Source organism: Chiloscyllium punctatum, chromosome 25 (genome assembly GCF_047496795.1).
Source record: "Chiloscyllium punctatum isolate Juve2018m chromosome 25, sChiPun1.3, whole genome shotgun sequence".
Classification (NCBI taxonomy): domain Eukaryota; kingdom Metazoa; phylum Chordata; class Chondrichthyes; order Orectolobiformes; family Hemiscylliidae; genus Chiloscyllium; species Chiloscyllium punctatum.
In genome coordinates this window covers 9,057,386-9,129,474 of record NC_092763.1, presented here as the reverse complement: position 1 = coordinate 9,129,474, position 72,089 = coordinate 9,057,386, and the positions used below count along the sequence as shown (strand labels likewise).

The 72,089-nt window shown below is 40.2% G+C and overlaps 1 protein-coding gene across 1 annotated transcript; it reads right to left on the bottom strand.

The window, feature by feature from the left end:
- Positions 1–24,928: 24,928 nt before the first annotated feature.
- Positions 24,929–65,203, bottom strand: LOC140495690 (protocadherin-20-like). Its single transcript, XM_072594674.1, has 2 exons — positions 65,092–65,203; positions 24,929–27,667 (listed from the first exon to the last, which is right to left on the bottom strand). The coding sequence occupies exons 1-2, from the start codon at positions 65,140–65,142 to the stop codon at positions 25,085–25,087; spliced, it is 2,634 nt and encodes an 877-aa protein (XP_072450775.1). The 5' UTR covers positions 65,143–65,203; the 3' UTR covers positions 24,929–25,084.
- Between the last annotated feature and the right edge of the window lie 6,886 nt (positions 65,204–72,089).

The window sequence follows — 72,089 nt, the reverse complement described above, 5'->3', positions numbered from 1 at the left end:
GTAGATAGGATAGTGAATAAAGCATTTGGTATGCTTGCCTCTATTGGTTAGTAAAATAAATAGAGGAGTTGGGAGATCATGTTGCAGTTGTACATGACATTGGTTAACCCAGTACTGAAATACTGCATGTTATTCTGGTCTCTCTACGAAAGGAAGGATGTTGTGAAACTTGAACAGGTTCGGAAAAAACTATACTAGGATGTTGCTAGGGTTGGAGGGTTTCAGCTATAGGGAGAGGTTGAATAGATTAGTGTTATTTTCCCTGGAACGTCAAAGGCTGAGGGATGACCTTACAGCACATTATAAAATCATGAGGGGCATGGTTAGGATGAATAGACTTTTCCCTTAGATAGGGGAGTCCAAAACTAGAGGGCGTAGGTTTAGGGTGAGAAGGGAAAAATTTAAAAGGGATGTAAAGGGCAACCTTTTCATGCAGAGGGTGGTGTATGATTGGAATGAGCTACCAGAGGAATTAGTGGAACCTGGTACAATTATAATATTTAAAAGGCATCTGGATGGGTATATGAATAGGAAGGATTTAGTGCAATATTGGCCAAATGCTGCCATTTGGGACTAGATTGGGTTAGGATATCTGGTCAGCATTGACAAGTTGGGCCTAAGGGTCTGCTTCTGTGCTGTATATCTCTATGACTGCCTGACTCCATAACTAGTTTAGGTTCATTAATATAAAAGAAATGAATAACTATTCCATGATTCAGGTTCAATACAAGAGTAAATGATGCATTGAACTGCAATAGTTCATTTGTATCTTTTAATTGCATAGCTTTCAAGAGTGAAATAAGCAACATTGGTCCCAAGCTGCCTTTATTCTTTCTATAATAACAGTGAATACCCTGTGGGATGACCTTTGCAGATAATTTCCCTGCCGGATTTCATTGTGAAAGGTTATGATGGTGGGAGGTAGGCTTGGGTAGAGAGTGGGTGGGTATGCAGGTTTCAAATGTAATGACTTCAAACTGAAGATTTCAGTAAGGAAAACAAGTTCTGAAATTAAATTCCAAGCTACTGAAATGAAGCCGCAAAGCTTTCATCGCTCTTGTACTGAGGATCAGTGTGGGTACCATAAATTATGTTGCTAGCAGCTGAATGTGAGTTCACTTATCTAGATTCTCAGTAATACTATGCACCACAGTTATAGCAAATCAGGGAATTCACACTGTCAATATTTTGAACAGGTATGGAGCTACATTAATGAGCTTGTTGGATTTCAGCAGTTCCTTGCGAAAAACATCAACGTCGCTGGACATTATACAATACTGTGAAAACTGGTCATATTCACACCATTTCTCTTTTCCTTTGAGGTACAACTTTGCAAATCATATGTGTAGATTTTCTGGATGGATGTCCTTGCTCCACCAGTCTCTCTTCATTGCTGTCTAGCATGGCAACCATTACATTGTCCACATGGATGTTCCTAAGTTTTCTTTTCATGAAGTGGGGAGTATTGACCAGGCCTGTGACTCTTGTCCTCTATGTAATTCGAATGTGGATGGAAAATCAGAGTTACTATGGAAATGGTGAAACAATCTGAATAGTTGGATTCTTCCGACTGGCTTTATGGTTTTGTCAGAACATCTAATTTGGATGAAAAAGTTTGCTTGTTAAACTGGTTGTGTTATTCAGTAAATGTGAAGAGTGCAGGGCAAAGATATGCTCATCAGTGTGGACATTCCATACTATTGACAATGAATACATCTGTCAACGAATTACATGTCTGACAAGCTGAATGTTTTCAAGTGAGAAATAGCCATTTCCTTCAATTATTAAGGCAAGCAGCATTCAGTATAAATAGGTGGTTACGCAGAAAGTTCCCATGTGGTGTCTGTTGTGGTGAGCAGCTGATAGTGACAAAAAAGAACCAATATTGAAGTGGCATATTTTCATGGAGCCTTGAGGAATACATCTGTTCCTCCATAAAAGTCTGTAAAATATTGTTATTATTTTTGGGTGGTGACCTCAAACTCCTTTTATGGTCTTCTTAATTCTTGTAGCAAACGGAATGGGAATGAAAAAGAATTCTATTTCCTTTTAAAAGTGGATAACAAATCTAGATACTTAACTTGAATCTTTAAAAGTATTTTCGCCTATTTTGAAAAGCCTGTCTAAAAGTGTATTGAGGTGAAAGACTGTGTACATACAATATCGATCTGAATTCCAACATTTGGTTCTTCTTTGTTGACGATAAAGCTGGGGATGGGTGAGGGGAGGGCATGGATCGATGGTAGGGCAAGCAGTTGCAAGTTGCCTCGTGTAATTCATCACATTGCACGTAAAAAACATTTGTGAATATAAAACAGACCTGAACTTAATGTGGTTTCTCCAAAAATTATGTTATATTTTTTCCTCTTCAGCAACTTTCTATATGCCTGGAGACAAGGGCCATGCCCTCATGAAAGTGGAGATGTGTGAGACACAGCAGACAATGAACAATCCTGCCTTGTTCCCTGGAGATTACAGTGGGCTCATCCATAGCAGTGGAATTGTCGCTTAAGTAATTCCGGTGGTCTGATGAAAATACTTTGTTTGCCAGCATGGCTTTTGTAACATGCATGCTGTCCATATGTACAAGGTTAAAACACGAGATCATGAGACAAGAGAAAAAATTAGGCCTTATTAGGGAGTCAACCTCGGGATTTTAGTAAAACAAAGAGCTACAGATGCTGAAGATGTGAAACAAAATCAGAAATTGCAAGAGAAACTTAACAGGTCTGGCAGCATTTGTGGAGAGAAAGTAGAGTTAATGTTTACTTCTTCAGTTTTGAAACATTAACTCTGCTTTCTCCACAACATGCTTGTATACCGATATGTTTCTCCAACCATTTCTGCTTTTGTTTCAGGCTTTAACTAAAGTGGTTGAAATATTGGTGATATAATGGAAATGTAAACTAAAGGCACCATAAGTGCTGTCAGATATTGGCATTGACTCCATAAGGCTTTGGATTCGGTTGAAAACAGCTGTATATTGTGATTGTAATATATCTTTGAACTTAGATGTAACAGCCACAAAACAATCTACAGCCCTTTATCCAGTGAACCTATGTGTTCTCATGTTTCCTTTGGAAATAGGGGAGACAATGTTTTCTCCTGTTTTATGCACAAGTAGATGGTGAACTATGAGAAGTTATGGATGTCCCAAAGACATTTGTGGCCATAATCAACTTCACAGCAAGTGGCAATCTGGTTATACTCTATAGGTCTTCTTGCAAGACTGGTAGATTTTTAAAAACTTCTGTATTGAATTGTGGATGTCACATACACTGTTTTTGGCTGATGCTGAGACAAGATAATTGAAAACTCTGCATAGATTTTGAGCAACTTGATCTCTTCTGTATTCTCTTAATCCATTTTTACTGCCATGTCCAAGGAGAAGGTAGATGGAAACCATAGCATCCATATCTGGAAGCAAGTAATCAGAGCGAAAACTTTTAAGTGAGATCCAAGGCTTTCACCATGCACAATACACAGCTCCCTTCATTCTTTACCAGCTTAAAGTAGTGGAACAAACATACAAACAATCTCACCAATTCAAGACAAATTGCAACTCACCAGCAACTTACCTGATATTAAGTTGGTGATCTCTTTAAATGATAGTGTTGTGGGCATCTTTAATGTGCAAGGTGAAGAATTTCTTCAGCCAGAAGATAGTTAATCCGTGGAACTTATTGTCACACAGGGCTGTGGAGGCTAAGTCAAAGACAATCTCACCATAGTGCATGACTACCTGCATGACCCACTTCAGTAATGGGCTGTATGTAGCATGGTAATCACCTCAGACCTGAAATGGCAATGAAACACTGGAAGTATAAGCCCTAAGCCCTCCAGTTTATCTCTTCATGTTAACAATGTTTACTATACTCCTTCAATCCAAACATTTTCAAGATAATGAATGTGAATGAGAAAAATGATTCATTGTCGACAAAGATTTATTATTGTCGAGCTCTAATCAAAAGGTGGCAATGTGATTGTCTCTGTGTATAGTGTGCAAAATTGTGTTACAAATCTTGTTATGCACAGTTAAGTTTGCATATTAATAGAATTTTTTACTCTTACATTACAATTGTCCTGGGGATGAGTTTAGCTCAGTTGGCTAGATCGTTGGCTTGCAGAGCAGTATGATGCCAATAGCATGGGTTCAATTTCCATCACCTGTTTGAGGTTACCATGAAAGACTTTCTTTCTCAACCTCTTCCCTTGCCAGACGTCTGGTGGCCCTCAGATTAAATCTCCATCAGTTGCTTTTCTCCAATAAGAGAGCAGCCCTTATGGTCTAGTAAGACTATTGCAAAATGAACACTTGCCCTGAATTTGCATTTGTGAAGTTGAGTAAGTTATGTAGTACAGTGAATCTAAATTTTTGAAAGTAAAAAGGTCCATAACAAAGGGGAATGCTTATTGTATTTTGGGTAAATGCCATGCTTCATTATGAATTAGAAGCCAAAACACTCAATTAACTCAATTGCTCTTTATTCAATAGGATTGTGATTACTCCACATTCCTAGCTACCCCTGATCTTTCATCCCTTCTATCTATTTATCTAGATATCTATGTATCTCTCTCTCTTTCTTTCTCTCTCTCTCTCTTTCTCTCTCTCCATAAGATGCAAAGGCGGCATATATTATCATTTGAGTTACTGAGCTCCAAAGCCTCGAGAACCTCTGTGAGAAAAAATGTTCTCCTCAGCTTTCTTAAATAGATGACTCCTTATTTTTAAATAGTCCTTTAGGTTGAGCAACAAAAACAGAAATTGCTGGAAAACCTCAGCAGGTCTGGCAGCATCTGTGGAGAGAAATCAGAGTTAACATTTCGGGTCAAGTGATCTTCCTCAAAACCAGATATCTTGATGGATGAAAGCAAAATAAAAAAGATTGAGGAGGTTTGAAAACATTCTGGTTGATTTGACTTGTGTCAGACAAAAACAACTTGTGTCAGTCTAATATCCAGACTGACACTGGTGGTCTCCTCCAATAATTAATGCTATTTCAAGCCAAAAAGATGTTTTGCCTACCACACAAATGAGTAATGTGATATATGAATTGCAGTGCCAGTGTGTTGCCACTATGTTGGTGATGGATCATGTCAAACAGCATGTTCCATTGACCATACAAAGTGGGCAGTATGCTGCTTGTAATCAGTTTGTGCTTGCAAGACTCAGAAAAGTATATCCACCATTAAATATAATGCTGCTATTGAAAATTGGTTTTTAAATAATCTGGACTGAACTAAGACTTACACTGGAAATCAGGTAAAGGTCATCAGCCGTGGTAAGCTTGCACATTCTAGAAGCTTCTATGTACATAAATATTCAGGACCCTGATTTACATTTCGCCTTTGCACATGCAATACAGCTTTTCAAAAAAAAGGAACCATGTAACTAGCCAAACACTTCTGCTTCCAGGGGATTCTCCCTGGCACATACATAGTTAGTAATGTTCCCTTGCACCAGGAGCACATGCCACAAGTCACAAGAAACAGGGTCAATTAAAACTGCTTAGATAGAAGTTGTTTTCTGAAGTGACAAGAATGTTTGAGAGAAATGCTCAGATTAAAGTAGATGGGCTCAGGTTTATTCCATTAGAATCTCTTTGACAGATTTCAAATTGCTTGTCTAATTTGCATAAGAACAGATTCTAATTTTGATCACAAAGTTTAATTAATTTGTGTCCTCAATTTAATCAACATTATTGTTCCTATGATTAAAGGGAATTAGTTAGGCTCTCAAAGATTTATAAGTATAAGGCAGATTTGAAAAGTTGGATGATATCTATTTTTCTGTTGTCAGATGCTATATATGTACCACATATATATGAGCTGTTGTTGATTAAAATCTCCCCCAGGCATCATGCTGATGAGGTCACAATGGTTTGATAAGTTCCCATAAGTTGATAAGGCCATAAAAAAAACTAATTGAATTCCATGTTTTATTACAAGTGGTATAAAATATAAAATCGAAGAGGTAATGATGAGGCTATATAAAATTTTAATAAGAACTTAGAATATTGCGTGCTATATTAGGTTCCACACTATGGGAATAATATTGACATTTTGAAAGAGTACAAGCAAATTCATGAGAGTAATACGTGATATGGACAAATACAAATACAGAGTAAAACATGTTTCATCGATTCAATGTGATATGAGGAAATACGATAGGATGACTTCCCAATTGTGTACAAGTAGGACAGTTGAACAGTCAAAAAGAATGACCATTGGTAAAAGATTAATTGCAAGACATTTAGAATGGAATCAAAAGAAATCTCTTTTTGCAGATTGCTGTGTGGATAGGATTGTTAATGAGGCTGTTAATGTAAAAGCATTAAGTAATTAATCTTTCATCAGAGTGCCAGACTCTAGTTTCTCCGCATGTTAAATAGACTTTTGTTATTAAATGCATTGCAGTTCCAATGAGCCTATAGAAATTCAGAACATAATGACACAGAAAATGGTAAATTGTGGTCAAATGAATTTAAAAACATTGTTTGGAGTATCATTTATTAGCTTTTTTTTAAGCTTGAATGAAATATTCTACCTGTCAAAGGAGGACATAGTTTCTGAGTTCAGGAAATGCAAGGCTCAGCTTTAATTCTGTACACCCAGTTCAGGCTGAGATCGAGCCTCTGACATTATCCTGATATTCTTCTTTCTAATTTGCTTCACATCAGATGTGGGATGATCACCTGCTCAAGACAGATTGGGACATACTTTACGTGCAAACCAATGTCAAGGATGCCGTGACACTATTTCAAGTAAAGATTTTGGTAAGCTCACATCATGCTAAAGCTGATGATGAAAAGCAAAATGGTCAAGGTAAGTATGAAAATGCTACTTTTCTGACGATTCCTTGAGTCCATTTCCCAAAGTCCTGGCCCTCACCAGCGCTACCTTTGTTCTCTCTTCCAGCACTAGCAGTTCCCTAATGCAACATTTCCTTCAGTCCCCAGCCTCACTGGGATTCTGATCCAGTTTCTATCCAGCTCTGTAGTCACTCTCACCTGCTTTGGGAAGGACAATGATGCGGATTTTACCATAAGCCCCCAATGTTAAGACGACTGCATTCTTAGTTCAATACTGGAGTTCTCCTTCTGTCACCAAATCTAACCTTTCCAAAACAGATTTGAATTTAGTATGGAATTGTAAGCTACTAAGCTCCTGCAAGTAACAACGAGTAATTTGTATTTTGTATGTCAACCTTATTATGTGTTAGAAAGTTGACTGTGTTTAATGCATGAAGAAGGGATTATATTTTCTCTAATAATAGTTAATTTTCCAATGGCTAGTAAATAATTTGGGAGTTTAGTTATAGGTTTTGGAAGTATTTGAATGGGAGGATTTGAAAGACCAAAAATCTGTAACTTGGAACTACATAGTGCTTGACCTTGGGCTTGATCAGCACTTCTGAGAATTAATGCTGCAAGCACTGTTATACTGAAAGATTGAGGGCATGAATGTCTGCCATTGACAGTACTTGGAAGAAGGGTCTGACCCATGGAATGCCGGCTGGCAGTGTGGCACAGGGAGTAACAATGATTTCAAAATGCAGTGCAGAAAAAGATCAGAGTTTGTGCTGAATCATGTTTATGTCATGTGTCACACTTACATGGAAGCATGTGACTGTGCAAAAACTGAATAAGACATTGAAACTGAAGTACCAAAACTATGGGACTCAATACATAGGTATGCTAATAGATAACCAGAATGGAGACCAGGTGACAGAAAAATGTCAGAATTATTGGCAAGTGGGAAGGAAAACATTCTGGAAGTTTCTAACACAGTAAATGTAATTTTCTCAGGGATATGGCTCCTTACTTCATTATTTCTCAGACATATTGAAATTAATCTTAATTGATTGCTTTTTAATGACGCTAAGAGTTGACTATTAGTATATCAGTCATGCTTACACCCTATTATGATTTTCAATTAAATACATCTTTTTAGTTGTTGTACATATGGGATTTTGGCCACTATTGCTAATCATCTTAATTTATAGGGTTCAGAGGTCCAGTTGCACAACGTTGATACTTCATTGGTAAATATAGAATTTAGCTTCTGCTTTATTTCATACTGATGTATCAATCATAAGCTATGGTTATAAGCGGTATCACTGCTTGGTGGAGAAATGAACTTGTTTATAGAAACATAATGTCTCAATGTGGGACATTTCTGAAAAGGTCAAAAGGATCTGAAATGATGCGATCTAAGCCATCTTTGAAACAAAAAGGAAGCAGTTTGCAATTTCACTGATAACTGTGAGTTCACTTGGGCAGCCAAAAGAAACTGGCTGATTTAAGTGATGAAAAAAAGAATGGAGAAGGAAAAAATGGAGATACATTTGTACAAACACTTCAGGCTGTCAGATCTTCTTGCATCTCTATGTTTTCAGAAGTGAAATATTCAAGTCTTTGAAGGTCGGTGCAGATGCCTACATAACAATAATTGCATTGCTAATGCACCTGCACATGCACCACTGAATCACAGCAGCCATCTTTAATAGTGACACCCTATCACTTGCAATGGGAAAGAACAACTCTCCTATCACATTCATGTCTCTACCTTCAGGTTATTTCAAATAGATCAATATGTCAGGTGGCAGCTCAGTTGCCCTGAGGATGGAAAGTAGCACCTTAAATCCAGGATACACCATGATATCACAGAATTGCAATTTTCATGTTGTGCAGTGATTCTTTTTATCAGACTTTACATCTCTTGCTTCTGACTTTAGCAAAATGCTAGCAAAAGCAGCTGGAACTCTCTAATGTGTAATTTGCAACACCTTGTACCCAGAAGCATTTAAACAATTTTATTCACTCACTCCCAACAGACCCGCTGGGCTCCAAATGTTCACCACATCAATCTATGCACCCCTTGTACATTTTATTTCATCTATCCCTAGAACACTTTAAACACCATATGCCAACTCACTGCCAAATCTCCATCCACTGATGTTTTCCCTTAAGCCCTCAATGTAGGAGTAGATGTTCTACTTATCATTAAATTACGATGGGGTATTTTTACAGTTACCCTGCCATGGTACTATCAGGTATTGGGGGTGGGGGTGCACATGTCAAAGATTGCTGGATAGCCCACTGTCTTCATTCCCACTCCAAAGTTGTTTTCATAATTTGTGAGTGAGTAGGCTAGCCATAACACTCAAGATTAGAGTGGTGCTGAAAAAGTACAGCAGGCCAGGCATCATCTGAGGAGCAGGCAAATCAACATTTTGGGCATTAGCCCTTCATCAGGAATCATTCCTGATGAAGGGCTCCTGCCTGAAGCATCAATTTTCCTGCTCCTGGGATGATGCCTGACCTGTTGTGCTTTTCCAGCACCACTCTAATCTTGAGTGTTGTGGCTAGCCTACTCACTCACCATATTATGAAAACAACTTTGGAGTGGGAATGAAGACAGTGGGCTATCCAGCAATCTTTGACATGTGCACCCCCACCCTCATCACCTGATAGTACCATGGCAGGGTAACTGTAAAAATACCCCATCATAATTTAATGATAAGTAGAACATCTACTCCTACATTGAGGGCTTAAGGGAAAACATCAGTGGATGGAGATTTGGCAGTGAGTTGGCATATGGGGTTTAAAGTGTTCTAGGGATAGATGAAATAAAATGTACAAGGGGTGCATAGATTGATGTGGTGAACATTTGGAGCCCAGCGGGTCTGTTGGGAGTGAGTGAATAAAATTGTTTAAATGCTTCTGGGTACAAGGTGTTGCAAATTACACATTAGAGAGTTCCAGCTGCTATTGCTAGCATTTTGCTAAAGTCAGAAGCAAGAGATGTAAAGTCTGATAAAAAGAATCACTGCACAACATGAAAATTGCGATTCTGTGATATCATGGTGTATCCTGGATTTAAGGTGCTACTTTCCATCCTCAGGGCAACTGAGCTGCCACCTGACATATTGATCTATTTGAAATAACCTGAAGGTAGAGACATGAATGTGATAGGAGAGTTGTTCTTTCCCATTGCAAGTGATAGGGTGTCACTATTAAAGATGGCTGCTGTGATTCATGTGCAGGTGCATTAGCAATGCAATTATTGTTATGTAGGCATCTGCACCGACCTTCAAAGATTTGAATATTTCACTTCTGAAAACATAGAGATGCAAGAAGATCTGACAGCCTGAAGTGTTTGTACAAATGTATCTCCATTTTTTCCTTCTCCATTCTTTTCCAGCACCACTCTAATCTTGACTCTGATCTCCAGCATCTGCAGTCCTCACTTTTGCCTAGCCATAACACTCAGCCTTGAGCCAAATGATGTTCCTAACTGACCAAATACTAGCTGCCTATGGGTATATTCCGACCCCACAATAATTTGTGCTGTTGGGGAAAGTGGAATGAAAAGGTAGTGCTGCATTTAGACCCCATCACTTGAAAGGTGAAATGAAAGAGTGTTGATTTCTTTGTTTCCAATGGACAACCCCTATCCCAAGCTGTTCTCTGACCTTCACAATCTGTGCCAACCCCCCACATACCTCTTCCCCAAACACCAACATCAGTCCGACTTGGGATTCTAATCCTTCTCTAACCAATACCCCTAAGCTCACCTTTCTGTGCAGCATTCATGTTCCACTCAGATTGGCCAATGCAGGACTATTTTCGAGACCTTGAGACATACAAGTTGTAGACACAAGGCTAGAGCAAACATTTATTGCCAATAAACTCTGCACATAAGAATGGTAGAACAGGGTTTAACTGGTGCTTCCTTCTAGTAGGTCTCAGTCATACGTGTTATTATACCATTTTGATCTAGCTCCTTACGCACATGCACAGTCACTGCCATTTGAGTATTGGTATAATTCACCCTTTACTCCACAACCGGTGGCTCCTGAGGGTGGGGCTCTTTTTCCCTCCTCAGAATTATCTCTGTGGAGCTGATTTCTTTTAAAATCAGTCAGGATGTGGCTGACTTTTCTATTAATGGGTGGATCAGCGATATGTGACCTCGGCCACGCTAATATTGAAACAACCAATGTGAGTTTTGAATACAGTATGATTTACACTTGCACAGTGTTCAAGGAAAGCCATAGACTCGAAGGTGACAGAATAGAGTCATTGGTAGGGCCTGAACACAAAACATTTATTCTTCCCAGTGTTTAAATAATTTAAATAGATCCTTATTTTGTGATTGAAAGTTACAACAAGCCAGGTCGACAGAATGTTTTTTCACTGTTGCCTTGGTGATCTCTCTGCAGTGAAGTGTTGTATGAGTTTCTAACTTGCACTAAATCTCCTTATCTCCAATGCATATTACATTGGGCAGCATATGCAATGTAAATTAACCATTTTCTGTTATTATCTTTACAGCTTGAAGTACGGATGTCTCATTAAATCTCGTTGATGTCAAATGTAAATGAAAAATAAATTACAAAAAATGCTCTTTGTTGTTCTGCAGAAACTTTCAACAGACTTTGACAATATCAGTTACAAAGCTAAATCCTGAGCTTGGGGGAAATGAAGATAATTTTTCAGTTTTTCTTAAATGTTCCTTCTGATACAGAATTGAGAATACAGAACTCTGTGGGCAATAATTTCTTGGACCTAAAAATATTGTTGAAAACTAAATTGTTATAGCTTCAAAGCAATGATGATAACATTATCCAACAGATAGAGTGTCACATGAAATGTGTCTGAAACTGAATTTTCCGAAAATCTGATTATGTGTTTGTTTCAGAGCTTCATGTTGGATTTCTCTCTGTTGGCTCTAGTGAGTTCTTGACTACAACTTTCTGGTGTTCACTGCATTAAGGATGTCCTGTGCCTCATGGTGCAGTTTTTATATTGTCTTTCACTCCTCGGTGGTGCAAATCTTCTCTGCTGCCAGGAAATTAGGGGTTTCCCATTGCCATATCTAAAGCCTCAGCTGTGCACCATGTTAAGTGCTGACAACCAGAAACAGATGTTCCCAATTATGATGAGCAAAGAATTTCTTAAGAGATGGCCAAGAGAGGCAATTCCATTTTCCTGCGGGTACCTGGAGGCCCTGATGGATGGGGTGATAGACAGGAGGGTTATCCTCTTGGCTCAGAACCACAAGAGAAGACCATGGCCCTAGGATCTGTTAGCCTGGTCTAACATTGCAAACAAATTCAGTATCGGATTCGTATCCAGAAGGACACCCAGCAATGTGGGAAGAAGGTTAATGACTTTCTGAGCTCCACAAGGGTAAATGATGGAATTTTTTCCCTGCTACCTCACACTCACATTGACCAGGAACTCACCTGGACTCACTATAATAATTCAGTGGCTACAAAAGCAGGTCAGAGGCTAGAAATACTGTGGCAAATAACCCACCTTGTGATTCCCTCAAGCCCATCCACCATCCACAATGTACAGGTCAGGACTGTGATGGAATATTCCCACTTGCCTTGCTGGGCACAGCTTCAACAAAATTGAAGAAGCTTGACACCATCCAGGACAAAGCAGCTTGCTTAATAGGCACCACATGCACAAACAGCCACTCCCCCTGTAACTGACACTCCGTAGCAGAGTTGTGTATTATCTAAATGATGCAATGCTGGAATTCACCAAATATTCTTTGATTGTATCTTCCAAACCTTAAACCACTTCCATTTAGAAGGATAAGGGCAACAGATACATGGGAACACCACAACCTGCAAGTTCTCCTCCAAGCCACTCCCCATCCTGACTTGGAAATATTTTGCTGTTCCTTCAATGTTGTTGGGTCAAAATCTTGAATTCCCCTCCCTAACTGTATTTTGTTTATCTGCAGCAGATGGACTGCAGCAATTCAAGAAGACAGCTCACCACCGCCATCTCAAGAGCAACTAGGGACACCGCATAAATACCGGCTAGCCAGCAATATCCAGATTCCATGAAAGAATTTTACTAAAAATCTCACTCAGCCACTGTAGGCGCCAAGCTTAATAGTCTATCACTCTCTCAATGCCTCTCACCCACACTCAATTCCCTCAGGCTATGAACTCTTCCTACACTTTGCATTTCCTACTCACCACGTTTCTTCCATCTGCACCAACACTAGAAGCTGTGCCGGCTGCTTTCATCTCAATTAACCCGTCCCTTTTTTTCCTGCTATGTGACGATGGCCCACAATAGAACAGAGAACACCAAGACTAGTGATAATCAATGTTTTCCTGGAGCTGTGTGTTAGCATGTGTGCCGCAGCCAGTCTGATGTTCCGCCCACAGTGTATGATGCCGGTTTGCTGATTGTGTAAGTCGCTGCTGTGTAAGAACAATGTTGAGGGAATGTTGGTGGTGGTGGGGTGCATGGTGACACTTTGCATCTTGCACATGAGAAAAATACATATCTCACAGTTTTGTTTAGATACATGACAATAAATCTAAATCTAAAATCTAAATCTCTGAGGTGAGAATCCTTTCTAAGCAGGACAGGATCAACATCACTCATACAATGATGCTTTGATGCCCATGTCCTGGCAAACAAGTCAGATTCAATGTGATATGCTATGCTGCTGTCCCTTTACAAACACTGTGAATTATTCTTAACATGTTGAAGCCTTCTACCTCTACTTCACTGCTCATTCTTTTTCTTGTCTCCAGCATTCAGCAGGAAAGCGTGTGAGATACCTGCACTACATCACCTCCTCTACCATCTCTGGGGAAGAAGCCAGAGATCATGGAGAACCAATTCCAGCAGAATGCTCAATGGCAGCCAGAGATGTATGCAGACTTGCACTCCATCACTCCATCACTTTAGCCATTGCTGGTGAACGTCAAGAGAAAGGTGGCAGAGGGCAAGGGAGCTTGACTTACCCCAGGTGCTCCTTCCTCACTAGATACAGGCCACCCCTAGAAATTTCCTCACAGGAAACTCCAGTGGTGCCTGCCCTCTTTATCTGCATCCTGCCTCTGACCCTCCACCTCTGGAAGTCCCTAAATAATGAGGGAGAGCCTCCCTGAGCCATTGTCAGGGCCTTGTCACCACAAATGCACCTCGGATCATCTGGCCAGAACTCTAAGACCAGTGAGTTCTACCATAGGTTAGCCCCCTCCACATGAAGCCTGCTGCCAAGGCCACAGCACTGACCTGGTTACAGGGAAATGAGATCAAACAGTTTGATCTAGATCAAACTGCACCAGCAACAGCTTTGATACTTATATTCATTGAAGATTGGGAAATTGTACACAGGTTCCCAGTGGATCCTTGGATACAGTTAGTTGCATAATAATTATGCACAACCGACCCCAGGATGGCCTCTGGAATAGGATGCATACCCATACCTTCAGGTCACGAGTCTTCCTCCAGCAGTTGGCACAGTGCTGTGACAGTGTCCCAGGACATATGGCTTCCATATTACTAGCTCATCTGGAGAAAATGGCATTGAGTGTAATAGGCTGTCTACCTCCTGTGCCCCCTCTACATCTTAGGCAGACCTTCTTCTGTGGAGGTGTGGAGGCTGTTTGGCAGCTGCTGGAGATTGCTGCTGGACCAGTGCTTGCTGAATTCTTTGTTTCTTGACGTAACACCTTTCGCCTCTGGATCCATTGGCCACTGTTCCAATGAAGCTGTTCGTGGAATATCAGAAACAAAGCAAGCCATTTGTAATATGAGCAGTCAACATTTGCACTGCACACAAATTAACATGGTTCCCCATAAATTTCTGATTAACGTGAATACTGTCTGTAGAAAAAGACATGGGATTATTGGCATAATATGGAAAACTGTTGGCAAGTGCTTACAAATTAAACGCTATGTTGGAGCAACATTTATTTGTGTATTCCTGATAAAGTGACTTAAATCACATCAGATGTCTCTGTGTTTTTCATTTGGTGACATTTCTGATTGTTAAAATGGCATGAAACTCCTGTGGCTCTTCTCCCTGCTCAGAAACAAAAGGTTTGCAGGTGAAATGCTGTCAAGCACCTCTTACTCAGCTATAAGCTGCTCACTGATGCTCAGTTTGGTTTTCACCAGGCCCACTGAGCTCCTAATCTCCCTTCAGCCTTGATTTAAACAAAAGAGCTGAACTATAAAGGTCAAGTGACAGTGACTACCTTCGACATCAAGGCAGCATTTGACTTACCTACGATACTGTGGAGCTTGAGAGATACTGGGTTCAATTTAAGTTTGGGACAAACTCTTCACTGGCAATATACCCAGCACAAAGGAAGATTATTGTTGTTGTGGAGCCATATCATCTCAGTTCCAGGGCATCACTGCATTTAACTAATGTTCAACAGCATTGTTATCACCAAAATTGTGACTGTCAACATCCTGGGGGTTACCAGTGACCAGAAACCGAATTAAACTGAAAATACTGTCGACCCAGGATTAGGCCAAAGGCTAAGAATTCTGTGGTAAATATTTCATCTCATGTCTCCCCAATGTCCACCAGCTATAAATTTAGGATTAGGGTGTAAAATTCTTCACATGCCTGAATGAATGCAGCTCTAATGCACTTGAGAAACTTGCCACCCAAGTCACCACTTTCAACATTAACCCACTTCATCACTGAGGCATAGTAGCAGGACTGTGTAGCAATTATAAGATGCACCGTAGCAACATACCCAGGATTCTTTGACAGAACCTCCCAAACCAGTAGCTTCTATCAACTAGAACATCAAGTGTAGCAGAAATATGGGAACACACATACTTGGACTTGGACCTATATCACTCATCCTTCACTGTTGCAGTTTCAAGACCTCAGAACTCCATTCCTAACTGCACTCTGCGTGTACCTATACACCAAGGATAGCAGAAGTTCAAGAAGATAGCTCATCAACACCCTCTCAAGGCCATTTTGAGACTGGAAATAATGCTGGTTTAGCCAATGTTGCCCACATCCTGCGAATGAAATAAAAATAATTAATCACATTGATGATATGCTTACATGGATGTCAAAGAAATCACTGCACCAAAGTGGGAATAAATCAGTTAAGTTCACACCACATGCATGACTTTGTTTTCAAAACTTCAATCTTTGCAAATGAGCTGCTCGGATCTTTTTAATAAATGATTGAGATTGTATTTTGTTCTAGAAAATAATTTATTGTCCTTCCTGGTTAAAAGTGTTCCTCATATTTGGCAAATATCACAAAAAATGTCTTAACTCTGTTACATCCATTGTAATAATTTAACCCCTCTAAATTATTTCAAAATGACTGATCTGACATTAGTGATGCTAACATATAGAAAATGCATATTCAATATTTTAACGTCATTACTAATGAATAATCATGCAAAAGAATATTTGATTTCCTTTATCGTCTCAGTGTTTGAATTTCACTTGTTTTTTTTTCCATTGTACCACATATAAATGAAACTTGGAGGGTGGCACAGTTGTTGTGTCCTTACCTCTGGGTCAGGAGGTGTGCGGTCAAGTCCTATCTGCTCCAGAGATGTGTAATAACATCTCTGAACAGGTTAATAATAAACATTCTATTCATTGTCTTAATTATGTAAATAGATACATGATGGTTTGCCCAGTTTTAAAGTTTTTATCCCTATAAAGCAAGGGCAGTAGTTAAAACCAGCATTGGGAAGATGTAAGTATTGCATCAACTAGTGAGACTACTTGATACAACTGCAGACACCAACTGAGTGATAACTCTAATTGTGTAATATTTCTAATGAAACTCTTTAACCTAGTTATATGTCCTGCTTAAATGAGCAAGGCAAGAAACACATGTCAACGTTGACATTTGGAATGTTCCCTCCAAATCATGCACAGTTTTGATTTCATAAGAAATCTCCATAACTTCATCATGGTTGGTTCAAAATGCTGTATGATCTTTGTCATAAAGACTGCAATACTGCAAGAAGACTGCTCAGCATAATCAAATTCTTCAGGGCAATTGGGAATGGCTGACAAGTGTTGGCTTTGTAATTGACAACCTCATTTTTTGAATCAATAGGGCTAACATGGTGGCTCAGTGGTTAGCACTGCTATTTCACAGTAGCCTGGACGTGGGTTCAATTCCACCCTCGGGTGACTGCATGGAGTTTGCACATTCTCCCCATGTCTGGGTGGTTTCCTTTGGGTGCTCAGGTGAGCTTCCAAAAGTGTGTAGGTTAGGTGCATTGACTATGTTAAATGTCCAGGGATATGTCCAGGGATATGCAGGCTAGGTAGGTTAGCCATAGGAAATACAGGGTTATAGGTATAGGATGGAGGGGTGGGATGCTCTTTGGAGAATTAGTGTGTACTTGATGGGCCAAATGACTTGCTTCCACACTTCAGAGATTCTTTAAAAAATATACTTTAGGTTTATAAATTTTGGTTTTAGTGTTATTTTTGACTTTTATGAAGTCTACTTAAAAATGTCGAACTTTACATATTCAATAGACCGCTTTGCTTAGTTCTGCCCAGTATGCTGTGGCCTCAGTTTAATAAACCTATTTTACATATCCTTATAAAAATAGAGACACTGTGGTAGTTATACACTTACTATTAAACTATGTTCTATGTTGCTATTGATTCTTTAAATATTAATTTTATGAAATACCTGAAGTAGAAAGGGGGGAATGAGGGAAAGCAGTTTTATTTCAATTCAACAAACATTAGCTGTATTACTTGTCATTTCTCAAACATTCCATGTCATTAATAAATTACTTCTACTAGAATATGTCTGATGAAATAAACAGTGGGAGATGAAGTACTATTCTTCAAAGCATTCATTATGATTTGTGAATATTTCTGTCTTTTCTGGCTGATCAGGTTTTCCATTGAGATGTCACAAATCAGCAACTAACTACATGTGAAAGCCTTTCAGTCATGTACAGGCGAATTAGATTTGGATTTATGAACGTAGAAATAGGTCCATGTTTGCCAGTTCACAATGAGTATCCGAATATTATGCCAATTTTTTAACACTGAATATCAACAGATTTCTCTTTCCTTGATGCCATCTCATCTCCCACTTTAAAATGCACTCTAAACTATGTTGAATGAGCATTGGTTGATATATAATAGTAGATGTCTTGTGACACTTGTCACTGGTAGTGTGTATGGTTTGGCGATTCTCAAGTCTTGCTGAAGTACAGTTGTCTGTCATTTAGTTGGCTCGCTCCTTTATCACAACAGGTTTAAATTATTCTGGCTGATTCAAAGTTATTTTCCTTGTAGTCAACTTTGCAAGTTGACCAAAGATCTGCTTGGCTTTGTCTTTTTTTTCATTAGTGAGTGATTGAGCAAAACATGAACTTTGTCTCAATTATTACTAGCACTCTCAGGCCACTTCCTAACTTTAAATTGCAAGAAAGCAAATAAAGTTACTCAGAAAGGATAATTAAAACCCTTTGAAGGGCTACCCTGAAAATTCTGTCCCGATTTGGGCAGAGATTATGTAAAAGTTAATTTAAACCTTATACCCAGACTACGACAATTTTGGACTGAAAGGCTAAGTCATAAGATAAGAGCTCACGTGTTGGAGGTCGTATATTAGCATTGATAGAGAGCTGGCTCATGGACAGGCATGAGTGAGGATAACTGATTGTTTTCTCAGGTTGGTGATCCATGACAGTGGGATTCAAAAGGGATCAGTGCTGGCAGCACAACTGTTTATAATACATATTAATGACTTGAAGGAAGGTAGCGTATGGACACAGACAACACAAAAATGGGTGGAAAGTCAAGTCGTGAGAGGGATCTGAATGGTTTACAGAGAGGTATTGATTGGTTAAGTGAGTAGATAACATGTTGACAATTGGGCAAAAGTGAGGACTACAGATGCTGGAAACCAGAGTTTAGATCATCGTGGTGCTGGAAAAGCACAGCAGGTCAGGCAGGACCGAGGAGCAGGAAAATCAACGTTTCGGGCAAAAGCCCTTCATCAGGAATGGAGGCAGGGAGCCTCCAGGGTGGAGAGATAAGTGTGTGTGTGTGTGTGTGTGGGGAGGGGGTGCTGGAGAGAATGTAGCAAAGAGTATAACAGGTAATAGGGGTAGGGGTGGAGGTGATAGGTCAGAGATGAGTGTGGGGGAAGGTAGCAAAGAGTACAATAGGTGAATGGGAGTGGGGCTGGAGGTGACAGGTCAGATGGGAGGGTGGAGCGGATAGGTGGGAAGGGAGATTGGTAGGTAGGACAGGTCATGAGGACAGTGCTGAGCTGCAAAGTTGGAACTGGGGTAAGGTGGGGGAAGGGGAAATGAGGAAACTGGTGAAGTCCACATTGATGCCCTGGGTTGAAGTGTTCCAAGGCAGAAGATGTTGACAAATAGCCTATAATGTGGAAAAATATGAAGTTCTTCATTTTTGAGGAGAGAATAAAACGAGAGTATTATTTAAATGGAGAAAAAGTGCAGACAGTTGTAACATGAAGGGAGGTGGGGATACTTGTGCAGGAAACGCAGAAAGCTAGCACACACTGGCTGTTATTTCAAGAGAAATCTTACTAGTTAACTCTACAAGTTGTTGGGGACACCACATCTGGAGTATTTCAGAAAACATATTATTTCACTGATGATAGTTTAGGGAAGATCCACTAGAATGTTCCTGGTAGGGAGAATATGAGCCAAGGCTAAACAGATTATGACTATCCTCACTGGAGTTTCGTTATAATGTAGGTGATCTCATTGAACCATATAGGATTCTAAAAGGAGTTGACAGGGTAAATACTGAGAAGATAATCATGGAAGAGTCCAGGACCAGAGGCAATAGTCTCTGAATAAAAGGATGCCTGAGTTGAGGAAGAATCTTTTCTGAGTGTTGACAGTCTTTGGAATTCCTTGCTACAGAGAGCAACAGGATAGACTCCTTGTGTATATTTAAGGCTGAGATTCTTGATCGAGAATTGTGGGGAAAATCCAGGCAAGTGAAATGAAGAATTTTGGATCAGCTATAATCCTGTTAAATGGTGGTAAAGGACCAAATGGCCTATTCCTGTACATATTTATGATAGTTTTACAGTCTTAAAGGGAATGTTTTGAATTTTCTGTGCAGCTATTGCAGATTGTTTTGAAAAATAGTCTAAAATATGAAGCATGATCCAAAAACAATACAACCACACATGGATATGTTTTATTTAAGTATCATAATAGAGACAGTATCATTGAAGTGTAATACTTTATTGAGCATTGAACATTTTTTGATGTGCCTGAAATATTGTAAAATTTTATTTATAGTTTAAATGAAGCCAAAATGTAAATGAGAAAATTACACTTGCATATCTCATGAATCAAACATTTTAAAACTTCGTAACCTACCGAGTGCAAATAATTGGAAAACAAAGCTTAGAAAAATTTATTATTTCTTTTAAAAAAATACCAAGGTTGCAAATTTACAAATCAATGAACTTCTGTGAAGGTTTTCATGCTTCTCTGTTGAAATGTCAGTTGAAGAGCCAAAGGAGTCCCTGACAATGCTATTTTCCCAAGAAGTTTTCATGTTTCTTCCATTCACAAGCACAAGAAACTCCATAGGGATTAATTCCAGTATTAAATGTTTGCATGATCTCAAATTTACTTCATTTTATGTACACTTGGAAAGTTTTTCTAATTGTTCAGGTACAATTTGGATATAAATGTGACCAAATCGATGCTCTCCTCATGTGAAAGTTAGATACAGTCATAGATAGAGTCATAGAGATCTACAGCATGGAACCAGACCCTTTGGTCCAACCCGTCCACACCGACCAGATATCCCAAACCAATCTAGTCCCACCTGCCAGCACCTGGCCCATATCTCTCCAAACCCCTCCTTTTCATAAATCCATCCAAATGCCTCTTAAATGTTGCAATTGTACCAGCCTCCACCACTTTCTCTGGCAGCTCATTCCATACCACCCTCTGTGTGAAAACGTTGCCCCTTAGGTCTCTTCTTTATCTTTCCCCTCTCACCCTAAACCTATGCCCTCTAGTTCTGGACTCCCTGACTCCAGGGAAAAGACTTTGCCTATTTACCCTATCCATGCCCCTCATAATTTTGTAAACCTCTATAAGGTCCCCCCTCAGCCTAATACTAATCAGAGCCAGAATGAAACTAGTGTAAGAAACGAATCATGTTAGAGATATCAAAATGGACTTTCACAGATTTTGTAGCCTCAAATTGACCTGGGTTTTCTGTCAATTCTTGCACTCATCCCAAGAAATCACATGACTTTGGACAGGGTTAGAAATATGTCTGCTGTGTTATCCACGATCTACAATTATATAGGCAAGTTGAATAGACAGTCTATCTGTTCATGTCTTTAATTGCTTGTAATTTCATACTCTACACTAAAGTGGCCTCGTTGAAAAACATTTGCCCCTTTCTCATCTAATTTGCTCAGTAAAATAAGCTCGTTTTAAGTCTTCTGCACAATATTGTTTTTCCATTCACTTCACTGCATTCTGTCAAGTACCTTTAACAGTTCAGGATCAAGGTAAACAATTGGACATTCCAAGCATTGAACAGAATTGACTTATTTTTGTGTGTCAAATAGCCAGAATGGATAAAAGTCAGCATGTGATTGAGTTCTCTTTAATGGCAGATTATCAGACACAGTCTTGGACAACAAACAGTTGGAGAATTTATTCAACACTATACAAATAAATGAAGTGCATTCAATGCAAAACAATGCATTTATGGTGATTTATATCCTTACAGTACCTGTTCAAAGCAAACAAAAATCTCTCACTGTACATTTAGCATTCAATTCCTAAACAATGCATCACTATCATGGAGTCAAATTCATTCAGTTTTTTTTGGCTGGCTGCTGAATGGTGGATTAGGAAGCTCAGTTAAAACAATATGAATCCATATTTGGAAATGCTTGGCCACAGATTTGTGCCTCCAAATAACTACAATAACCATTGGTCTCTCCTACTGACACAGCCAACCCATTGAGATACACTGCTATCAATCAAGAAATGTTACTCTTCTTGCCTTTTTTCTTCAATCCGGATCAGTTGATTCCAGACCCTGTAAAAATATGTCAGTGGAAAATACATAAAATAAGTGAACACTTTTATCATAACTGCTAATCTTTATTAATATATCACATAAAATATCTGTGATGAAACTTGATCCTTCATCCAGCAGCCAGAAAAGATTCCATGAAGCAAGGAAAACCCTCTACTTTGGTATTCGATCTTTGACATTTTGAGATGTTTGTTACAATATGAGATGGTCTGACTAATACACAAACATTCCCCATTGAATCCCAATATAATACTGCCTGGGTTGTCTCCTATCAAAAATGGCAGCAGTCAGACTATAGACACCAGGGATTTCCAGATTTAGGCATGCTTCTAGTTTACCGCAATTCTTTGTTTAAATGTAATGTCAATACACACTGTCTCATCAAAAATAGAAAACATTGACCTTATTCTTGTATTTTGTATTTTGCCTTTCAAAATAAAACCCAAAAACCTTGTTAATAAAAACCAAAACATGCTTTATTTTGCACAATGATTATAAATCTTTCTGAAAGACTTGTATGTTTCTCCATTATTTGTTGAGCATGTGGGATTAATGTTGTAATACTGCCGCCATTCAAATGCTATTTTGATTTTAAACATGAAGGCACTCATGGATCACAATGTTGCTTGATGAAATTCTCAAGTCTTACATAATATGAATGATTGTGTGAAGGGGGAATTTCAATCAGTTATGCATTTAAACATTAAAATCAATGCATCCAATCAAAACAAAACTAAATATTGAAGATACAGGCACTGGTTTAACATATAAGAAAATACTCTTTGAAATGATAGTGTTTCTTGCTTTATTGTAGTAAAGCAGAGAACTTCTCTGGGCTGGATTCATCTCTTCTAGACAGGCTCCAAGTTCCACTTGCCCCTCCAACTCAGGGGGCTATTGGGGGTTATACTTATGCTTGCTAGCCTCCCACCAGGATTTCCATTTGACCACTGCTGAACTGCAAAATCTCAGTGTGGCTGTCACTGCAGCAGTTGAAGATTCCCGAAGGTTAAGGAAGTTACAGCTAGTTATGTGTCAAAGATGGTCTGTCAGGATATGTATATAGGGGGAGGTTAAAACAGGTGACGGGGTAAGGACCTTTATGCATGATGCAACCGATGTGTGTGTGGGAATCTATATGTAGGAAGAGGTCAACATAACTGAGAGTGGAATGTCCCTTATAAAGGAGCTGCCAGCATAGGTTACTGTCGTAGAACATATATTGCAGGGACAATAGGTCATGGGTGTAGATTGTGTTCAATGATTTTGGGCATAGGGAGCAGACAAAGATCATAAACCATGGGGAGACAGCAGTCAGTAAATGGGGGATCAAGGAGGTGTGGGAGGGGGTGTGGGTGTGGGTACAGTATCAGATAGGCAGTGGACCTCTGGAGTTTACAGAATTGCCTATTTGGCTGGGAGATAACGCCATCCCATAAAGCACTGCTTTATGGATCCAGCTGTTCTTGCCTCCATTTAGCCATTGGTTTTCCACTATCCATTGACTGAAATAGAACGCAGACTTTATATGGAGGCATGAAGACTGCTTTAAGTGCTTTTGATGGTCAACCTTCCACCTGAAAACAGAGGAGGTCATTCTCCTGTCCAGCTGATGATGGTGGAATTTTGCCATGTTTTTTAAAAGTGGACTGGGATCATTCCTGGCACCCGGGCCTGATGGTTTCTGAGGTAAGCCTGTCTGCACAATCTTCTTGGAGGTTAATGGATGGGCTCCTCAAGTGGGGAGACTAACATGTGGGCCAAACACTCAGATGGCTAGCAGCCCTCCTTGAGAAAGTACTGGTGCTGCCATTATCAATGGGCAAGTGTGAGAGCATGTTACAATGGGGGCATCCTTTTGAAGACTTTGGAAAGCTTAAAAATAAACTATGGCCACAGCTGCCAGGCAAACATTGTGAAGGGAAAACTCCCACACGAGAAGGCCTCCAGCCACAGCTAAAGCATTTTGAAACTTGTAACTCCGAGGTGCAGATGGGGTGCAACTATAAGAGCTCCCGCTGGTCTCCTGGCTTGGTTCAGGGAGGCATCTACCAGGCTTTAACTTCAGGAGGGCATGGAGAGTGGCGAATGTGGAGCAACTGCAGTGAAGCGGGTACTTAACAAATGATAAATAGTGATTCCTAGTTACCAAATACTTCCAAAGCTGCTTCTATGTGCCTTATAACATTCAAATTATTAAAACTGGTCATGGACAGAAATTGAGAGGTATTAGGTCTGGATCTGAAATTTTAACTTTGCACACCCAGTATTTGAATTTAAAATTACTCCTTAGAACTTATATGTCCTTTCCTACAATTCTTAACCTTAGATCTGTTATAGCTACTACCTCTGGTCTGTTGGAACCTTCCATGTTTTGATTCAAGAAAGTGGAAGTAACTCGGGCAGATTGGAGGACAATGAATTGGTGATCGTAGACCTGCCCATTTGCTGATACTGACAACCAGATAGTTGAGAAGTGGCAAGAGAGAACTGTTCCTGTGGGTGATGGGAGTATCAAGGGTAAGTTGAACTTGTGATAGGTCCCAGCCCACAGCATCCAATTATGCCTCATTCCCAACTCATACATTGCCATGTTTTGCATGGGATTGCAGACAATGATTGAGTAAACTAAACTTTCAGAAACCCAAATTACTTCTGAATTACAATCAGAAACTCCAAACTGTTGAATATTCAACTCTTGTTGCTGTCATGAACCACAAACTGAACCACTTTTGCAATTTAAAAATGGCTGTCTAAATGTAATTTAACAGAAACTTTGAAATACAAACTTGGTTTTGGCATGCTGATAAAATATGAAGAGAACAAATGAACACTGTGAGAAAACTTGTCTTTCACAGAATGTTTCAGTACACAATGAAGTAAGTTAGCTCCAATAGGTCAATATACCAAGTTAATAGTTTTTTAGTTTTGGGCTGAGTTCTCCTGTAACATTTTATAAATAAAACTACATCGAGAAAAGTATGTTGGTTATTCCAGGTTCCTATTTGTGCCAAATTTCTCAACAGTACTTATTCAATATTTGTAAAGCACGTAACTTTATGAGAAAATGTTATAAATATATATATATATATTTAAGAAAGGTAAAAATGTTCTTGAAATGCAGTTTATTTTTAAGTAAACTACAAAGCCATTCTTCATATGCTTACTGCAGTCTGTCGTGTGTTTTGTTCAACATGTTTTTAGAGTTCTACAACTGTTCATCATTCCAGTCTTTTGTATAATAGTCAAGATTTATTTTTAATGGTATCTGGGCATCTATGTAAAGTTCTTTTTTTTTACTTTTCTTTCTCATGCTTAGAAGCATACAAAGAGAAATAGTAAAGAAAATAACAGAGACAATAATCATTGTGATTGCAATGGGAATGATTGGAGGGGAACAGGGGATGTCTAATGTCTGTAATAATGGACATGGATTTGGTTCAGTTTGCACTTCTTCTGTGAAAACAGTTCGCCTGTGCAACAAGTCTTCCAAGTAACTTTTATTGGTCACAGTCTCATTGACAAACAAATTGACCATTACTGTGGAATGGAGAGGTTGGGGCTGTCCAAGATCACTGACTTTTACGAGTAGTTGATACAAGCCATAGTCTTTGCTCAACAGTTTCTCTTGCAATGTAATGTTTCCTGTCGCTGTATTAATTCCAAACACATGAGGAGCAGGACCATTCCTCCCAACAATAGTGTAAGTCATGACGGCATTAATACCAGCATCATAGTCAATGGCATAAATCTCAGCCACTGCAGTTCCTTGGGGTGTGTTAGGGGGCACAAGAAGCCATGATATGTTTGACTGAGGAAGTAATACAGTTGGAGGATTATCATTTATGTCTAGAACAAATACAGTTATTTTTGCTGTTGCAGAAAGAGGTGGTTTCCCACCATCCACTGCCTCAACCCAGAATACGTGCATAGTATTTTTCTCTCGGTCGACTGAAGAATTGCAACGTAAGATTCCTCTGGTGTTGTCCATTAAAAAATTGCTAGTACTACTCAGGATGGACACAGTAACATCACCATTAGCCCCTTCATCCAAATCCGTTACATTGATGACTCCAATTTCGCCATGTCGTGGGAAGTTTTCTGGAATAAAGAATGTGTAGTCATTGGTGAGGAAGGAGGGTATGTTATCATTCTGGTCCAAGACATGAATGATTACAATAGTGCTCCTCTTTCTAGGAGGAATTCCATGGTCAACAGCAGAAACAGAAAACCTGTACAGTTTCTCTTTTTCCCTGTCCAGGGCAGTGGACACTGTTACATTGCCTGTGAGTTGTTCAATTGAAAAGATGGGTAAAGCATCAGGTCCCAAGTGATAAGTCACTTCCCCATTCTTGCCGCTGTCAGCATCTGTTGCTGAGATCTTCAGTAAAAAAGCTCCAGGTGTGTTGTTTTCCTCAATGGAAGCCTCAAAGGAGCTTTGGTAGAATTCTGGGGAGTTGTCATTTTCATCAATAATCTTAACATGTATTGTTAGTTCATGAAGACTACGAGGATCTTCTGCCTTAATTACAATCTTATATTGGTTTTCAAGCTCATGGTCTAAAAGCTGTGATGTGACGACAAGATGTTTATTTCTTGACCTTTCATAAGGTTTTAAATAGAAAGGCACATTGCCGCTGATATAGATGGTCCCTTTTAAATAATGATCTGGGTCAGTTACCTCGAGGAGAGCAATTGGGGTATTTTCCGGTGCAGTCTCCTTCAGGTAAATCACACCATCTGCCTGGTTAGCTATATAGCTGATCTCCAACTTTGGACTGTATTTGCTGTTGTGCATGACAGACACTGTAATTTGAACTATAGCTGGGGCACAGCCTGGACCATTAGCCAATACTGTAAGTTTATGTATAGGAGGTATCTCTGGACTTTTATTTCCAGAAAATATGATAAGCCCAGTGTCACTATCTAAGATAAACAGTTTCCTGGATACATCCTGAACACGATTGCCATAAGAATAGGTGATTTCTGCATTAGGGCCTAGGTCTGCATCGACAGCATGTAGCTGTGTCACCACACTATTGGAGGACATGTTTTCAGGAATCTGAATATCAAACTCTGATGCATTAAAAACAGGGCAGTTATCATTAATGTCTTGAATGTTGATCAGAAGTGTGGCTGTTCCAGATAAAGGGGGTACACCGCCATCCACGGCCACGATTTTCATTTCATACAAGTCCTTCACCTCCCTGTCTAATGGTTGCTGGACAACAATGGCGGGCGTTTCATCATCGTTCAAACCGAAAACATTTTGGCTATTTTCAAGATAATAATGTTTAATGCTATTCTCTCCAGTGTCATTGTCAATTGCATAATAGTCAATTCCAAATGATGTACCTGCAGCTGCGTCTTCTGGAATAGAGAGTTTCATCACTTGTTCTGCAAAATACGGTGCATTATCATTGACATCCAGGATGACTATCTTAACCTTCACCATTTGCAGATACTGATCAGCACACAGAATAACTACATTGACTTGTTGGACACAAGGATCACCTCGGAATTTGATTGGGCATAAGATTTCTCTGTCGATTCTCTGCTTGGTTGTAAATAGCTCCCCACTCTCAGGCTTGAGCATTACATAGTCCATTTCTTTCATGAGTTTGTAAGCTAGTGAATCACAGGCAGTAGCTGATGTCAAAAATATATCTTTGGCTACGTTCCCAATAAAAACTCCTTCACTTTCATTCTCTTGCACTTTATATTCCAGTTCTATGGCCAGGTGACTATTTATGTTGTGGCAGAGTATCGTCAGAATGATGTAGATTAATTTCTGTGGAACAAAATGTTAATTGTTGAATGTGATAATAATATGTTTCACTTGAATCTGACACTGTGGATTTCAAAAACAAATGAAAATGTTCTAGTCTTAATACTTTAGACCTTTTTTTTTAGATTACAAACTTGAACTGTTCAATGGGAAGGAAATACAATAATATCATTTAAACCACAGATTGCTAGCAATCAGTAGTCACATTACCAAAGGCTGACATGAGTCATGGAGGTATACAGCATGAAAACAGACCCTTCGATCCAACTCATCCATGCCAACGAGATATCTTAAACTCACCTACTCCCATTTGCCAGCACTTGGCCCATATCCCTCTAAACCCTTCCTGTTCATATACCCATCCAGATGCCTTTTAAATGTTGTAATTGTACCAGCCTCCACCACTTCTTCTGGCAGCTCATTCCAAACATGCACCAGCCTCTGCATGAACAAGTTGTCCATTAGGTCGCTTTTAAACTTTTCCCTTTCACCCTAACCCTATGCCCTCTATTTCTGGACTCCCCCAGCCCAGGCAAAAGACCTTGTCTATTTACCCTATCCATGCCCCTTATGATTCTATGATAACACCCCTCAGCCTCTAATGCATCAGGGAAAACAGCCCCAGCCTATTCAGCCATCCCTTCAATGCTCAACCCATCCAATTCTGGCAACACCATTGTAAATCTTTTCTGAACTTTTTCAGGTTTCACAACATCCTTCCGATAGGAGTGAAACCAGAATTGCGCAGAATATTCCAAAAGTGGCCTAACCTATGTCCTGTACAGCCACAACATGGCCTCCTAACATCTATACTCAATGCTCTGACCAATAAAGGAAAGCATACCAAACGCTTTCTTCAGTATCCTATCGACTTGGGACTCCACTTTCAAGAAGCTATGAAACTGCACTCCAAGATCTCTTTGTTCAGCAACACTCTCCAAGATCTTACCATCAAGTGTATAAGTCCAGCCTGATTTGCCTTTCCAAAATGCAGCACCTCACGCTTATCTAAATTAAACTCCATCTGCCACTCCTTGGCACATTGGCCCATCTGATCAACATGCCATTGTACCCTGAGGTAACCTTTTTCGCAGTCCACTAACCTTCAATTTTGGTATCATTTGCAAACTTACGAATGGGAACCTAACTTTTTAAAAAACAATTTGGCAAAGCTGTAACCTTAAAACTAAAGGATTCCCCACAATAGTGTGGAAGCAATTATGTTATGTGAAGAATTAATTAAGACACCAATTAATCAGACAATGGTTCCATTGATGTTGAGAAATTGCCAACTGATAGAACAAGTACCATCTGAGCCATAGTGGAATTGTGTTGTAGTAGAAAGACTAGGAATATGTTAACGACTTGTAATTGGTAAGCAAGATGAGAACTCTGCAGGAAATAAAACAAGTTTAAATACAGTAAAGAAGAAAATGGGAGAGACTGGACTAGTGAGGCAGGTGGTGGCACGGTGGCACAGTGGTTAGCACTGCTGCCTCACAGCGCCAGAGACCTGGGTTCAATTCCCACCTCAGGCGACTGTCTGTGTGGAGTTTGCGCATTCTTCCCGTGTCTGCATGGGTTTCCTCCGGGTGCTCCGGTTTCCTCCCACAGTCCAAAGATGTGCAGGTCAGGTGAATTGGCCATGCTAAATTGCCCGTAGTGTTAGGTAAGGGGTAAATGTAGGGGTATGGGTGGGTTGCGCTTCGGCGGGGTGGTGTGGACTTGTTGGGCTGAAGGGCCTGTTTCCACACTGTAAGTAATCAAATAGGAGTATAGGTGTGCAGAATAAAAAGATTGAATTTAAAGTGAGAGGAACTGCAATTAAAATTAATTAAACTATATATACAAATGATGTGCATTATGTCCTTAATACAAAAGGATAACTGGAAAAACAATGTGTTGTAAGAAACCAGATAGGGTCATGATTATTAAGAGATGGCCCATACAAATGTCAGATTTGGAAGTTAATCATTGCAAAGCATAACACATTTAGGAAGATGTTTGGTAGCACAAGGCATGGCCTTTGCTCAAAAAAGACATACCTTCTTAAAGAGTTTCAACTTGAACTTATCAGGACCATTTAGAAAGAATGACAATGTGAAGGGAAAACAACATTTATATGCAGTCGAGGAAGAGATTGCCTTTTGATCAACAAGCACATTCTGGTTGATTGAGGCATTGTAATGCAGAATGCATCAATTGGTGACTGCTAGTTAAATTTTGAACTTTGTTTAAAATTAAGCCAGGCAGTTTGACTCTCCTTCATGAAGTCCTTGTCCCTCAGAAATGATCCTGAGAATGGCTATCACCAGTTTGTTTATTTGAAATAATCTCAAATGAGTGGATTTTTGTTGTTATTTAAATAAAATATAAGGTAACAAAAAACAGAAATTGCTGGAAAAGCTCAGCAGTTTTGGCAGCATCTGTGAAGAGAAATCAAAGTTAACAACCTGGGTCCGGTGACCCTTCCTCAGAACTGGGCATGGACCCAAAAACATTAACTCTGATTTCTCTTCACAGATACTGCCAGATCAGCTGATCTTTCCCAGCAATTTCCATTTACAGCATCTGCAGTTCTTTCAGTTTTTATAATGTGGCAAATGCTGAGTTCAAAACTGAACTGTTATCTGCCAAATCTATAGCATCTAATTGAATGGGCGTGTAAACTTGTTTTCTTTGATCGAAACTAATGCTGCAATGATTAAATTTATTGAACTGAAAGTATTTCAAACTCAGCTAACCTATCTGTCATGTTTCCTTTTCTTGAGTGAAGAACAAAGAAGAACAACACAGGAATAGACCTTTTGGCTCACCATGTGCCAACACATGGTGCCTTAATGAAACTAAATCCTTTGGCCTTGATACAGTCTGTATCCCTCTTTTCCCTGGCTATTCATATTTCAGTCATGATGCTTCTTAAATGTTGCTATTGTGTCTACCTTGACCACCTCCTCTAGCAGTGAATTCCAGGCACTTACTTGTGTAAAAGAAACTTACATTTCACAACTTCTTTAAACTTTCCCCTTTTTACCTTAGATTTGCATCCCCTAATAATTGACATTTCTACTCTGGGCAGAAGTTTCCAACTATCCATCCTATCCATGCCTTTCATAATTTTGCAAGCTTCTGTCAGGTTGCCCCTCAGTCTTTGATGTTCAGGTGAAAACAAGCCACATATGTCCAATCTCTCCTCATAGCTAACAACTTCCAAATCAGACAACATCCTGATAATCTGTTTCTGTACACTCTTCAAAGCCTCCATATTCTTCCAGTAATATGAGGACCAGAATATTCCAAAAGTGGCCAAACTAAAGTTCAGAATTACTTGTCAATTTTTATAGTCTGTGCCCTGACCAGTGAAGGCAAACATTCCTTCTTGATCACCTTATCCTCTATTCAGCAATATATTTCTCAGGGGCAATGCTTAGGCCAAACAGAGTCAATTTGGACTGGTTTAAATTTAAACAAAACTTGACAAGTAACTGATTGTCTCCATTTAACTGGTATATTTCCCATGGCAACACCTCTGCCAATCAAAGTTCACTTATCAAACAATCAACACTTGCTTAACAGAATGACATTTTTTTTAAACCTTCAGTTTTACCTATTAGTTTTGGGTGAATTTTCTTTCCATGATGAAAAACCAATTGGAGGAATTTAGAGACCACTCTGATATTGGAAGGGCGGTTGAGACAGTGTGCTTCAAATAAATTAGGCAAATGCTTAAGAAAAAAAGGTATGTTAATGGGAAATTTCAACTCATCTGATAGCATTTAGACAGAAGAGATATGTGAAGAGGATAAGGAACTGCATATCCTACAAATTGGATTCTTTGCTAACTTCAAATGGGAAAAACCATCTAACAAAAGTTCACTGCTGGATTTGGTAATGAGGAATGAACAAAATGGCTAAGAGAAATAAAGTTAGGGAAACCTCTCAGCAAGGAGGAGAAAGTTTGGACTGCAGTTGCTGGAGATCAGAGTCAAGAGTGTGGTGCTGGAAAAGCACAACAGGTCAGGCAGCATACAAGGAGCAGGAGAATCGACGTTTCGGGCATAAGTATAATTCCTGATGAAGGGCTTATGCCCGAAACGTCAATTCTCCTGCTCGTTGAATATTGCCTCACCTGCTGTGCTTTTCCAGCACCAAACCTCTTGGCAAAACTAACTGGGGAAAAGAAACATGATTTTAGAGAAAGACATAAGCATGACAAAGTCCAAGGGGACAGATTGAATATGGGATATTTTTGAAAGACTTAGAACAGAATTTATGAAAATTAAGTGAATGATAGAATTAGCAAAATAACTGGTATAAAAGTTGCAAGGAAAAATATGTAACTAATGCTTCACTTAGCTAAAAGAAGACATGGCACGGTAGGCGGCACAGTAGAACAGTGGTTAGCACTGCTGCCTCACAGCGCCTGAGACCTGGGTTCAATTCCCGCCTCAGGTGACTGACTGTGTGGAGTTTGCACGTTCTCCCCGTGTCTGTGTGGGTTTCCTCCGGGTGCTCCGGTTTCCTCCCACAGACCACAGACACAAAAATGTGCAGGTCAGGTGAATTGGCCATGCTAAATTGCCCATAGTGTTAGGTAAGGGGTAAATGTAGGGGTAGGGCTTCGGCGGGTCGGTGTGGACTTGTTGGGCCAAAGGGCCTGTTTCCACACTGTAATCTAATATCCTTCTTGAAACCAAAAACACACAGTAATTGAGAAATTGTGGATAAAAGTAAGTCAGTAAACACAGAGTTGGATGGAACTTGATATGAGTTAAAATATTAATTGCCTTATGTTATTTGAATTCTTATTCAACAACTTCAGAAATTCTATGCTACTTCATGCCAACTATTGCTCACAATTAATGTTCAGGCCTTGTTTTTGCCTTAAATATGTCACACCTAGTAGAGATTAAATACCTCCAAAAAGGGTCAAAGAGAAACTTGAAAAAAAATCACTTGGAATAACACCTCTCTTTTAAGAGCTTGCCAGGGTTTGCTCTGATGTTGGTTTATTTTCTGCTTTGTGTGCAGATAAAAGTTAAGTGGCACAGAGTGAATTACAATGCTGTTGGGCAATCTCGCAGGATTCCATGATACTCCAAGAACGCATTGACAAATTATTATATGATTTTGGGAATGATAAACAAATTTGCCATTTGCTTCTGTGTCGTGTTTTCAGCAGAGACAACATCAATGTTGAACTCCATGGTCGAAAATTGATTATTACTGGCCATCTACACAGTGATTGAATGAAATCTTTATCAGTATAAAAGGAAATGACTGCAAATGCTGGAAACCTGAAATATAAAGCCATTAGCTGCCCTCTGAGAACAAATAGGGAGGAGCTATAATGAAATAAGGTGGAAAAGCAAACGATGGAGTGGCCTCATCTTTTAGTAGCTGTGCCATTTTGTCTCCGGTGGGATAGGTAGAATATAACCCTTGCTCCTAGAGTCAAATAGAGCCATCAAGCATCCAATTCAGGGTTTTTTATGCCTCCATTAATATTTAGTCAGTGTTGGGGGAGAGGAGGATGGATATGGTGTTGGGGAGGAGGTGAGGCTATGTTACACTCCACTGAATGAGGGGATGGCAATAAACACTGGTGCCCTCTCACCAGGCTCCAAGGGAATGGCTGCTATTAGGGTCGCCTCTTTGGTTCACAGACAGAGTCCCCTAGTGGCAATGGCCATTCTTATGCCAACAGTAATGTCTGCCCTCATTGACCAAGCCAATTGTTAGAGTCTGCTTGACTGACTCTGGTGCCCCTAGACACCACTTACCTGGCGCAACCTTTTGTTCATCAGATGTAGGCACCACAGGCTAGACCAGCATCTGTCACCCAACCCTATTTGCCCTGGATAAGATGACACTGTGTCCTCAGTTGATACAAGAGTCCAATCCTGGAGCCACAGGTCTTTGATCATAAAGGTTAAAACTTACCATTTGGAGGGGAAGTTGTTAACAAAGTCTGCTCGTTCTCCTCAATTTTTGATGCCCCTCAGCAGCAGTGTTTGAGTGGAGAGTGTCCAACTTTGTTGCCATTTGTTGAATGAGGCACATCCACATGATCCAACTAATGCAAAACTTGCCCATTTTCATTGAGAACTTGCTTGTCTTTAAAATTGTTATTCTGTTCTCCTTGTGACTGGGAGACCTTTCACTGCATATGTAGTCAGGGAATCGATGCTTGATGACCTCCAAGTAGATGCTGAGGGATGATCCTCCTTACTGGGCACTTTGTCAGGTGAACCCACATCTCACTCAATACTTACTATAAAAGGGTGTTGACCAAAACATGATTGTAGACTTAACTCTTTGATGTCTTCTGATAATCATTGTTATCCAATGATGCAATCCCTCCAAACCAATAGCAAGCCAAAAAATAAATAAGACAAGAAAGGAACAGAAAGGAAGGTCAGGATAAAGTGGATGACAGGAAAGATTAAAACCACAAAGGGTCAAGAAACAAGGCAACACCATTACTTGATAAAAAGGGAGACGTTATGATTTGTGATTGTTGAGCTCAGTGTTGAAAGGCTACAAAGTGCTTCATCGAAAGAAAGATGGTATTCTCAAAATTTTCATTTGCAATGGTGGAGTCGGTCAAGGATAGAGCCTGAATAAATGCGGGATGGAGAATTACAATTAGTTTCTACCTACTCTTTACCACCAACCCCATTCCTGACTTTTCTTGATCTCGTACTTAAATTTTAAAAATTATATATCTTGTCCAGTACTGATGTAAGGGCGAAAACATTTTTAGTGACTTTGAATTCCAGTTGCTGAGGCTAAAACCAAGAATTGGTCCTGCTCTAGTTAATGCCAGGATCCTAGGATGGCACATTGCCAGTCATGTCCAGTCTGAGAGTATAGCAATCACATCCTTTTCATTGCTAGCAATGGCCATCATGGATGCTGTTTCACCTGGTAATTTAAAAAAAATTCACAGATGGGTGATGGTGTCGCTGGCTGGCCAGCATTTATTGCCCATCTTGAGTTGACCTTGAGAAGGCAGTGGTGAGCTGCCACCTTGAACTGCTGCAGACCACATGTTGTCGGCTAACCCACAGTGCCATGAGGGAGGAAATTTGAGGATTTTGCCTCAGCCACATTGAGACAACAATGATATCTATCTAAATCAGGATGGTGTGTGGAGGGAAACTTGCATGCACCACTGTTACCATTAAGGTCATCTTAATGGCATTGAACCCTCAATTTGTTTGCTGGAAGCTGGGAACAGATAGACCCCTATCATTAGAATTATTTGGTGGTTCAATGAGGGTCTGTTGATCTTTTGTCCATCGTCATTGTCTAGGGGCCTTCTGTGGGCTATGGAGTGAGGTAATTAGGATTTACCTGGCAGTTTCCCACATGGAGATGGGCCCTCCCAGTGTGGACAAAATGGTGGAAAGTGACCTATAATTCACCAATTTATTCGGCCAATTGATTGCCCTGCAGATGACCAAGTATGAAGTACCTCAGGACATTTTGCTATGTTGATATTGCTGTATTATTGCAAGTTACTATTGGCACAGTTCTGATCTTGCTTCCATTTTGAACTGGACCCCACAAAATTGCAGAGTGTTGTTTCTCAGATTGATACATATTGTATTTGGTTAGCGGTGGATTCAGGATACTCCATCTCTGACATTAATTGATCTTGCGAGCGTCTTTTCCTTGTCCTTCATGATCTTTTGCTATATCTAGTCAGAGATCACCCAATCAAATCTTCAATATTTCAACAGCAATTGAACAGTTTGAAACGGTATTTCTAGGACATGCTATAACCAATGTTGAACACCAAGTTTCAGGTGGGCATCCAAACAATTACCTGATGTGTTGGGGTGATTTGCTCTTCAGTTGCATTGTTTCAGTAGGTTGAAGGGTTATGTGAGGATAGAGAATGTTCACTTATAGCAAGATCAATAAATTTGTTGAATGTACACCTAGTTGCCCCCAAATTCCAGGCTCTGACCTGTTGGCAATGGTAGAAATTCAAATATATCCTTGCACATTTACCCTTAATGTTATGTTTTGTGTCTTATGAAGTTGACACATCACATTGTATGGTGGAATCTTCTACCCTGTCTAGTTTACAGGCATATATGAAGATAAAAAAAGGCACTTAAATGGGCAAAAAGGTGGAGGTTGAGAACCCAGTGACCTTCTTGGCTTTACCCCAATTCATTATGGGCGAAGGAAAGGCCCAGGATGGCCTCGTGAGTGGACAATTAATACATGTTATTGCTTGTATTAACCCAGCTGTGAGTGTTTCCATGTGAAACGCATGATGACTAAATGTGTGCGTATTGCTTTCAGGAGGGCAGCTTTCCTTCAAAGGCACTCAGTTGCCTTGTTTAGTGGCTTAGCATTGAGAAACTGGGGCTCCAATAAGAGACATCTCATGCTCTTGCTTCTGATTCTGCTACACCCAGTAGATCCCCTGAACACAATACCCCATCCCACAAAATCTGTCCGACCATTACTTTCCTCTGGCCTGGGTCGCTCTGCAACCCTGGCACCTCCGATGGCTGCTACTCCTGCAGCAGCTCTTGCCTCTCCAGTGATGCTGATGAACAAAAGAATTGCTGGCCTGTAATTTTCTGGAGATAGGCAAGACCTTCGTCCCCTGGGGTCCTGACCTTTATGAAGACCCACAGATTGTCTCACTGCCTGATTGGCCTTTGGTTGTAAGGACGTACTCCAATGGAGGAAGCATTAACTTTCACTGGCTACAGCCAGCAAACGAGATGCTGAACACTTCCACAAGGTTCCGCACTGTGTCTAAACAGAAGTTTATTTACAATGCACTTACACTGTCTGCAGTCTTACACTTTAAGCTTCTAGCTTTCAGTTTACTCTGTAAGCCTACCCATGCTTGATTAATAGCACTCAGACATGCATAATCAAGCAATTGAATAATACACCCTTTCCCCCTTTTAAAGCTAGACTTTACTTTGAATTAAACCATTCTAAGCAACAAACATATGTCTATTGAGTTATTCCTTTGAACTCAGTATGTCCATGTTGTTTCTATGCAGAAATAGTCTTTGAGATGTAACAGTTTCTGGCAATGGTGCTGAGAGTTACAAACATGAGGTTAAGGTTCCATATGATTAGAAGATAGTCAACATCACACTCCTCAATGTACCCAGATCTACTCACTGTCAACTGTCTCTCATCCTACCTTGTGTTGTCATCCAGCATGCATTGATCCTGAGTAATTGCTTAATCTGTTTTGGATCTTTTCTGAAGATGTAAGTTTGGGCAAAACTTCACATGCAATCCCCAACCTCAATGTGTTGAGCCTGGTCATTTTTCAATATATGTTTTTGCTTCTTGTTGGTTTGCAATTTTACCTGCTTTTATTTTGTCATTCACATTAACTGGTGCTGACAGTTTAATAATGGTCAGTGGTTTGCAAACGTTAAAATCTATCAGACATTTGGTCAGTGATTTTCCAGTCAGAGAGTGCAGGATGGATCAATATTTGTGAAATAGGATACGGATGGCTTGTTCTAATATATTCTTCTCTGGCATGCTAGCTCATAGACGACCCTTGATCACTCTGTTAAATTGTTCAATGCCATCATTTGATTGCGAGTTGCATTATATTTTTGGCTGGTGGTTAATTCCATTACTTGGTAGGAACTGTGTGAACTTACTGGAAACATAATGCAGTCTACTATCTGCAGTGCTAGACTCAAGCAAACCCATTTTCTAAATATATTGTCTGAAATGTCAATGAATAAAATGGTGATTGTTGAATTAGTTGTAGCAATTTCCTACCATTTTGTTTTCCACAGGTTATGAACAATAGGAAAAAAAATATTGTTTGCAGGAGTTTTTTTGACCTCTCTACAAGTCTCTACAAGGATGTATTACCATGGTTTTGTTAGCCATTGGATTGGCTGTAGACGTATGGGATATAGTTCGCAATGATTGGAACCAGCTGGCTCTTGTTGGCTACAAGATTCTTGATTGGGGCCATAAACCTGGGCCAGTCATGTAAGCCCTGGTTTGCTATATAACCAGGAGATTTAGAGTCTCTTCCGTTCAGGGGATTGACTCTGTGTTGACTGGCCACATCCAGTGTATTGTGCACATGTAAATAAAGGGTGATTTGGTGATGGGATATCAGCCTTTGTGAGGTTATTTTATAGTTTAACATTTCTTTTTAACTGACAGTATGTGCTGCACAGTTTCCAAGCTGACACCAGAATGCTTCATGGAATTGTTGTTTTGTTTTAACATCAGTGAGACCTCCTTCATGGTCAACTCGCAACATACGTTGCTGCTGAGCTTTTGAGATAACCTCTTAAGTTCCATACATAATGCAGTTGTCGTCAAACAACGCAACCTTATTGCAGTCATTACTTAGATGATTGGAGTCCAGCATGACTCAAGAAGCTAGGCACTATCCAGGGAAAATAGTGTGCTACGTTGTGATATTATTGCCCATCTTAAACATTTACTGCTTCCATCTTTGGCACCAAAGAAAACCATGTACACCATGTGGAGAATGCACTGCAACAAGTTACCATGCTGTTTTGACAGCACATTTCAAACCCTGTGCCACCTAGAAGGGCAGCAGATGTATAGGAGCATCAGGCCCCTGTAAGATTTCCTCCAAGACACACCATCCTTACTTGGAAATATATCACATTTCCCAATAAAAGCATAGTAAAACAAAAATGTCATACTCTATTTCAGGATGCTGGGCAGGTCTTTAGGGACAGGCAGTTTCTACTAGATGCTTTCTGCCACAGTTGACTGCCTTCAACTCTTTTTATGTAACAAGATTCACAACATGATCCCATGGTCTTCCATGTCGCACATCCCTTCACACTTTCGGATGCTGAATATGATGGCAACATGGCTAACAACAGAAATAGTAGTTTATCATTACTTGAATTTATGAAAATACAGTAAAATGTACAAAAGCCACCATAATCTGGCATCTTTTTAATTACATGAATTATAAAAAGAAATAATTCACACAAAGTTAAGACAAATTTCATTTATTGTTCTATTCATGGCTGTTTGATTTCTTAAGTGGCTCCAGGACACCATCGTCACTTCACAGTAATCAAAGTTGTCCTGAAGGCCGTAGCGCTGAAGCAGCCCCCACCACTGCAGACTGGACCCAGAACACCGCCTCTGCCAAAGCCACATCATCATTGCCAATACTCCGGCCACAGCTATAGCCGGGATGCTATTCCAACTCAGTTGCATCAATCTGTTACTCAACTTCAAAGCCAAAGTCAAAAATCCTCGCACTGGAAAAGCACAGCTGGTCAGGCAGCATCCGAGAAACAGGAGAATCAACATTTCGAGCATAAGCTCTTCATCAGGAATGTGGTGTGAGGGAAGTCCAACAGAGCTGAGAGATAAATGGGATGGGGGTGGGGCTGAGGGGAAGGTAGCTAGGAATGCGAAAGAAGATGAAGGTGGGGGTGATGGTGATAGGCTGGAGCGAAGAGTGGATGAAGAAGTCCGAGGTGAGTTTCATGACTAGATCCTGCGATGGTGTACACTGTAGTCAGCAGTTTGCACTCACTGTAGACAGTGAGCTTTCCACCTGAGAGATACATGCGCCAATGTTCTCTCACGTAGATGTAGCTTAAAGCTTCCCTGTCTCCAGTCGGATCAGTTTCACTGTGTATGATACGTATATAATTGGTCATTTGCTTTACTGTATATGGCTCCTATTGCATTTCCTGACCACATCTGTTGAGTTACACATATTTAACTGTGGGACAAAATGCACTTGGACTATTAGCAATTCTATCTCCATCTTTTAACATGTCATTTTTTTTTTGCTGTGCATTTGTCCATTCTTATTGTGAATTATTGTGCAGTAGCTTTCTACTCTGTGTGCTTAGGAACAGACTTGTGACTGAAGCTGATAGTACTGATGTCACCATTTTCATGTTAGATAGTGTTAGAAGCTCATGAACAGCATTGATATTGTTGTGTACAGGTTTTATTGCAGCTACAGTCATTCTGTACCCTAGAAAATCAATCTTGGGTGCCATGCCTGTGCAGTTGACCTTTTGGACTGTGGAATTGTGTTGTGTTTTTGAGTGATCATTGCCAATATCTACTAATTGTGTTCTACTGTGTCCCTTATATAGTTAATGGTATCATTGAATAGATTAAACACCCCTTCAACATCTGACAAGAGTAAAGAAATGTTCTTCTGATCTGCACTAAGTACCGAGCTTAGTTCATAGACGATTCTGCAATACTAAAATGTATCTTTGTGAGGAACAAAATCTCTAAGCTACCACCAATGCTCTGCTGTGACATCTCAAGATAACCATGCTGCCTGTCAATCTTGCTGAAGACTGTGGAGTCATGGAATAATGCTGATCACTCTTGGATAATAGCAAGTAGATTTTTCGTCAGAAAAAATTGGTATTGACCACTTTAATGTCCACGCACATTGAAAGTACACAATATTTTGATTGAATAAAGTGTAGGTTTGATAATCATGGTGATGATTTGATTTGCTCAATTATATGGTCTGGTTCTCAATGTTTCCAGTCTTGTGATGCCTGGTCATGAATTAAAAATGACGACCATGTCAAATTTTCTGACATTTGTGGAGTAGACATGTCAATTTTTAAAGCATGATTGTAGCCCTTTGTATCCATTCTTATATATCAGACTTGGGAGTTTCTGCAAAACCTGTGCCATCAATAACAATCATCAGTGTTTTGAATTAGCTCATCAAATTTGAAAACAAGCTCATCAGACAGGTTTAGCAAAATAAGACATCTGCCTTTGGCTATGCAGAGCATATGGCTGTCTAGGGTGAGTTTTGATGAGTGATGTACGGAAACTGTGATTTTTTCCTGCAATTGATTTGTCAGAGCTTGAAGGATGTCTGTACCAGAAACAAGAACAAGTTGAGGAAAACAACATTAGAAGAATTTGTGGTTAAGTGCAAATACTTTCATGCTAACATCAGTAAGAAGCAACACTAAACTGCCTGGAATCTTGACTGAGCAAGTTTTTTTTCAAAGAAAAGTTATAGAAACCCTACAGGGTGAAAACAGTCCATTTGACCCAACAAATCCACATGGATCATTTGAAGAGTAACCTACCCAGACCCATTCCCCTAACTGATACACCTAACTTACACATCCCTGAACGCTATGAGCAATTTAGATCCTACACATCTTTGGATTGTGAGAGGAAACCAGAGCAGTTGGAACCAGAGCAGAATAGGGAGAATGTGCAGACTCCACACAGACAGTTGCTCAAGGCTGGAATTGAACCTGGGTCCCTGGCACTGTGAGGCAGCAGTGCTTACTACTGTGCCACCCCATTTGGGCTGAAAGCATTATCAGTTTATCTCCCTGCAGATACTGCCAGATCTGCTGAGTTTCTCCAACACTTTCTGTTCTTATTTCAGATCTTCAGCATCCACAATACTTTTCCATGACCTTAAAATGACCTGGCTGTGTAGTCTGTGATGTCATTCCCATTCCATAGCTCACTCCCAGGAAAAGATTTCTATGCATGCCAACCACAATACTTTCATGAAGTGATTTCACTTTAAGATGAGTTATAGTTTTTTCCTTCAGGCTAGATGTATTGTTGTGAATTGATGGGTACCTCAGCAATTTGGATACTTATTTATTTATTTTGTGGGATGTGTGCATCTCTGGCTGGCCAGCATTTATTGCCCATCCCTATTTGCCCATTATTAAAGGCATCTGGTCACAACAGATACTCTGACCTCTCTGGTGAAATGTATTTTACAATTTTATTTAGCCTGAAACATTTTTCAAGAGTACTTACTGGCTTTCAAATGTAGTTGTGATTTCTGTGAGTATCTCAGCCATTTGACGATGTTCTGATCTGAGACTAGTGTGTGAGTGTCACATTCTTATGAGCTGCTTCTTGTGAAGTGAAGCAGGTTTTGAATTCCAATTGATCCCATGACATGGGTGTATCTCCTAGCAAAACAAAGTTGCTGAAACTGATCATTTTAAAGATTTTCTTCACCTTTACGATAAGTTGTGTTTTATACCTCAGAGATGTGGAACTGCCACATTAGAATCTACGTCTAATGACAGATTTTACTTACAAAGCTTTTAACATGTTTACTCTCTTGTGCTTCTAAATCCAAGCTTATCATCTAGTTTCTGTTCCACCTTGCAATGACACAAAAGCATTACACAAATACCCACTGAAGAGTTAATGGCCACAGACAAGCAAACACCAAATAGTTAAACAATTGAATATTACAACAAAGTTGGCAAAAAAACACTGCACATTCTTAGATGTTTACCATTGTAAAGAAGAAAGAAAAGAGTATTTTGTTTAAATCCTTAAAACACATTTATTAATTCAGTGCAACTGGAGTCAAAAAAATCCTAAAATGTTTACATCCACAGACTGATTCACAGAATGGGTTAAAAAATCTGGGCTTCAAATGTAATCATTCATTTTGGCAGATCTAATATCGGTTAAAACAATGACCGATTTTGGTGTCTGAACTGATCAATCTCACGTGATAGAGTGCGCCACTTGTCAGTGTGTGTTTATTGTAGCAGAACATTTCCTGAGATATATGGTACATGGAAATTTTAATTTGCATCAATAAAGATTTGCATTGGTAGAAGTACTCCAGTTTGTAAACAAAAGGTATTACCAATGTCTTTGTAACATATTGAAAGCTTCTACTTGCTGTTTTGTTTTTAACAGTGCAGCGATCCTACCATTTTTACATACTTGAATCAATCCCAGGCTTCTAAACCATGTATTGTGTAGCCACTGATATAATTGGTGAAAAATCATCCAGTTCTTCATGATTTTAATATCAGATGAAAATAGAAATTTGACAACTAGTTAAAAAATGCTTTAACATTGAAATAAACCACTTCTAAAACTGGATTGCCTCCAACGTTGCACAAATAAGGTTACTCCATCTTTGAATCACTCCTTGTGGAGCAACTCAGACTTTGTACAGTTTTGTTTCCATTGATCTGAAACATCTGTCCAGTCTGGTTGTGATTTTGCTTCCAGAAAATCAAGTGGGTTCAAATGCATGAAAGTATGTCAAGCTCTGAATTCTTATGTCAAAGAACCTCTTTAGTATAATGAATTTCACATCAGTCATGAATAGGTAACTAAATACATGATTCTGCCATCCACAAGAGAGTTGATACCAGTTTAGAATGAGCATTGGAGACAAATCTTAGACATTATACTACAGAGCTGTATTTGATAACCTACATAGTACAGGTGTAAATAAGGAAGTGTTACATTATGTTAAGAGTTGAAGAGCCCGAGACGTAAGGACTAAACAGTGTCAGGGACAATATGAGTGCTGACACCCACAGTCCAAGATACTTGAGAGTATTGCTCCATCAATGTACAAGCTTTAAAGTACAAGTTAAAGCAAGTGTCAGTTTGAAAACATACCATTAGAGCTCGGATCTACAATGAAAACAGATTCCGTAGGCCGTGACCTCAGAAGGCTTTGAGAAAAAAAGACTGGAAAAGGAGAAAACTCTAAAGGCAGGGGAAAAGGTGGCAGAGGTCTTTGATTGCAGGGCTACAGAACAGGAGGTCACTAAAGGGAGGAAAATAGAATCTCAAAGGTGTTCTAAGTTCAGTCAGAAACTAGAAATACTCTACAGGAAAAAAGACACAGGTTCAGGACACTTCAACAATAAGAAGGAAATACCCTAGTGCTCCCAAGGTCAGTCAGGTATGATAACCCATAGGGGTGGTAGCTCCAGTAACAGGGTGCACCTAAGGACCAGCTGGTCCTTATTGAGTTCAATAACTTTAGGGCTTGAGCTCTCCCATGTCCTCACCCCAATCTTGTAATCACATGGTCTGCTATTATACACACCCATTATTAGCCACTAACAGTCCCCATTAATAGGTATTCACCCACCTAGCCAGATTATTATCCACTCTTTTGTCTGACCAACTATTTTTCTTTCTCTTTGGGCTTAATCCCCACCGATAGTCCACTCCTTACCCCCTCGTCTTATCCTATCTTCTGGTTATAAATCGACATTTTCCAAGCTACCATCAGTTCTGAGGAAGAATCACACAACCCAAAATGTTAACTTTGATTTCTCTCCACAGATGCTGCCATACCTGCTGAACTTTTCCAACTATTTCTGTTTTTGAATCCAACTTGTGACATAGGCTGAAATTAAGGCCTCAAATTAGTAAGTATTGAGAGGCATTATTAGGGATTTTTCTGACACGGTGAAATGACTAACCCTCAAGATGGTGTGATCACCCTTTCAACCGCTCATCAAAACATAAAAAGAGAGGGAATTAATGTATTTGAACAGTGAGTTATACTAGGTGTTGCTCCAAGCAGAATCACAAATGTAATGAACGTCCAACAAAGGAAGTTGAGTGCTATAATTGAAGCTTCCTTAGACACTTTAGAAAATATTATGTGCTAACAGCCTCTTTATCACAACAAAAACAGAAAATGTTCTGCAGGAAAAAAGGAAATTTGCACAGAAATGAAAAGCTTAAAACATAGGAAAAAGTTCAACATGTTAAACACACAGAACAAAATGTGAAGATATCATTCCTAAGGGTGGTCAAAGAGGTTCAAAACAAGCTCTAGACCATCAGTCTGATGGTACAAAACTGTGAGACAGAACTTAACTTTAACACAGGATAAATATTTCAGCACTAACTAACAGCTTGCCATGAATCGATGTCTGTGAGAGTTAGACCAGCAGCATAAAGCTCTAAGATCCAGGAGACACCAATTTTCATGTGTTAGGGGAAAACACCATGAAGCTTAGTCACAGAGAACATGTATTCTGAGGAATCAGAACACCTCATTATTAGGCAAAATGCACATAATTGTCCATGTTTCTTAGAGAGAGTGTAATCAGGATGAAAGAAGTAAAAAGGGAGCGAATTTGAGCAAAAAATTTGAAGCTATTTAAAGGTTTCAAAAACTTGAAGGAGGAGCTTATTATGCTGCAAGTAGTTTCTAACCCCATCTGCCTGTACACTCCCAGAAAAGTTCCTCATTGTAAAATCTCAAGTAGACAGCATGATTGAAAGCAGTTTCATATTGCCAGCAACACAATGTTCTCAGTGATAAAAGCAAAAATTGTTGTCGAAACGCAACAGGTCTGGCAGCACCTGTGGAGAGAGTAAAACAGAGTTACTATTCCAAGTCCAGCATGGCTCTTTCTTAAAGAGGAGTCATATTGGATTTGAAACATTACCAGCGTTTACTCTTCACAAGTGCTGCCAGGCCTGCTGAGTTTCTCCACTATTTTCTGTTTTTATTTCCATTTCCAGCATCCATATTGTTTTGCCTTTATTTCAATGTTCTCAATAACTTTTCTGAAGACAAATGGAGATCTAAGATTCTCTTTTGATTTCAGTTATTTGAGGGAGTTAGGTAAAAAATGTACCTTATTTTAGCTGTGGAAAGTTTACCAAAAATTGACAATAGCCAAGATTTTTCACAAAACTGGATGCCAGCAGTGGGTTCTGGCAGTTACCCCTAGACCAACAGTCAATATTTCTGACAATATTTATTCTCCCATTCAGGCAGGATTGCTTCAAACATTATCGTTTGGCATCATTTCTGCATCAAAGACTTTTCAAAGTCTAGAACCTTGGAAATGGAACAGGGAGCCCCTTGCCAGCTGGGTGATATCCTTGTGTATGATAAAATTAACAAGAAGGAGAGCTTGATGGCCAGTAACATGGTAAAGGAACCTAGGCCTAAATTAGAGGTACCACTTTTCTCTAAGAAAATTAAAATTTTAGCCCCATTACCCAAGAACAAGGCATCATGGTATATCTAAGGAAGATAACAGCCATCAATGAATTCCCTGTACTAAAGTGCATACATGATGTACAATGCTTCTTAGATATCATGTATTAAGAGGAATGTTTATCTCCACCATAGTCATATTATTTATTCAACTCTTCAGAGAGTTTTTGAATAACGGCTAGTAATGGCTTTGGCATCAGAAAGAGACTAGATTTTGAAAGATGTAAGAGAAGCGACTTTCTACTGATATTTTATTACATTACACTCCAAGATTCTTCAGCATAATGTCCAGTGATGTTTGCGTTACAGGGCTCTCGGCACAATTCTTATTTGAAAGTTCAAACTGATGGGGTCCAAAAATGAATCCATGTTATATTGAGAATTTTAATGAAGCCTGAACAGAGGTATGCAGCCATAGAGAACGACATGTCAGCAGTTACCTGGAGAGATGAAAGGTGCAATTTGAAATATGATTCGGAGATGCCGGTGTTGGACTGGGATGTACAAAGTTAAAAATCACACAACACCAGGTTATAGTCCAACAGGTCTAATTGGAAGCACACTAGCTTTCGGAGCGACGCTCCTTCATCAGGTGATTGTGATGAAGAAGCTTCGCTCCGAAAGCTAGTGTGCTTCCAATTAGACCTGTTGGACTATAACCTGGTGTTGTGTGATTTTCAATTTGAAATAGATCACATGACTATGGTAAAATCATTCCAATAAAAAGAAGTCTCAAAGAACATTTGTGCAGATAGAAAGATTGATCATAGACTGAAGAGATAGAACTTTGAAATAGGTCCAGGCAAGGCACAAGCAATAGAATTTATATGCTCAAGGACAGTAGTGGATCGAGCAGAGGAAGATCTTAATTCTTGTGGAAGAAGTAGAGACTTATTTTATGACTATACACACCTGTGACAGAAGGCGTGGTTGTGCAAATTCAGGATATTCAAAAATCTGACACGAGGTGCATAATGGTCAGACATCTTTGTCTGCAAGATTTTTCAACATCTCATCCAATGACCAAACACAACACTTGTTAAGAGTAGTAAATTAATTGATATTTGAACATAGACTTCTTATACGAACGTCAATACAGGCAGAAATTCTGCAGCAACTTCAGGGACAATCTCGGTGTTGCACAATCTATGTGTGTGGCAGTCACACATTTCACAATTCATACAGGATTGTATTGCATCATGCTCACTATGTGACGAACACAGCCAACTGCTTCCAAAGCAAATGGCTTCAACCTGACTTCTGGAAAGGCCAGGGGAAAGGCTAGCAATGAGTTTATTCAATTTTACTGGAAGATGTGTTTCATTCTTGTCAATTATCATGCATGACGGATTAATTCAGAACAGCTTATTCAAACACAGCAGGCTCAATGTGCAGAATCTTAAAATGCCTTGGGCTAGGGTCTGGGAATTCACATAACAAGTCTATCTCAGTCTTTCTCAACATCGAGTGCAAAAAGCCTTATTTTTCAATAGTATTCCTGGTTTTAAGATATGATTCTCACTAGCCAGCAGCGAGAAGCCAATTAATAGGGATTATTTTTCATAATCAGCTTCATTAACCTCAAATCTCGCTTCACACATATGCAGATTCCAATTTTACTGCACACTGGATAGAAATTAAATGTGAGAATTCCTGATACGGACGTCAGAGTGGGTACCTGGTGACTCCAACTTGTTGCTCACTCTTTTGGAACTCAGGCTGGTATCAGGGATCCAAGACAATCGGGAGTGCTTACAAGCAGCAGACACAGATGCCCCCATCCTACGAATCTAAGCATCCAATACATGCCAGCGTCTCTGCACCGTCTCCACTTGAATTACTATGGTCCTGCAATTTAATGCTGTACTCTGGAGTGAGAACCTCCTATGGCAATCCTGTTGCAAGGACTCTGCGTGTGCAAGGCCAGGAAGTCAATTCATAGATTGAACCTGGGTGTGTCTCAGGGATCCCCATCTGTGCACTTAGCTCTCACTCATTTTGTGCCTATTTGGATGCTCACAACACTCTGCCTTACCTAATCTTGCCATGTCTTTTGACAGGGGCACCAGCGGTCACCAGTCCAAGGGGGTGGACACGCTAATACATTACACCATGCTACATCAGTTGCAAACCTGCACTGCAAGCCAGCAGCTGACATAGTAACCACACTTCATGGCCTTCAAGCAATGGCTATGTCTCAATTCAGACTAGATTCGTACTTGTCACATGAAGAGAGGTGCCCTTTAGTCAGGGTGTCCTGGCACAGTAGCTCAAGGACAGCCTCTGAAATCAGTCCTGGAGGTGGGCATGGTCAAGGAGCCGCTTGGGGCAGTCAGGTTCAGGTCCCTTTCCTCACAGAGGACTAAGAACCAAATCACAGGTAACTCATCACCTGTCCTGGTCTTTTCTGCCCTATTTTGGCTGTTTTCATTTGGCCTGTGAGGAAGGAGGGGTTAAATGAGATGAAAGTGAATGGTACAGCTGCTAATGTTGGTGCAGGTCAGGGAAAAGTGCTGAGGTGAGTGAGTGAGTGAGTGGGTATGGCAGATGCCATGTAGGCTTAGTGGTATTGGGGTTAGGGTGGGTGACAATGAGTGAAGGAAGATGGTACAGACAGCAGTGACAGCAGTTGAGCTTGCTGGGAAATTGGTGCAGTATTAGTGATAGTGTGAGGGTGAGGTAACAGAGAGATCTCCTTCTTACATTGGATATTCCTCCAGATGACTGAGACTGCCATTGATCTGGTAATGTGGCTGGCAGGGTATAATGATGATGGCCTTTGCTGCAGATGCTGGAGGAAATGGATAGCTCCCCTCTACACAACCATGTCTAGCAGGACCTCCAGGTCCTTGTTCATAAAGTGGGGCGGCAACTTCCTCTTCTTAAACCATATCCAGGCAAATGTCATGAACTGTGCAGAGTGGCCGCCATTGCTTGTCCTTGCATGCATGGCCTTTTAAGTCTCATGGCAAGGATGATGGTCTAATCTGGATATGTTGGCAGTAACGAGGATTTCCAGACACAGCAAGTGGTGGAATTGGGCTAGCATCAGACAAGAGGGGCACCATTAAGATATAATAGGTAGTTAATGAGATGAGTTTGGAATGATAGTGTGAGAAAACTTGCTCAATCTCACAGGGAGTAACTCTTTGTGAAACAAGGTGAGAATGATATTCAGCCAACATTTTGTGTGCTGAGAAACGATCTGTGTTATACACAGTTTCCCAGAAGAATTAATATCGGTCAATGGATCACAATTCATTAACAGGGATCTCAGGAAGTTCACATCAGAAGCACCTGATAGATTCTCCACTCCGTCCAGTGTTAAACAGAAGAGTAAAAAGAACAGCCAGGATTGTGAAGTCCCTCATATGTTAGAATCCAGACTGCGAATTAGCTGAATCCTGTTACATCGAGGCACCACTGAATGATGGATATTCCCCACTGGATTTGTTCATGGAGATGTTAAAACAGATCTGTCAGTTTTAGAACACAACCCAAACCTAATGTCCCAGGAATGTGTGAAATTAAAGCAACTGGAGAAAAGCCACAGCACAAAGCTGCAGAGGTGGCAAAATCTCAGCCTTAAAGTCAGGGCAGCAAGTCTGGTTAATAACAGGAAATCTGAAGCTACAGTCATCAGACAAACAGATCACTGAGATTGGATGTTGTTAGAATGAGGGGCATTCAGCAAGAATGGGAAAAAAATGTTAATAAGAGAAGAGGCATCAGTTTAGGACTAAGCATTTAAAGGCAGAATTCTTAGACACTACTCAGCAAGCTATATTGAATAAACCACTGCTATGCAAGTACAGATTGAAAAGAAGGAATTTTACAATGTATAAGGAGCTGAGGAGACTTATTTGGTGCAAACAGCCTCAGAAACAGTGTAATTGCAGAATCTGTAGCTAATTGATCCATCAGGCTGGGATTTCAGTGTCCAGATAGCAGCATTGGTTTAAAGTAAAGGAAGGTTTAAGGTAAAGAAAATACTTTCAGTTAAAGCATATGATCGTCTCCTAATGCTCGTAAATGCTACATTTACAGTACTTTATGCTGAAGTACAGAGACTTTGAACACTTAGAACAATATGGCAGCCATTTTGCACAAACACAATAATGCACACACCGTCATCGAGTTATACAGCACAGAATAGGCCCTTCATCCCACCAGATCAGCACCAGTCTATCTATGCGAATCCCACTTACCAGCACTTGGTCCGTAGTGATAAATGTTATGAGAGTTATGGAGTGAATGACAATATAATCTGGCTGGTGGTGGTTATTAAGGGAACAATGTTGACGAAGGTATCGGAAGGATCTTTGCTCTTTGTTGCATGGGATCATGAGATCTTAAAGATCTTTAAACTACAGCAGTGAGCAGTGGAGTATGGAATTAGAACTTCAATGAAGTGGCAGCAGCGTCATACATGGGAATTTCTGTCAATGTTTGATACAAAATAGCTAGAATTCAAATAGAACCTGTCTAGCCCCATCAAATTCAGAAGAGAGAAGCATAAATGGTATGTCTAAGGGATAACTGTAAATCTGTGACTTCAGAAAGCAATTAAGTTACAGCTGCTTTGCAACCATGTATTTGAAATGTTAATATATTCAGACTGACAGACAGAAACACGAATTATACTCTTTTTTTTCTGAATGCTAACCAAGTACAGAAATCCATCATAAGGGGTCAAATACTGCCTGGGCCAAAGATATGAAGAAAATAATAATTTCCAAATGTTAACACATCATATTACAAGGAAAACTTGCTCTCCTTACGTTATTTACTTGAAAAGCATTGGCGCTGACTTGTAGTTCCACAGTAAATGCCATTACTCAGGCTATTAGTTTTAAATGTAATAAAATTATCTGAAGCCTGTGGACGATTTTCGTCTGAGCAACTTTTCATCTTGAAGATTCAGCAAGAGGTAAAATGAAAACGCTTTAATTCAAGGAGTGTATCAGTACCCTTTTGGAGAATGTATAATTGCATTGAGAGCTGATTCTAATGTTTTTTATTCTGATATGGTGGCCAGGCAAGTTGATCCAGTTGTTAAGAAGGCTTATAGGATCCTTGGGTTTATAATTCAAGGCAGATAGTGAAAAAACAAGGAAGTGATGCTACACTTTTGTACTCCATTGGTCAGATCACATTTGGAGTATTCTGTTCAGTTCTGGGCACCTTATTTAAGGAAGGATGTTAATTCACTGAAGAGAATGCCAAAGGGATTCACTAGAACGATACCGGCAATGAGGGATTTTAGATGCAAGGAAAGATTAGAGGGATCAGTTTTATTGTCCTTGGGGCAGAGAAGATTAAGAGTAACCTGATCGAGACGTTCAAAGTTATGAACAATTTTGACAGGAGAAAGAAGGACATTCTGCTTCAAGTAGTTGGTATGTCATTAACTATGAGACGCAATTTTGAGATTGTCAGCAAGAGAGCTAAGAGTGAGATAAGGTGAAACTTCTTTACTCAGAGGGTTATTAGGGTTTGGAATGCATTGCCTGGGAGAGTGGTGAAGGTTGATTTCATATGCGGTTTCAGAAGAAAACTGGATATATATTTGAATGAGATGAATTCAGAGACTTACAGAGGTAGGGCTGAAGAATAGGACTAGCTGGGTAGCTAGTAAGGAAGACGGTATAGCCATGATGGGTCAAATGGTAATCTTTTGTACTGTAAAATTCTATGCCTCTATATGCCTGTTGCCTTCCTCAAATGAGTGCAAGCGTGAGTGGAAGTGTCCTTCACTTAAAGGACCTAAAAGCTGCCTGATTTCAGATTCCCCAAATAGTCACCAGCATCAAGAACTCCCCTGCTGTAGATCTCACTGCCTTCTATCACAATCCAAAGTCCTTCTTTCAGAAAGATGAGACAGTATGTGATCTTGAACTGAGGGGTGGGAAAAGAGTGCTTGTGAGATTGGGGTAGATGATGTCCCAGCTGAGGAAGGCAAAATGTCTGCTTCAACTTGAGGGCTTCATTCAGAATATCTGCTTCAACTTGAGGGCTTCATTCAGAATATCTGCTTCAACTCCAGGGGCTTCATTCAGAATATCTGCTTCAACTTCAGGGGCTTCATTCAGAATATCTGCTTCAACTTGAGGGCTTCATTCAGAATATCTGCTTCAACTTGAGGGCTTCATTCAGAATATCTGCTTCAACTTCAGGGGCTTCATTCAGAATATCTGCTTCAACTTCAGGGGCTTCATTCAGAATATCTGCTTCAACTTGAGCCATGCCAAAAAGAAGGGAAAGTTATTTTTCATTCATAGGATGAGGGCATTCCTGGCTGGCAAGCATTTATTGCCAATCTTTTATTATCCTTGAGAAGATGGTGGTGAGCTGCTGCTTTGAATGGCTGCAGTCCATTTGTTGGGGATAGATCCAAAAATACTGTTGGAGATTTTGACCAACCACACAGAAGCAGTGATGACATATTTCCAAGTCAGGATGGTGAGTTATTTGGAGGGGCACTTTCAAGTGGTGGTGTTCCCATATATCTATTGCTCTTGTTCTTTTAGACTGTAGTGGTCTTGCATTTGGAAGATGCTGTCCAAAGAGTCTTGATGAATTTTAGCAGTGCATCTTCTAGATGGTACACATTGCTGCTACTGAGTGTTGTGGTGGAGGGAGTGAATGTTTGTGGATGTGATGCCAGTTAAATGGGCAGCTTTGTACTTGATGTTGCCAAGCTTCTTGAGTTTTGTTGGAACTGCACCCACTCAGGCAAGTGGGGAACATTCTATCACACTCCTGACTTGTGCCATGTAGATGATGGACAGGCATCTGGAAAGTATAAAGGTGAGTTTCTTACTGCAGAATTCCTAGCCCCCGATTTACTTTTGTAGCCACAGTATGTATATTGTTAGCCCAGTTCAGTGTTTGGTCAGTGGTAACCGCAGGATGTTGATAACGGCAGTGCAGTTCACTGATGGCAATGTTATTGAATGTTGGGGTCAATGGTTAGATTTTCCTTAGTTGGAGATGGCCATTATCTGATACTTATGTGTTCAAGGTTTGTGTAAAGGTTTATAGCTCAAGTATCGGTTGTCGTGGTTGTGGGTATGGTCGCTGAGCTGGGAAGTTGATTTGCAGATGTTTCATCCCTGTCTCGGTGACATCTTCAGTGCTTTCAAGCCTCCTGTGAAGCGCTGCTGTACTGTGTCTTCTGGAATTTATTTGATTCTGTTTCTGCTGCTTCCAGTAGCCGGTTCCAGTTGTTCATTGTAGTGGCCGGTATATTGGGGCCAGGTCAATGTGTTTGTTGATAGAGTCTGTGGATGAGTGCCATGCTTCTAGGAATTCTCTGGCTCCCCTCTGTTTAGCTTGTCCTATGATCATTATGTCATCCCAGTCGAATGTGTTGTCCCTGTCATCTGTGTGTGTGGCTTCTAGGGACAGCTGGTCGTAGCGTTTAGTGGCTGGTTGGTGTTCGTGGATGGGGATTGTTAGTTGTCTGCCTATTTTCCCTATATAGTACAGAGATATCCTGAAGCTAAGAAAATTAACCTCAAATAACCACAACCATCCCTCTTTACGCTAGGCGTGACTCCAACCAATGAAGAGTTTTCTCCCTGATTCCCATTGATGCTAGATTTGCTTAGCGCCTTGATGCCAGATTTCATCGAATGCTTCCCTGATATTTCAGATTTAAATTAATGATTGATCTTACAACAATCGCCTTTTGCAAGGGACAGTCTCCTTTCTCTTCCATCCTTTCAATGTTGAAGTTTATCTTAATTTTATTCCAGAAACTCCTGGCTCTAAGCTTTAGACTAAGCTTCCCTGTTGTAAATGCTCAAACCAGTGAAAATATGTTCTCTTTACCTATATATCTGTTTCTTGTAATCTCTCAAAAAGTTAAATCAAATCATCCCTTTATCTTTTAAACACTGGGGACCAACAGCCTTAGTGTGTATAACTCCTGCTTGTAAGTTAATTGTTGAGTGCAGGGAATAATCCCTATTATTTTTCACTTAAGGGGTTTTTGGAGGGATTTTCTCTGTGATGCCCAGTAACTGGGTAAAACATTACTCTTTGTTCCACTGCTACTCTCACATTAACCCCTCTGTCAGTGTCATTCCTTGCACTGGCTGACATGTCTTCTGTCCCCTCTGCCATGCAGGTATCTTAGCAGGATGTCCACCCCTGCTGTGGCAAAATGGCCTGCTGAGGTCAAAGGTGCTGGGCCTCAGAGCAGATGTTAGCTAACCCACATCTCACCCTCACCCCCTTACCCAGCTCAGATAATGACACCTCAACCTTAGAAATTGCGGGAACACAAGCTGGTGAACACCTCACTGTAACAGCTCTACAGCTAGCCAAGGAAGTCCCAGGCCGTAGGCAATGTGATGACTGCCAGAGTCCAGGCATTTGCTCAGCTCAAGCAGAAGAACATCCTATAGATTTGGTGAACAGCAACGTTGCCCACACACACAGGGAAGAACAGGAGTGGCAGACAGGTATATAGGGATGCAATGGCCCTCATTGTCTGGAGGTTGCATGTAAGGTTGCTATCTCCATGGAACATTTGATGGCTGTCCATGTAAGGTTGGAGGCTGTCTTGGAGACCTGGGTCCAGAAGTTGTTGGGTCTGCAATGCAGGAGATGAGCAGAGAGGGGGCTAAAAGTTGGAAAAGCCACGACAGGGCAAGGCAAATGTAGATATACCTGAGGTGTGTGTGTGTGTGTGTGTGTGTTTCTGTGTGTGTGCACCCATTAATTCCAGATGTATAGATGTTACATCTGATGCCTCTCTGACCCTACCTTACAGGTTGACCACCCCAGCTTTCCCATGAGTGGATGGCTCATGTAATCCACCCTCATATTTTCAAACATTGCTATTTTAGTTACAAATAAATATGTAGCAGATTGAAAGTGAGTAGCACATCATGAATGTTCTCATTTCAATTTTCTTTGGTTACTCTGCTTGGGAATTGAATCTGCTTGGTATCATGAATAGCTCAAAAGCTCTGAGAAGTTTGATGGATGTCCAAATGAATCTGTAGCAACAGGTGTAAAGAGATATTGAGAAATAAATAAAAATCTGAATTCATTCATTTAGTTTTCAACGTCAGGTTTTGGCCCAATTCCAACAGGTGTGCATATATTATCTTTGGGTGAAACGTTTGACATTCATGTAAAAATACTTCAACGACACAGGAAGCAACCAAACATTTCTGTAATTGTGTACAGCATTAACACAAAGTAACATTTCTCACTCTTCTTTATCCAGGAGAAAATGGGTTCACAAAACCCTTTCCCAAACAGCACCTTATAAGCTTATGAGTTGCCAATATTTGTGTCTTGGGCAAATGATTTATTGATTTAGCATTAATGCTTTAATTAATGAATGAAGGGAAGAAAGAGAGAGAGAGAGAGAAACAGAAGTTAGTTGTAATTCTTCTACACTTTGAATTATGACAATTAAAATAATTGTGACCCTTGTCACAAGTGTGGCGAACACTAGATACAAATATGACAAAGATCCATTGGCAACATTCATTCACAACACTAAATTTTGCAGTAGAACTGACAGTGAACCTGTCAGTGTTGTCATCGTTACTGCTTGAAAGCTGACAGTGACTTCAACAAGTGCAGTTAAATTCATAAGTCCAGAAGTTGTTGTCCGTGATTCTAAACTTCTCCCAAGGGTGCCGTGATGAAGTCTCCCAGACTTCAATCAATTAAAAAGCATTGAATTGAAAAGACCTTTTGCACTATCTGTCTCATTGGAAATGGACTTGAAAAAGCAATACGTTGATGAAAGGGATGCATCGGTATTTTTAGCTGGAAATGGAATTTGTAATTATTCCAATAAATCTCAATGACCTCAAATTAATTTTATGTTTGTAGAATGTTTTATATGTCTATGATAAAAGAAAATAAAAAACAAAGTTGTTTAGGAAATTTCTGCCTTAATTATTCATTTTATGCTCTGTAAAGTGATATTAAACAGTAAGGGATTCTGAAAGATTGGAGGCTTCTTCCTGGTTTGCTGTTGGTGAAAATACTTCCATTTGATTAGCTACTTGATGACATTATAAATTGCTGAACGTCCAGAGATACCCTTGACTTAGCACCTGATTCAAACCAATCTCAGAAAATGTTCGGTTGCTTCCTGTGTCGTTGAAGTATTTTTACATGAATGTCAAACATTTCACCCTAAGATAATATATGCACACCTGTTGGAATTGGGCCAAAAAATGACGTTGAAAACTAAATGAATGAATTCAGATTTTTATTTATTTCTCAATATCTCTTTACAGAGATGTCACTGGACTTTTGTGGGCACTTTTCTGACAGTCTAACGCAAGTGGTCACTTTACTGTTGAATACAAAATCCGGGATATTGTTGTGTCTGCTTGGTCTAATTTTTTTTTAACATTATTAAATAACACATACTATGAACTAGATACACACTATTTCCAGGAGAAAGTGAGGACTGCAGATGCTGGAGATTAGAGTCGAGAGTGTAGTGCTGGAAAAGCATCTGAGGAGCAGAAGAATCGATGTTTTGGGCACAAGCCCTTCATCAGGGAGCCCTTCAAAGAATGCAGGGCTTATGCCCAAAACATTGATTCTCCTGCTCCTCGGATGCTGCCTGACCTGCTGTACGTTTCCAGCAACACACTCTCGACACATTATTTCCAGAAAGCATAAGGTTTGCTGAAGGTTTTATATTTGTTAATACTTTGTGACCTGGACATTTTTAAATGCAATAATCAGTATCCATCCACCGACAGTTGTCCAGCTGTTCATAGAATCTTGCAGCTTCTGACACTCAGCAGCAGTGTGTACTATCTACAAGATGTACTGCAGAAATGCACCAAAACTCCTTAAACAGTACCTTCCAAGTCCATGGCCACTTTCATCTAAAAGAACAAGGCAGCAGATACATGGGAACACCACCACTTTCAAGTTCCCCTCCAAACCACTCACTGTCCCTATAGTCTTTAGCACTGACATGAATATCAATGGTAAACAGAAACTACAGGTGAGAAAGGGAGTAAAATTAGCTGGAAGCAGGGGGCTATTAACTTTTCTCTGTCCTTTTCCCAATGCAAAAGGTAGCCTCAGATGGTAGCACCACAGATTACCACCCAATTGATGCTTAATTTTGTTTATTCATTCATGGGATCTGGGCATTGCTGGCTGGCCAGTACGTATTGCCCTTGAGAAGATGGTAGTGAGCTGTCCTCTTGAACCACTCTGGTCCACTTATTGTGGATAGACCCACAATGCCATGAGGGTAGAAATTCCAAAAATTTGACCCAGTGACAGTGAAGGGACGGTGAGTGATTTGGAGGGGAACTTGAAGGTGGTGGTGTTCCCATGTATCTGCTGCCATTGTTCTTTCAGATGAAGGTGCTGTTTAAGGATCTTTGGTGAATTTCTGTAGTGTATCTTGTAGACGGTACATACAGCTGCTACTGAGCGTCGGTAGTGGAGGGAGTGGATGTATGTAATGTGGTGCCAATGAAATAGGTGCTTTATACTGGATGATGCCACTTTTCTTGAGTGTTGTAGGAGCTGCACACATACAAGGCAGATGGGGAGTATTCCACCACATTTCAGACTTGTATCTTGTGTTGGTGGACAGGCTTTGAGGAATCAGGTGGTGAGTTACTCGCCATAGTATTCCTAACCTCTGACCTACTCTTGTAGCCACTGTGTTTATGTGGCAATTCCAGTTGAGTTTCTGGTCAATGGTAACACCCAAGAATGTTGATCGTGGGAGATTCAGTGTTGGTAACACCATTGAATGACATTGGGTGAATGTTAGGTTGCCTGTTATTGGAAATGGTCATTGTCTGGCATTTGGGTGGAATGTATATTACCTGTCACTTGCCAGCTCAAGCCTGGATAGTATCCAGGTTTTGATGCATTTGAACATGAACTGTTTCAGTGTCTGAGGAGTTGCAAATGGTGCTGAACATTGTGCAGTCACCGGTGAGCATTCCCATTTCTGATCTTAACTAGCTGGAAATGGTTGGCTATGGGATATTATTCCTGAGGAACTTCTCAGAGATTTCCTGGATCTGAGATGATTGAGATGATTGACCTCCAACAGCTACAACCATCTTCCTATGTCCCAGTTATGACTTGAACATCTAGGGTATCAGTTTGCAACCTGATACCCTAGCATTCCAGTTATACTAAGGCTCCTTGATGCCACATTGCATGTGTGGCATAGCTGTCACTCTCACCACACTTCGAGAACTCAGGTTTTTGTCTATGTTTGAACCAAGGCTTGAGGAGAGGAGTTGAGATTAGGAGTTGAATAGCCCTGGCAGAACCCAAATTGGGTGTTGCTGAGTAGGGGCTGAGCACGGGCTGCTCGATACTATTGTGATGACACCTTCCATCACTATACTGATGAGGATAAAAGTTTGAGGAGTGGTAATTGGCTGGATTGAATATGCCCTGTAATATTCAGGCGGTAAAGGTAAAAACCTAATCACCAGCTGTTTCAAAAAAAATTCTATGAAATCTCTAATTACATTATCAAGAATTTGATAAAAGCTTTGAAGGAAGGTTCCAACAATTTCCACTGGAGGAGAGTAAAATGACCAAGCAGGAATTAAACCAACACTGAGGTTCATTCAAAAATGTTGCTGTTACACATGTGCAGAATATTTCTTAACCTGGATTTTCCAGTCATGTTTACACCATATTCTCTATTCGGTTAGGGTTAGCAGATGATTGTAGTGAACTGTTGGAGAATAAAATCACAGACCGCCAACCATCATTGAGTTCTTCCATAATCTCCTCTACTCTGTTCAATAGCCTGTTTAAATAGTTGAGCAGCACTTAGTCCAGTCTACTTAGAAGAACTGACAGGCAAATAATTTAAAATGCTACTGTGCGTTGCTCATCTGCAAGCAGTCTACTCCTCTTTAATCAAAGTCAGTCCATTTGAATGATCTCATCAGTCTTGTGAGGACTGAATTTTCCCCTTTCACTATGTTTACTGTTTGGTTTGTTTTTGCTGTGCAAGGAACAAGTTATCCATGTGAGAGCTCAATCTGAATGTATCCTGAATGTGAATACTACACTTTATGAGGAGGTTAGATGTTGGGTTCGGTAACATTTTCCATGTACAATACTGTGTTGCCTCTGAAGTTACCAACAGAACCAAGCCGGTCTGGGTACAAATGATTCAGGTCTTGGAGAGACCCGATGTTGCATTCTGGAATCTTTTGTGTCAGAAGTGATGCATTCATTACCTTATAATGATACGGAAATTTGTGGCAGAAATGTGCAAGTCCACTGAGATTGGTCTTGATGTCAGGAGCATCTTGCTACATCTTTTATGATTTTGACAAGTGCTGTGGCAAGTTTCTCATCAGGCAGTAGCAAGTTGCTAAGTAAGGGGTATTATAGCTTGTTAAATATTATGCTAATGGCCCAATTTGTTGCATTAATGTTCACCTTACCATCTTACTTAACATGCCAAGCAATCTCAATATTGACAAATCTCAACAACCAAATCAGAATGAGTGTCTGGCACTTCAGCTCATTCATTGTTTTGAAGGGCCTCCATATTGGACAGAAGGCACCGACATCTGGGGGCACGCCCCCTCTACACTGGCCACATTGACCCTACATCTAGTACATTGATATTCGATATGTGCCAGCCTCTACAAATCCTCATAGCAATCTCCCATCTACTTGCAGGACACTTCTGTAATTCAATGTTGCTCCTTGGGCTACACCAGAAACTGTTATTGTAATGCTGCAGTAAGGACACTGTTCTTGGAATGGATCATGCTGCATCTCTGGGCTCCTTGCTTGCTTTCATAGTGCTCAATCTGATCCTACCTAGACAGACACAGCATCTCTGCCTTGCCTTGGTTTACCCCTCAGCCAGAACTACTGGACTCATGTTATTTTTGTCTTGCTGTGCCATTTTGTGCAGGGACAAGGGCAGGAATCTCATCATGTTTGTCACTCAGTCTTAAGTCAAGTCAAGGATGTTAGTTTTCAACCAGGACTGCCAGCACAACAGTCAAGGGCAGCCTCTGGTATCAGTCCAAGGATTTGGGCACAGTCAGTCAGCCACTCTGGGCAGTCAGAGTGAGAAAGCTCTTCACATAAGGGGTGAGATGAAGAATGATAGGCAGTACACTACCGAGCTTTAATCTTTCTTCCCAACTGGGTCTGTTTTCCTCTTAGAATAAGAGAGAGCAGGCATTACGGAAGATGAAAGTGGTTGACATAGCTGTTACTTTCCAAACACAAGGAGTGGTGTACCAAGCGAATAAGTAGGTAGGATAGATAACATGCAGTGGTATTAGGTGTTAGAGTGGGTGATAACAAGTGAGAGAAGATGTTGTATATAATAATGAGGGGTAGAGCATTAACCTCGGATGTGGCAACAGTAGCATAGATCAAGTGGGTATGAGTTATTAGAGAGAAGATGGTGGCAGTGACATCAGCAAAGTGGAGAAGGCCTTTGACCTTTTGTCCCACAGTGCTGTGCATTTTCCTCAGTAGTTGAGATTGCTTTCACCTGAATAGCATTGGCATTGTTTGGTATCATGGCTCCTCCACTCGTTTGTCCTGGTGGAGAAGGAAGTTCTGTGTTTACAACACGCCAGCTGGCATGACCTCCAGGACCCTGTCCACAAAATGGGATGCCAATTTCTACATCTGCTCCATGCAGTAGCAAATTGTAGTAAGTGGTAAGATAAGGCTGGAATCATGTGTTAGGGATGCCAAGGGGGAAGATAGTTAATGATGTGAGTTTAGTAGGATATTGTAGGAAATCTCGCTTGGCCTTATTGCAAAAGACCTTCCAAAAAACTTGATTCATCTTGCACATAACCAAAAAAAGAAAGATTCAGTGTTTAACTCATGGACTTTTTTGACATGTGTGCATGACAGATTTGGAAGTTTTAAACCATCATTGGCATCGTTCCTCAGTTGAGTATTCTTCATTTACTGTTATGAAGAATTATATTGCATTTTGTATTTTTGCAAACACTTGGATATCCTGCACATTTGGTCCCAATATTGTCTTGTAGAACATAATTTGCATGAATCACAAAATCCTGCAATCTGTTTTGTTGGAAGATACAAGCAATTCATCATAGAAGAATGACATACTGATTATATTGACAGCTCAATAGTTGTCACAGTCAACTGTCTGCAAATGTTGCTGTGTTGCTACAAATTCTTCAATGTGTCAATGATCTATCTTTATGTTTATCCAGAAGTGCTTTGCAGAAAGATTTGATAGATATAGATATAAAGATGAGTTCCTTCAGCCTTTTAGCTGATAGCAAAGTTGCAATCACATTGCATATCTTTGCATGACATCTCCAAAGAACAGATCAACATGTATATCTGGCTGTTGGGCTATAGCTTAAGCCTCTGAATCCTGAAGTTAACTCAGATCTTAAATTGCTCTTCTAAACTTTAGATCCTTTGTGGTCATCACTAGCAGTAGCACAGGATGTTCTTCTCCTCTATCCTTCAATTCCCAAATTAGGAAGGCACTGGACAGCATGTCTTCCTTTAATAGTTATCTGTTTACCTCAGAGGTGAAGATTCACTCTTTGTTTGGATACCTGAAATTTTGAAAGAGTGTCACTGGAATGCCATTCCATGTTTGAATGTTTGCTTTCCATTCTTACTATACTGTGTTGCACACTTTAACAATTGCCAATATCCAAAGGAACTGTACTATACTATAAATCATTTTGTGTTGGCTTCTCTCTTTCTGTCTCCTTCTTGTTATGTTCGTCCCCTTTATTCAAAGTGATACTTGAGCAGTTACAAAAGGGTGGTGCCCATGCTAAAAAATATATCATGGTGATGTCACACATGCTTTTTTCTGTGTCCATGCCATTTCAAGAATACAAAGTAGCAGAATCGCTTGGTTACTGGAAACAGGTAAGACCTAGTGATTGTAAGAGAGTGTTTTATTTTTAACTCTTTTAAACTATACTTCATCTAGGAATTTCTTGCTGAATTAGAGCTGTCCTGGACCTCTTATAAGCCACCAAGTTTCTTTTTAAATTGACACACTGTAGCCTCCTATTTTTAAGATAGCAAGTAAATGTACTGACAACCTTTACTACATCGTGGTTGCTGTTCATCAGTGCGCTTGCAACTGAAGTCTTGGTTGTTACATGTGAAATTTAGCTCTGAACTTGCACAAATGATGTGCAATTTTTAGGAAAATAATTTCATGTCTGCCTGTCTATGTTATCTACCTTCTGGCTTTTGGTTCCATCTTGCTGTGACTAGCTTCCAGTGCTCACTTGCTGCCACCGTGAGGTGACATGGTATTCTATATGTTAGCCACATAACGTACACTGCAGAGATTTGGGTTCTTAATGAGAAAGGTTTCTCGAAGTTTATTAGTAGCCAACTATATACTGTATTAAGACATCTGGGTGTTATGCTTACTTTGATTAATACTTAATTTCAGAGACAGTTGAATAGCTGACAAACTAACTGATTAACTTGCTGACTGAAACTTGACAAATGAACAGAAAATAAAATGGAAACCTGTTATACTAGACCATCATACGGTTACCTAGCTGTCTTACAGGTGTGGTGCATTTCTGAGAACTGTGAAATAATAGAACAAACAATCTGTTTTTCCTTCAGGACAAATTCAACACTTGCATATTGAACTAAATCATTTTAAGTATTAGAAAGTTATGAAACTTCCAGTAAATCTCTCAAAAAATATTCTTAATATAAAGCACAAAGAAAAGAGCAGACATTCAATTGCTAAATTTTGATTGAATTCTATCCTTCGATTTCAAATTCCTCTATAAATCTATACACAATAGTGATTTCACCAGAATGCCTCTGTAAATTTAACTGAAAAAAAAATCTGTTAATAGCCAGGGCAGCGAAGTAACATGTACAAACGTTGTTAGGATGGAATGAAGAAATGGAGTGTAAACATGATTGTGAACCAACTGTACTGAACGACGGATTTGTGAAAACCATTGTAAACTATGTAAATCCACAAAAAATTGCTCATCATCTTCTTTGCTCTCAAACGAATAGTTGAGCATCTGCTAAAGCATATTTTGAAATTCATTTACAGGATGTGGGTATTGTTGACGAAGTCGGCATATATTGCCTACTACTAATTGTCTTGAAGGAGGTTGGTGATGATCTGTTTTCTTGAACCATATAGGTATAATACGTACATCTTCAATGCCATAATTGAATCCCTACAGTGTGGAAGCAGGCTATTTGGCCCATTTAGTCCTGCACATCTTTGGACAGTGGGAGGAAACCAGAACACCCAGTGGAAACCCACGCAGACACAGGGAGATTTTGTAAACTCCACATAGACAGTTGGCCGAAGGTGAAATTGAACTCGGGTCCCTGATGCTGTGAGGCGGCAGTGCTAACCATCGAGGCACTGTGCCAACATTGGGGAGGGAGGTCCAGGATCTTGGCCCAGTTGCACTGAAGCCATGCATTTCCATATCCCTGTGGTGAGTGGTTTGGAGGGGAACTGATAGGGTGCCAATCTTGCCATGTGTCTACTGCCCTTGAACTTCTAGATAGTAGGGGTGTCAGGTTTGAAAGCTGCAGTTGATAGAGCCTTGGTAAGTTGCTGCAGTGTATATTGTAGGTGATAAACATTGCTGCTACTGCGTGGTGATAATAAAAGGAGCAGATTTTGAAGACATTAGATAGGATGCCAGTCAAGTGAACTGTTTTATCCTGGATGGTGTCAAGCTTCTTGATTGATGTGGGAAATATCCCATCACTTTATTGATGTAAATGAAAAGATGCAGGCAACATGTGAATGCCAAGTTTCTGATGGCTAACTAAAGCCATTACCCTTGAACCACCACCGTAGAGGCAGCAGGGAGGTCAGCAGGTTTATTCAGTCATCTCACTAACTACACCCAATGATAAAGTGCTAGTGGAGGTGGGAAAAGCGGCTCACTCTCCACCAAGGAGTGAGTCGGGCATCATTTGTCACTTTTTCCTCCCCTGGCAAAATGACACAATCACAGTGAGTGAGTGGTTTCCATGCCACCTTGCAAACATTCCTGCCTCCAAACCTGTCTTCAAAGAACCTGAAAAAGCCTGGCCCAGGAATCTTCTTGAATAAAGTCTGAAGAAATGTATGGTTGGGGGCACTGTGAGCATCAATTGGTATCCATTCACAGTTTGTAACTATCCAGGACTAAGAGCTGCTTATCAGCATGACTTGGGACTGTTTAGCTCCTGTCCAGACAACCAAGTTAACTTGAAAGTTTAAGAGTTGTTTTACTAGGAATATAAATCATCTTCAAGATTGTCTATCCTTTGATGACTGAAACAAAGTGAAACATTCAAGCAGAAATGATTTTTATCCTTATTCCTACAACATTTCTTCATGCTATAATCAGATCAGAGAGGTTGACATGGCCCAAATTTATTTAAATGATTAATCGTGATTTATTTTAAATGGCAGTAGGAAAGGATAGTGTACTTTCAAACAAACAATGACTGTGAATTAACTTTACAAACTGTACAACAAAAGCAAAAATACAGCTGCTACTTGGCCTGCTGAGTGTTTCCTGTTTTTTCATATTCCAAATAGTGAAGGTTCATTACAGGAATGCTTACAGATTTTGTTTGGCAAAGGAATGTGTTATAACAGGGTTTTGCTGCACATAAACAATGTGAAGTAAATATTTACCCAGCAAATAACTCAACAAATTTAATATTAATTCTGTGTAGAAAATGTGAAATGAAGTAAAAAGCTGAAATATCTTTGTGGGTGAAAATTAATAATCTGTGCCATCTTGAAGATAAGAGGCTTGAAACAAATAACAAGTCTGTGAAGAAATGCTTATAGACACTGAACATTTACTCCTACAGCCATCTGATGGTAAAAACCTTATGTTGCCAGATAAGAATGTTTGTTTATGTCATGTTAGCTAATTGCTTCAAATTTTGAATCCAATCACTAATTTTGCACCTTCTTTTTTTCACACATTTTGTTATTATTAAGGATGTAGTCTCTTTCAGAAGGTTAAAACTCAACTTGAGTCATGGGATTCATAGAAATTAACAGCCACATTTTCTGACGCAGGTAATTTATTTCATTTTTGAGTTGTCTTATCCAATGAAAGACCAACCTACTCTGTTCATACGATTCATTGAACTTCATGAATTTCAGCATTGACATATACTCCAGCAAAATGGATTCACTGTTTATGATGAATAGCAAGCAAACTGCAAACCTCAATGTTTAATCAAAACACCAATTATATATGTACATTTATTCTTAATGCTCCTCTAAATTGCGCTATCCCTTGCACCCCACTCTCCCCACAACAGAGTGCAGACATTTGAGATGGAAGATAGCAAGATAATAGTCGCTTAGTTTTAGACAACATCTTTACTGTTGAATTTTCTTTGTAAAACACATTGTGTGCAAACTTAAACAAAATAAATGACATTGAATACATTCTACAGGAAATACAGAGAAAACAAGAACTAAGGCATTGACAATGTTCAATAGAGAATTGACTGTCTCTTTGTCACGAGCTGTCTGAACAAATTTTCACTTTTCAAAGTGGACAGAAAGAGCAAAATCAGCAGGCAAGTAAAAAGGAAATCAAGAAACAATTACCTGAAGCACTGATCCTGTGTAATCCACACAGAAGGTACCTTTAAGATCCATAGTTCCAACTAATAGAATTTACTGGGAACATGAGGAACAGTGTGCTTGCTTCAGCACTCCCTGAAAGTGTCAATGCTGCAGTGTAGCAGAAATTCATGCTTTTAATGCCAGCAGCTGTGGGTGGGGCTAACAGCCTTTTAGCATTTTTGTTTTTAATATCAGGTGCATGATCCAGGAAACTGGCAGGTAGAACCCCCTTTCCAGTTTACCTGCAAGCTTATTATTCAACTTCATTGCACTAAGATGATCTTCTGGTCTCATAAAACCTGAGGTGAAGCCAAGCACGGATTGGAGTCAAGGCCCTGCTGCGGACTGGTGACCAGGGTGCCAACATGGACTGGGTCAGGAGACCGTTGTTCTGAATTTGTTTTCTCCGTTTTATAATTTATTTCTAAATCTGAAATGTTGGACTTCTTTACTTCTCTATTTTCCTAAGAAGTGTAACTGAGAAAGCTGTACCTTTGTACCTAAGATGGTGCCATAAGAGGCGACTTGTACTCTTTTCACTGTACTCAGCACTAATTCTGATTCTAAATTCAAAGATTTTGGAAACCTCCCCACTATATCAAACAACATTAATGATAAGCAGTTGCGTGAAAGTTGATATGATGCAGGATATCACTTAAATCTTTCAATGTTGTGGCAGTATTTCCGTAGAAATTTAGGTCACTAAATAGCATTTTGTTTAAAAATAATTTTAACCCTGAAGTTAAGCTGCAAGGAACCAAGGTACTTTATATATTGTTTCTCAATGCTTTTTCAATAGAGCTAATGTTAAATGTAGTTTTTGTGCATGGATTAAGTGTTCACACATGAGCACTCCACCGTGTAATTTCACAATACTTTTCATGGAATCAAAGCATCACTGTTCAGAAGGCCATTTATTTCCATGCCAGTTGGCTACAGAGCAGTCCAATCATTTTGACACCTCCACTTGATTTTCACATCCCTTCAAGTTTGTTTTCTTGAAGAGTCTGTTGATTTCTGTTTGAAATCATTGATTGTTTCCACTTTCAGCACCTTCACAGATTGCAGTTTTCAGATCAATAACACTTGCTGCCTGAGGTCAGAAGTCACATGACACCAGGTTATAGTCCAACAGGTTTATTTGAAAACACGTTGCCCCTTCATCAGGTGAACAAAGTCAGAAGTCACACAACACCAGGTTCACTGGATGAAGGGGCAGTGCTCCAAAAGCTTGTGATTTCAAATAAACCTGTTGGACTATAACCTGGTGTCATGTGACTTCTGACTATGTCCACCTGATGAAGGGGCAACGTGATTTCAAATAAACCTGTTGGACTATAACCTGGTGTCATGTGACTTCTGACCTTGTCCACCCTGGTCCAACACCAGCACCTCCACATCACTTGTTGCATAAAACAATTCCTTTTTCCTTATTTCATCATCCACTGGACAGAATACTTCCTCAGCTACCTTGTCCAAGTCTGTTATAATCTTACAAATTTCCATTAAGCCTGTCCTTTGCTTCAAGGACAATAATGCCAAACTTCCTGTGGTAACCTTGGGGTAAACTAACCGTTCACTAATAACCTTTAGGGATGTAAATCTGCCAGCTTTCCCTGTAATTTCACTGGTCTACATTTATTGCCAATCCCTAATTGCCCAGAGAGCAGTTAAGAGTCAGACACATTGCAGTGGGTCTGGAGTTAAACGTGATACAGACTAGCTAAGTATGCTAAATACTATTCTATAAAGGATATCAGTGAGCCAGATGGGTTTTTACGACAATTGACAATGGCTACATGACTGTTTGGTTAGCTTTATATTCCAGACTTTTAAATTGAATTCAAATTTCAGAATCTGATATGGGTGTGTCTTGTGTATCTGAGTTACTCATCCTGTGACATGACCCTTCCACCATTGTCTTTGCATGTAACTCCAGACCCACAGCAGAGTGGTTGATTCTTGCCTGTCGTCTGGGCTGTTAGAGTTGGGTAATGAATGCTGGCTGAGCCAGCGACACTAATACCGCACATTCAAATAAAAAGAAAACAAATTAATGAAAACACTGGGAGTGGGAAACATGGAGAGTGGGGTGGGCAAATCAGTCAGGAATTGAAATTTCATAATCACAATGGTGCCTTCAGAATGAAAATTAAGTTTGTGAACTGGCAATAGCGGGAAGGGGATTCATGCTGTCCTGTTAAGAGTCATTCCTACTTGCATACCATGAAAAGTTATTGTATTAAAATTCTGTGAAATTAAGTCCTACATTTCCGATAAGGTCAGCAGCATACAGGAACTTAGTTCCTGCTTATTTTAAAGGGGTACACCCATCAGTTTTTTGTCATTGTGACAGAGATGAGTGGTTGTATTTTTTGAACTCTGCCACAGAAGGGAGAGCTAAATAGACAGGCAGGAGGCTGGAAGAAGGCAGCAAACCAGGCAGCATCAAAAGGTGGAGAAGTTGACATTTCAAGTGTAGCCCTTCTTCAGCACTCACTTTGAAGAAGTTCCCTGCCTCCCTCAGACATGCACTGTGTAAATCCCTTTTTCACTGCCACAACCCTGTGCCACATTGCAGAAGGGAGAGCAGCAGATGAATGCCAGCTTGCATGGAGGCTACGTCTGGGGGTTTTGGGAATGGGTATGAAGGAAAGGAAGATGGTGGCGAGGGAGATCAGAGCATGGACTCAAGGTACAGACATTTATGGTGAGAAGCTTGGCATCCTGGGTGTGGTGGGTGAGCTCAGTGCAGCCAGTGTTGATGAGCAACAAGAGGAGCCTAAATGGTCTCGATAGCCCACATGTGGGTCCAATGTATAAAGACTGGCAAAAGGCTGGCTGGCAAAACAAAGGTTCACAGTCCGAGGTATAAACTTGGTATAAAGGTCCAGTCTGAGGTATAAAAAAGATCTCACAGGTCAGTGCGTGAAATCTAATGGCAACTCAAGGGGTGATGCAAGGAGAGTCTGGGAACAGTGGAGGAATTCAAATAGGCTTGGTTTGGAGAAAATTGGCATGTACACTTACACAACAAAAAGGTCCCAAATTATTGTTGGGAGAGTTCAAGATTAACAGAGGAAAGTTGCAGAGTGATGTTAGGATGGTCAGGGCTGGTGGGAACAAAGTTGAAAGTGAAGTGGGAGGATGGCAGGTCATAGTTTGCAGACTGTGTGTCACTCTTACAGCAGATGTACTTTTTTAAAAACTAACTTATAGCGAACAGGATTGCGTTTCCACACGATAGGAGGCCAGTGTAGGCTGCGTAGAATTTAACAGTGGACAAAATTTCAAGTGCTCAGAAATTAAATTGACAATAGCCATTAATATCCAGATTCTCAAATCACTGTCTGCTTTCTTTCTTGCTGTTCACTTGATCAACCATGTATTTGTCTTTTAAAAGCAATCATCCAACAATCTCAGAAGCAGTGGGTGAGAATATAACAGAGGAGGGCTCTCACTGGTCAACAACTGAATCCACAAGGCCAGGAACAGGCAACACTGAGGAGGTTGAGGAGGAAGTTAGGAGAAACCCATTCAGGGAGAGCACAGGAACACAAAATCACTAACAAACTATCACTGGACACCTGAGAGACAATAGTAACACGATGCTTCAGGGTGTCCCAGAAATTGGAGATCTGTCCAATCGTGCAGCAAGGTCTACAGCCATGCGGATGAATGAAAAACCCATTCCAGTAGCCTCCAAAGTGACATGTAGTAACAACTTCCTGTCTCTATGGCTATCCCATGGACAGCATGTGTGGCATTTGTAGGCGGCACACAAGTTGCATCCAAAAAGGTGACCAATCCCCTTTTCCACCCTCCCAGTGAGTTCACCAGGTTCACCACAGGTGATGACTACCAGTTGGTCAGACGAATACACTTCATGACCATCTCTCATTTCCCTAGAGAGCAAGATATAATTGACACCACTCATGTTTACATCAGAGCTTGCTGGGACCAGTCAACAGCATATGGGAACTACAAAGGATTCCAAGCTGAATGCATAATTGGTTTGTGACCACAGATGAAGAATTAAGCAGCTCCTTTCCCACTGAGTTCTTAACATTCATAAATCACATGGGGCTGGTAGTTTCCTGAGCTTTTCAGGCAGTCAACTCAGATTAATGGCTGGATCCTGTATAACAAGGGTTATCCTCTCTGGCCATGATTGATGAGAACAGTGAGGCAGTGAGACAATGCTACAATACAACCCTCACCTTCAGCACAGCCATTGGCAGATAGAAAATAGGGGCTTAAAAATATTGTTTTGGTAGGTCCAGAGGGGCACTGTATTATGTATCAAACAGTTCTTCATGTATAGTGATTATATGTTGCTCACTGCACAATGTGGCCGTGCAAGACAACAAAGCCTTTTAACACAATGACAGGGGAGTAGCATCACTCTGTCTCAGGTAAGGGTAGATTCAATGAATCTCACGAAGAGTCCATGAATACTGAAGATTCTGAAGATTGCTCAGGACATGGAGAAATAGGCCAGGAATATCAGGGACAATCAAGTACACGTGACATTTACCAACACCTGAGGGACTGACATGGCTGGAGCAGATTGGGATCCTCAGAAACCTCCCTGCAGGAACTACCCCTGAGCTTTCATCCTCTGCCATCTAGAAAAGCAAGGGAGCTGGGCATCGACCACGCACACCTGGGACAGAATGATATAACTCTGGACCACTGAGGCAGCAGCTGGATTATAACAAGCAGTGAGAGGAATCTAAGAACCTGCCACATTGTTTCTTCTCATTGATTTTACGTAAGGCAGATCAATTGTCCCTGGTCAATATAATCTCAGTAAATCTCCTTAACACCACAGGTAATGGAGAGTCTGCAGAATTCACATCTTCCTCCACATTGTACACATCTAAATGAATAGTACGTGAACATTAAATAAAAGTTTGATCACAAACACACAAAATCTTAGTCACCAACGCAATGAATGAAATAGCTAACATTCCTCTGCAGCTATCAATGAAGATAACCATACGGCATGTCAATATAGTCAGGACTCTGACTAATCAAATCCATGAAAGGACAATAAGTAAAGCAAAAATATAAAATGTGACAAAGTGAATTTTGTAAAATCTTTCATGCCACCTCTGTGCTGTCAGAAATTCTTAATTTTCCTTTTTCTGCCATTGCATCTTGATATGTACTCACAACAGCACCTGAGGTGGAGATTGGCTGTTGAGTGTGATGACCCATTGTCTGCAATGATTTTATTTTGTATCCAATGTAGCTTCAGAGCCTTGAGGTTTTTGTTCTACAAATGATATCCTGCATGGATGCAGGGCAATCTCCTTAGACGTGCCTGCCAGTGTCAATAGGGTCAATGGCAGTAGGTATAAGGAGAGACCTCTCACCTGGGATGTCCTGAGATGGAGTACCCAGCAGCCGACACATGCCCATCCTCTATCGAGGTTTGCAATGACACCTCTCTGTTGTCCTGATGAGGGGGCAACTGGAACAAGATTAAGGTGCCTCGGACTCCTTTTTTCAAGTCAATGCTGTAAGGAGATGAAGGCCAGAAAGATGGAATGCAGTTCAGAGCTCATATGGGTTGAATGTTTCAACTTGCTGATCATGATGGTCACCATTCCCTCCAATGGATAAAAACATGCCTTCCATTGTTTGGATCATAGCAAGTATTGATTCCTCCATACTCTGTCCAAAACTGTACATAAAACCTGGCATGCTGAAGATATGCTTCCCCAACCTTTTGCAGTAATCTTGTTGTGGCCTTGACCAGTGACTCATTCTCTACTTGATGCTTCACAGGGTTTGATCCTTAGCAGCTTTCTGAGTTCTGGGACCTTAGCTGACTTGGTTCCCTCAACTGCTAGGGCATTGCTGTGCTCTGCTCACCACCTTGTGTCTCTGATTTTAAATTGGCCCTTCCATGATCTGGGTGGGGGTGTAGTTGAGTAGGTGGAAGGAACAACAGGTATCAATACAGCCTCTGGGTCACCAATGTTGTCATGCCCAGAAGTCCAGTCTTCAGTCTCCAGTGATTGCAGGGACAATAAAGGAAAACAAAAAAACAACACATAAAGGTTCTACAGTGTTTACCAGCGCAGCACAATGCCTCATGCAGTCCTGACCTCCCATTCTGATAGCACCAGGGTTGGCTACATTCTCATTTGGCTATATTGACATTCCCTCACCATCCATATCAGATCAGGTCCTTTTTCCCCCGCAAACGTAAGGCTGCTTAATTTGACAGGGATGAGAAATTAGGTGTAGCTCAAGTAGTCTTCACCCTTTCCTTTTAATTATGGGTCTGCTTGTCTTGCAGGAAGATGAGATTTATATCAATTGATAAATGTCAACTAATCCCCTTGTCTGCCCAGATCACCCCTGCACTTATCAATCTCTCACTTAAACCAAACTTTCTGATGCTTTAGTCTTAATTGCAATGGAGTCCGGTGGTTGAGCATTCATTCACCCTCCTAGCCTAGCTTCTCACCTGCATAAATATACAGCCCAAAGTCTACATAAGAGGCAATACCACCATACCATGACATCATCCCAGTGGATTAAGGGAGGCCATTGACCATTTTTCCAACACCCATGATTTTGGGAGAACCCCCACATTTGCTAACCTCTACTGTGATCTCTGTCCAGTCCACCTTGGTCTGGTGGGAGGATCAACACAAGGAGCATAGAGAGTTGGGAATAGTTACATAGCTCGCAGTCACCACTCCTCACTTTCAGGACAGCAGACATGTTTGCACCTCAACTTGCTTAGGAACGTAAACAATCTCCCATCGGTTCTAAGGAAAGAATTGGTCAAATAGTAAATCAGAGCTGATAAACTGGTCAAGGGAAACCAAGAGAAAAATTCATTGGGTTTCCTCGGCTGTTCCCTAAAAGATGAGAGAATCTATTGAATATTACTTGTCAAGCTATAGAAGAAATGTTTCTAGCGGCCAAGAAGAAACAATGGCCAGCAAATCAAAAGA

Excerpts from the sequence above, each read along its gene's own strand:
- LOC140495690 (XM_072594674.1), bottom strand. The coding sequence starts at position 65,142 with ATGGATCTTAAAGGTACCTTCTGTGTGGATTACACAGGATCAGTGCTT. Across the intron at positions 27,668-65,091 it reads ACACAGGATCAGTGCTTCAG|AAATTAATCTACATCATTCT; the intron begins GTAATTGTTTCT and ends TTTGTTCCACAG.